A 60,948-nucleotide genomic window follows, 5' to 3' on the forward strand; every position below is an offset into this window, starting at 1 on the left:
CCTCAATATTTAAGTCTACCAGTCTTCCTTGTTCCTCGAACATAGTATTTAATTGAAATCAAGTTCAAATGAACAGTAAAGTTATCTCTAAGAGAACATTTCAATGATAGTAGGGTGGGGCATATGTGGAAGGGACTGGGTCGGCTTCTAACCAGCTGCATTTTAGATCCAGGCGGGGCTGGTTATCCTGAGAGATGTTTTGGTATACGAGTTTATCCTTGTAGACTTTTTTTGGGGGCCATTTTCATCTTTTAAAACCTCAACTTTTGGGGCGGCCACATGGCTCAGTTTGTTAGAGCACAAGCTCTTAACAATAAGGTTGCCAGTTTGAGTTCCACATGGGCCAATGAGCTGCACCCTCCACAACTAGATTGAAAACAACCACTTGACTTGGAGCAAATGGGTCCTAGAAAAACACTATTCCCCAATATTCCCCAATTAAAACAAAACAAAACAAAAAACCTCAACTTTTTAGAATTCAATTTCCAAACCTATTTTAATAAAGGGTTGAGGCTAACACTGAATTTTCACCCAAATGGAAGCTTCTTAACGCTGCTTTATTCAGTAATTTTCATATCCTTTTACCCCCCAGTCTTGTTCTGTCCCCCCCAATTGTCTGAGTCAAACTGCTGCCACACAAGACCCTAAAGGCTCTGACCTGACAATCCCCCACAGCCCCACTGCTGCCACGCCCCAGCCCCCACGCTCACCAGTCACTTGCAGGTCGTTTGCACCTGCTGTTCCCTGGACCCAGATTTCCTTTCTTTCTCACTTGCTTATCCATCCTTCAGTTAAAAAAGTATCCATTTCTTCTCCAAAAGGCTCTTTAGCGCTGTTCCAAAGGCCCCAGCAGTCTTTCTCCGTTGTTTCTGTAGCATTTAGAATGTTTCTGTTAGCTTTCTCCTTCCTGTAATACAGTGATACCTCGGTTTTCAAACGTAATCCGTTCCAGAAGACCGTTTGAGTTCTGAAACATTCGAAAACAGCCGACAGCGAGGCCTCAGGATCTTGCACTCAACCGAAGCTGCGAGGCATGTTCAATTTCCGAGGCTTGTTCAAAAACTGAAGCATTTACTTCCGGTTTACGGCATTCATAAACCAAAATATTCATCAACGGAGATGTTCGAAAACCGAGGTATTACTGCATATGTATCCATCTCTATGTTTACTACCAGATTTTGCTCTTACAGTGCAGGGAACCCTGCCTCACCCATCCTTATATGCCTGCCAATCAGCAGAGTGCCTCACTAACAGGATTCTATACCTATGGAATGAATGCACACATGGGCGGTAGGTCTAAATAAAACATGTCTTTGCCTCCTGGGTGATGGTCCCCGTTATGCCTACTCATCCCACGTTATGCCTACTATGGTATCCTGTGCCCAGGTATTTCAAACAAGCTTACATAATAAACACTCGGTAAAACTTGCTTCATTATCAGCCTCAAGTTTCCACTCTGCTGTTTTTTCTTGTCTACTGACAGGACTCTTTTCATTCATATTTTCCTTCTTATTATTTATATTTATTGGGGTGACATTGGTTAATAAGATTATATGAGTTTCAAGTATATAACTTTGTGATACGTCATCTGCATATTGCATTGTGTCCTCACCTCCCAAAGTTAAGTCTCCTTCCATCACCATATGTTTGACCTGAAACAACAAAACACATAGAAGAAAACATAGGTACTAAACTTATGGACCTTGATCTTAGAGAGGATTTTATAAATTTGACCCCAAAGGCAAGAGAAGGAAAGCCAAAAATAAATGAATGGGACTGTATCAAACTAAAAAGCTTCTGCACAGCAAAAGAAACCACCAACAAAACAAAAAGACAACCAACTGAATGGGAGAAGGTACTTGCAAACAAAACCTCTGATGAGAGGCTAATATCCAAAATACATAAAGAACTCATACAACTCAACAAAACAAACATTCATATCTTTCTTTAGCATTTTAAGCCTGAACTATGGAGTTTCCATGCTTCTGTTTGGGTATAACTTTATAGTACAGCATGCAAGTTGGGGAAGAAAACCAAAAGTAGGACAATAATTCATATTATGTGGCATTTTATGTTTACAAAGCACTTTTTTTCTTATCTCATTGGAACAACTGGGTGAAGAAGGTTTTATTACCCTGATAGTGGTTCCTGAGGGTAAGAGTTTACTCATGTCAGAGTTGGGACCTAAAACAAATCTCCCAATTCCAACCTCAGTTCTCTATTGGGGCTAAGTAACAGAATGCTCGAGGGCATTCTGTTGAGGGCATGAGGGCATCCAAGAAACTTGGACTTTTCTCCAGCAGACAACAGGGAACTGTTAGAGTCCTTGACTGTCCAGGGACTTTAGTACCAGTCCCCTGGTACTAAAAGGGAGTCCCTGCTTGGCCATTAAAAGGGAGTCTCTGGGAATGCTTTTGTTCAGACTTTAATGGAATTTTATTTTATGGTGCTGACAGGTGTCTTAAGAGGTCATGTGGGTAACCTTGTCTAGAAGGCAGTGAAGAAAAAGTTCTGGGAAAGGGGACAAAGGGAGAAACAAATCCTGAATTTTAACGGAAGGGTATTAAAAAACAAATTAAGTACATAAACATACTTTACTACCTCAGCTGAAATATAAGAACACAAAAAGGTTGACTATGATTGTGCACGGACAGGATGTAAGAAGGTATAGTGGTATATTATCAGCTGTGTTTTGGGCCGGGCTTTCTCAGACACAGCTGTTTCTAGCCGCTAACAAATGTCCTTTTTTCTTCAACAAACATTTACTAAGTGTAATATGAGCCAGACTCTACAGAACAGACCTATGGGTATAAAACCACGATGCAATAGAAATTTAACAAGCTCCAGGACTAAGCTTGTAATAATGGATGTACCACAACTTACATACCTTGGAGAAAATCTTGCAGATGTGTACCAGAAACATGTTAAAGGAATGTTTACAGAAGTATCACTTGTAACAGAAAACAAAAGCTGGAAACAACCCAAATGACATCAACAAAATAGGTAATTAAGCTGTGGCATAAAATGAACTACACTAGAAATATACATTTGGATTGTTGGTGTATCAATGTACAGGTAATGTTAAAACCATGAGATTCTGAGATTAATGAGAGAACAAATGTAGAGAAGAGGTCTAAAGACCCAGCTCTGGAGAATTCCATCATTTAGAGACTGAGAAGATGAGGGAAAAACAAAAAAGAAAATGAACGACAGTGCCACACAGCAACATAAACAAATTCGAAAATATTAATGAGCAAAGGAAATCATATACAGTATATTTCCACTTATATAAAGGCCATAGACAGGCAACTATGAACAATTATGTCACTTAGGAATACAGCTGACCCTTGAACAACATGGGTTTGAACTACGTGGGTTTGAACTATGTGGGTCGATCGACTTATAATGCAGATTTTTTCAATAAATAGAGTACTGTAAATGTATTTTCCTTATGATTTTCTTAATAACATCATTTCTCCAGCTTCCTTTATTGTAAGAACACAGTACATAAGACATATCTAGAAAACGTGTGTTAACTATGTTATTGGTAAGGCTTCCTCCAGTCAACAGTAGGCTATTTGTAGTTAAGTTTTGGGGAGTCAAGTTATATGTGGATTTTCGACAGTTTGGGGGGGTGTCAGTGTCCCTAACCCCAGTATTTTTCAAGGGTAGACTGTACATATAGTTTTATAAAAACTATAAAAAGGTGACAATTACTACAAAATTCAGCATAGCGAGCACCTCTAGGAATGAGGGAGGGGGATGTGAACAGGGAGAATACAGAGACTCCTGGCTGTGGTGATGTCCCATTTCTCTGCCTGAGCTGTGGATACCTGGACATCTTTTACATTCTTCCCAAGGTACATATACATTTTCATTTGTATATTACATTTCACATTGAAAAGAAAACAGAATATAGGTCACAAAAAAAAGCATTAAGTGTGACTTACTATCATGGTATCATTCACACATAATACAAGGGAATGGGAAGTGGGGATAATGGGTTCAAATTTGGCCAAACTGAGCCCTTTAACCAGGCTTCTATTCTGAGTCATGACATGTAAAATTGCCCTGAGATTACCAGTTGCTTTTATTCTAGATTTGGAGGAGGAAGAGAGGGCAGCTGAACTCATCAATTTATGTATCCAGCACTGAAAATCCTCATGGTAAACAATTACTAACATAATGCATTAGGATACTTTTCAGTCCCACTCAACTCAGCTTATTACCCTATGGCTGTAGATTTCTAAGTCTTCTGCCTCTTGCATTCTGACGATCCTTATCTTTGAAAGGTATAGTAGAATCTAAAGCTAGAACATGGTGAGGGAAGACTAAAGAACAGACCGGGCAAGAGTCTGTACGAGGCAAATCGGGGGGTGGGGAATGAGATTCTGGTTTGTGTCCTGATGAAATTCCAGGATGAGCAAAGAGAGGGCCAGTTCCTGAACCCAATTTAAGCAACTTCAGCCATCTCATTTTCAAACAGAAATCATCTACAGTGCTTTCTAAATCTCTCTTTTTTTTAAGATTTTATTGGGAAAGGGGAACAGGACTTTATTGGGGAACAGTGTGTACTTCCGGGACTTTTCCAAGTGTTGTTCCCTCAATCCTAGCCGTGGAGGGCGCAGCTCAGCTCCAAGTCCAGTTGCGGTTGTTAGTTGCAGGGGGCACAGCCCACCATCCCTTGCGGGAGTTGAGAAGTCAAACTGGCAACCTTGTGATTGAGAGCCAGCACTCCAACCAACTGAGCCACCTGGACACCCCGGAGCTGAGTGGCAGTTCATTGACTTTATTCTAGTTGCGGAGGGCGCAGCTCGCTGGCCCATGTGGGAATCAAACCAGCAGCCCCGCTGCCCAGAGCTTGCACTCTAACCAACTGAGCCACCCATCCGCCCGCTTACTGAATCTCTTCAAGGTATCAGGAAGTCTCTCAAATTAGGGAAACTAAACTGATACTAATGTAAGACGAGCAGTGATCTATCATACCTGCAAATATGGTCAAAGACAGAAAGTTGATTGTGGGACTGAAGTCTAGAGCACAAGAATTGTATAGTGCCACGCTCTACAGTATGGCAGTCACCTGCCACATGTGGCAATTTCAAATTATTCCAAATTAAATAAAATAAAAATTTTAGTTCCTCAGTTGCACTGGCCACATTTCAAATGCTCAACAGCCACATGTGGGGAGTGGCTACCATATTGAAAAACAAAAATGTAACTGTTATATCACACAGAAAGTTCTGCTGGACAGTGCTGATCTATCAATATCTTGGGTAAACGGTGTCCTGCCAGTACAGAAGGGTGGGCATCAGGAATATCACAGGTTAAGTATAAATATTCCTTAGGGTATCCAGTTTCCATTTCTCTGATTCTCTACACACCAACTCTGAACCTCTCCTTTCCCAGTTTCTGGTATTTTGAAAAGAAATGAACTAAATGGAAAACAATAAATTTCATTCTGCTTGGCCATTAAAATTCTCACTAAATTCATAAATTTGCTTTCTGGTTTATCAATGAGTGTTAAGGACATCTGAGAAAGTGAGTTTGGTTACCCTCTGAGTAGATTCAAGCATTGGAAAGGTCTTGCTTAATTGTGTGATAGAAAGTGACAAAATGTGGAGCTGGAAGAAACATAAGACTATACTCCCTTCTCTGACCTTCTTCCTCCTCACCCTGCTCACGGAGGCCACGTTAGGTGACCCTCTTCTGTATACACCTCTACACACCTTGACCATAACCCTTACCACATTTTATTATCTATTAGAGAGTGATCTGTGCCATTGGTTGTAACCCACTCAAAGGCAAGGACTTCTCTTACTCCCAGTAACTAACCATGCCTGGCATATGAGAGGTCCTCATAATTACATTTCTCATACAAATAAATTACATGGTACAAGTTAGACTTTTAGGGTATGGTTAATAATTCCCTGACAAAGGTATGGATAGGAAATGAAAGACCTTACACTCACCTACAGCAAGCTCACCAAGATAACCCTCCAGGGTTGGGAGCAGGGGAAATGGTAGAAGCAGATAAGAACAATTCCTTATTCACCATCATCGCCCAATCCAGGTCTTTCCAAGGAGGGAACTAACATTTATGAAACATCTAACATATGCTAACGCTTCACAGAAATCATAATCGTCCCATAAATGCTATGTAACATAATATTATTAATCCCACTTTACGGATGAGGAAAATGAACATCAAAGAGAATAAGCAACTTTAACAAACACAAGACAACTAAAAACAGCTAAGCTAGTTGTCAAGGTTTCCGGGTGGGAATTCCTGCCCGTTCTCGTGAATTTTTTTCGCTTTCCCATTCCCGAATCCCGAGAAAAGTTAGTCGGGAAATTGGGAAAATCAGCTCCTTGAACCCAGTAACACCCACAATGGGAAATAAACGTACTACTCACAATATATGTCTTAGTCATTTTTCCTATTTATCGCTAGGGTCTCCGTCCCGCCCGTTCTTGGGAATTTTTTTCGCTTTTCCGTTCCTGAATCCCAAGAAAAGTTGTTCGGGAAATCGAGAAAATCGGCTCCTTGAACCCAGGTGGTTGGTGGTATCGGCCGTCACTTTGTGGAAACGATTCATCGATTCATTGTGGAGAACAGAAAACAGTTTATATCTCAGGATTTGGGAAGGGGAAAGCGAAAAAAATTCCTGAAATCAGGCAGGAATTCCCGCCCGGAAACCCTATCCAGAATTATCTGATATTGCTGTATGATACAAATGGAACTATTCACTGAACTCTGCGGAGAGGTGAGAACTAGCATTAAAAAACAAAAGGTTCATTTAAGAGACATGATTTTATCATGAAAGCATTGAAACTTTACGAATCGTTTTCTTTTCCTATGACTTCTCAAACAGGGTGGTATAGTTAAGAATTTTCTTTGATATGGTTTTATAATTGTATTCTCTTCTCTATTCTGAGACTTTTCCATAAGGATGTTCACTTAAATCTGACTTCTACTGCAAGGCTGGAAAAGTGGATATGCAATAATGCATTCAAACTCTTCCATCTCTTTCTTTATTCTCTCATGCTTCTACTGTGCAGGTGGCTGGCTCTAGCTTTTTCTCAAGATTCTTGAGTCTTTGCTTTATGAGTTCCCTCCCTCCAGTCACACGTTCCTGGTGATCTTTAATTTGCATCTGTTCCCTCTTATTTACCTGTTTTCTTCTCTGTGCTTTCTGGACACCATGCTCTTCTGGCACTATTTTTGGGAATGTTGTTTCACTACGGGTCGTAGTAATCGTCTAAGTGTTTTCTTCTTAAATTCTTTCATCTGTCCTGCTGGATGTGCTTCTCTATGAATTTCATCTCTCTCTCAGGTACCAAATAGCACCATTTTTGTCTCTATGCTTTGGGTTGTTTTCCCCTCCAATTTCTTCTTGATTTCATTGCCTGTCTATTGTTTTTTCATTATTTCCACTAATCTTTTATTATAGTAAGCCTCCACTTTGGCAAGCCCACAGTCAAGAGCAAGATGTTGCTCCCGAGAGTGTTTTATACTCTTCTTGATATTTTTCAGTTATCACTTGTCTTGCTGCTTTTGTACGCACATCACCTAGATTCTGTCAGAGGTACAGAACTGTATAATGTGACCAACTTTTTACTTTGAACACATTTAAACAGGAGGTTATCCTGACTATTGGTATTAAGAAAAGATGCGTGGTCTTTTATTTACTTTGATGTAAGAACTGTGATTTCATTCCCATCATTCCTAGGTGAGCCTGAGAGCTCTGAAAGTTGAAGTACCCACCACCAAAATCAATAACTAGTTTTTAAAAAATATAGTGTTGGGTGTTTCAAAATAATACTTTGTTTTCCAAGTATGGATATAGCTAGAAAACATTTGCCAGTGTAGATACACTACTGGAGAGTCTCATTTTGGCAGAAGCAGTTTAAACCTAAGGTTCCTTCTCTTAGTTCCAAACTGGGGGTAGGATTGAAGATAATTTTTTACCAATATTTCTTCCTCCAGTGGGGACTGCTGAGCTGAAGCAATCCTAGGGTCTCCAGATGCTTTAGCCCAGGCCAATCTGAAAGGTAAGAAAGCAAAGATAGATTAGAATGTGGGAAGTGTCAGAACATATCTCATATACTGGCTACAACCAAAAACCCAATTGTCTTGGCCAAGGCCAAGGATATTTCCGCTTAGAAAATATCTGCCTAATAGGCAAAACTACAGCAGGACCATATCCCCCATGGGAAATCGCTGCATTCCTATGGTGGAGAATAATGAATGCTCTTTTAATAAGAGCGTACCATTCTTTCATATAAATTAAAAGCATACTTCTCTTGTGGACTCAGTGCAAACCATTGTGAGTCTGGTATCAAGGACTGGGAAGAGAGAGGTTCCTTGGTAAAGTGTTGCTCGAGCACATCTGTCAGATTGCTCAGTTCCAGGCCTCCTTTGAGTTCTGAGATAAATCTAGACTGCTGTGTTATCAGTTCTTCCTCTTTCTGCAGTTTCTTGATCTGTGCCCTCTGTGTCCCTATCAGCACACCTAGCATCTCTGTCCTCTAAATCTTGTTCTGAAATTCTGTTCCTCCTTGTATTGCCTATTCATCCCTCACCTTAAATCCATTATGAGACCATTCCCTGTTGAACCCTTTATGACCCACTTGTGTTTACTCTAGGTTTATTTACAGAACAGGCTGATCGCAACACAAGTGAAGATTACCAACTTTTTATGTCATCCTTGGTCTAATCTGAGTTTACTGTGAAGTCATATTTAAGTCACTGAAGATGCCTGGCATTTCACCTCTATGCCCTTTTTAAAAAAAAAAAAATACCATTTATGGTTAAAAGCATGGGCTTTGAAGCCTGACAGGCCTATGTTTGAATCCTCATTCCACCACTTCCCAGGTGTGTGACTCAGGGCAAGCAACTTAATCTCCTTCTACATCAGTTTCCTCATCTATAAAATGGATATGACAAAAATCTAATTCTCAGGGTAAATAAAAACAAATGTGAATTAGATTAAAGAGCTTGACACAATGCTTGATATATGGTAAGTTCTCAATAAATGCCAGTTGTCTATCCTCCATAGGTCAAGCCCCTAATTCTCTATAAAGTCTTTTTGGTTTACTCTATGTAACAGTGATTTTACCTTCTTCTGAACACTTAACATTTTTTACTTCTACAACTCATTTGAAAATCAGTCATGGTTTACACTGCGATATCTATATTCATATATCATTTCAAAATTTTAATGCTGAAATTTACACTCCTAAAGGGTGGGGATTATAATTTATGTCTACAAATACAATGATGTATCTATATAATCAGAAAGGATCTGATATTAAGTATTGGGTCTCACTGATCTCTTAGACACATTTTTATTTGCCTGATTATGTATAGCTATTTTGAGACTTCAGAAATTGCCATCTTACTTTTCTTTCTCAGTACATAGCATCTAACACAGTATTTAACATTAGATTCTGTGATCCCAAGTTCTCATAATGATTTATTGATTGGTGATTATCCTTATCACATAAAATCTGAGCATCTTTCTCTCTTATGTTCCCTGTAACATTATATTTATTTTTATTAAAACCGTTACAAGTTTTAAAATCCTCATTCCTGCCACACCCAGAGGGAGGTGGTAGTTCCAACTTGTAGTTTTATTGTACCAAGGGAATTCTCCCTATATCATATGCCTTTAAATGGAATTAACTTTTTAATTATATAGTAAAGACAAATACAAACTTTTTAAAACTGTGAAAAAATAGCAATGAAATTATAAACAAAAAAACGAGAATACATTCTGATGTGCAGAATATTATTTTTAATTTCCTTTTAGATTGTGAGTGTCTCGTACCCAGTTTCATGGGCACCTCTTGTCCCAAGCACACCCCACCTGCCTACCACCACAGCCCAAGTGTATTGTACTCACTCCCAGATGGAGAAGGAGTTAGGGAGAGTAGAGGCTGAGAGGATGGACCGCCCAAGTGCTGTGGGCCATAGGCTCCGCGCCTTCCAGGGAGACGGGAGGCCTGGTCCAGACAATCTTAATGGGACGCAAAAGCTAGACTTTGGTTTGTTTTTTGGGGGGAGTTATTGTTTTCCTTTAAGTTTCTTTTGTAATTTTGTTAGTTGGTAAATTCTGTGTGATCTTTTTCATAAAAAGAAAAAGCTATAATTGGAAAAGTAAAAAACAAAACAAAAGCATTTGCCAGTCTTCCCTGAACTATACAGGCATATTTGTTTTATATGACTGTCCTGGGTTCTCACATTTTGTCCCACTAATGTACTTTCATTGTATTCTAATTATTCATTTGTACTTTTTTTTTTATTATTAATTAATTTTTATTGGGGAACAGTGTGTTTCTCCAGGGCCCATCAGCTCCAAGTTGTTGTCCTTCAATCTAGTTGTGGAGGGCGCAGCTCACTGGCCCATGTGGGAATCGAACCGGCAACCCTGTTGTTCAGAGCTCGCGCTCTAACCGACTGAGCCATCCGGCCGCCCCTCATTTGTACTTTTTAAGGTCAGAGAACACACTTTTCAACTTTGCAGCCCCAGCCTCAGCTCAAAGATTGGCAATAGGTGCTTAATAAATACTAACTGAACAGACTGTGAGCTTTGGTTGGAAAAGCACCATGCCTTCTAAAGCTGGTGCTGTTCCTTTACTGCATTAGAACAGTGTTCAACTCATGGCGGGTCTTCAATGAAAAGGGAAAGTTGGTGAAAATTTCCATTTTCAAAGGAGACACACACACAGAAAAGTGAAAATAAATATTGTCTATCATCATGGGCCCAGCAACTGACCTCCCTGTGTAAGACAGGGAACAAGACACCCAAGTAAGTAAAATTATGGGGCTTGTCACTCGCTGGTAGCTTGCTTAGAGTTCTAAACCTTCAACTATTGTTTCTTTCCATTATTGCAGAGAAAAGAAGACCAGAGCCTTTCTCAAGGAGAGACCACAGCTTGTCTCTTTCAGAGGAGAAAATACTGATGGCTCCAGAACTTTTATATGTAAGGATCTTAGCAGTTATCTGATTGGGTGGGGATGGAAGGGCCGGGAAGTAACTAGGAAACTCATCCAGAAGCTATCCCTTTAGGACAAGTTTCTACTTTAGATTGTATTTACAGATGATTGAAAATAGCAAGATTTTCTAAAGATATTTGTCCTCACGTTTTCCAAAAGATTTGGGAAACGTCAACTGTCCACATAATGGAGGATGATGATGATTGAGAGTTCGTTGGATGGGAGGTGAGGGACGAGGTGGACGTAGGTCTGCAACTGAAAGCCAAACTTGACCTAAGTCTTAATGAAATCCTATCCAAGGCTGCTCCTTTGACTAATGGTAGTGTCTAAGGAGGGGCGGTCCCAACAACCTCTTCTGTTTTGCCACCTCCAATGTCCTGAGCCACTCCTCAAGTGTCCCCTTTCATTGCGGCTTCCTGTCCTTCCCAGGGACTAACCATTTCTCCTCCACTTCCACCCTCACCACTTCCTGCCCCTTAAGAAGCTGATTGAGGCCCGCAGGGCAGCTCAGGTGGTTGCCCAGCAGTGCTTCTAATTCTGAGGTCCCCAGTCCCACATGGGCCGGTGAGCTGCGCCCTCTTCAGCTCAGATTGTGAACAACAGCTCTCCTTGGAGCTGGGCTGCTGTGTGCCGCCATGGGCTACCATGAGCTGCTGTGAGTGGCCAACCTAGCCACCAGCGACCAACTGCCTCAGCTGTGGGGAAGCGCAAAGCTCATAACACCAGCATGGGCCAGGGAGCTGTGTCCTACACAACTAGACTGAGAAACAGTGGCTTAAACCAGAGTGTGTGGGGGGAGGCGGAAGAAGGGGGATAAAAGGAAAAAAAAAAGCTGACTTACCCCTTCCAAAGGCGCGGAAGAGGCCTTTGGCTCCCAAATCACGGGAGCCATTTGGGTTCTGCCTAAGACCCTGTGTGGCCCGGGAGGTGCAAGGAACACTAGAACTTCCGAAATGCTTAGTTTTGTTTTTAGCCACTGCGCAGCCGCAAAAGCGAAATAAAGGCCCAAGAACGGCGGGAATTGTAGCTCTCTATTCCAAATTAATATTTGGTAAGGTTAGTACGATTTTGGGGGGGAATGTCTGCCCCCCCCACCCCACCCCCATCCCCGCCTCACTGGGTGCGAGACCAAGAAAATAAACATCCCAGGTTTGGGTCCTGAGGGGAAAAGTAGAGAGAGGCGCAGCATCGATTACCCGTTTTCTTACCCGAAGTCGCAGAACGAAGCTGAAGGTGGCGCTGCAACCTTCCTGCAGAGAGGCTCCTCTCCTTCAATTAAGATTCTCAGGATCACGTTTGCGATTAATGATGACGTCACAGCCCAGTGAGGCGGACCGCGTCGACGCTCTAGCCCGCCGGGCGCTCGCTGCCCCGCTGCCTGTGCAGAGTAGGCGCTCTAGTCCGCGGAGTTAGCTTCCTCTTCTCGCCAGCGCGGGGGAAGAGCCCTCCATCCGGCGGTACCAGACGCGGGCTGGGAATTCCGGGTGCTCGGTTCCCTCGGTCCCAGAGACACGAGACGTGCGTGGGAGGAGGGCTCGCGTTTGTATGCTTAGGTCCAGGAACGGAATAGGAATGACCCCTGAGTGGGGAGGGGGCTACTTTCTCTCTTTTGTTAATAACCTTCTCATCCCCTTCCCAGCCCTCGACCCCCGTCTGTCATGGACCTCGCCGGCACCTGCTCCAGCTTTCAGTCGGACCTGGATTTCTGTCCTGATTGCGGCTCGGTCCTGCCTCTGCCAGGAACTCAGGATACAGTCACTTGTACGCGCTGTGGCTTCTCCGTCAACGTGCGAGGTGAGGGGCTTCTCCGCAGGGGCCCGGGCTGAGGGCCCAGTATGGAAGGGTCGGCGGCTTGGAGACCTCCAGATCGGTTCGATTGGAGGGGGACTCTAAAGCAGGAGATCAAGTGCTTACACTTTTCGTCTTGGGACGAAACCTGAAGGGAACGGTGTAGAGTAGGGCCACCTGGGAGTTGTGCGCGTCAGCTACTTCAGCGTGTTTGTACAACTAGTTTTTACTGCCTGCGCAGACTTCGAAGGGAAGGTTGTGAAGACCTCAGTTGTGTTCCACAAACTGGGGACGGTCATGCCTATGTCGGTGGAGGAAGGACCTGAATGCCAGGGACCCGTGGTAAGTTAAGGATATCAAGGACGGCCCCATAAGGAGGGTGGGAATGAAACGGAGGGGTGATTGCTGAGATCTGGAGAGCTTTGTACCCAGTTCCAAGTGGGAAGAGGAGCGTTTAGAGCAGCAGTGTCCGAGGAGTGTTATAGCCTGCTTCCTGTGAGAAGGAGCGGGGTATGACTAGGCCTCCTTAACCCACCAGTTGCTTCCCAGGTTGACAGGCGCTGCTCTCGATGCGGTCACGAGGGAATGGCATACCACACCAGACAAATGCGCTCAGCTGATGAAGGGCAGACTGTCTTCTACACCTGTACCAACTGCAAGTGGGTAACTTTACCTTGCTTCTCCCCTTTCTAAGTCCGTTTGCTAACCAAACTAATCCAGGGGTTTACTTTTTGCACTGAATAAACAATTGTTTCTTTTGGTCCCATCCATTTCTATACAGTTCAAGAAATAATAGGGAGATTTGTGGTCGTTTTTATTTTTCAAAATTACATGTATCCTTTTACTAGCCAGTGAACTAAACCTTTTAAGATACTTAAAAGGAAATGAAAAATACAGAAAGCCAGTATTGCTTAGGGGTTAGCATGTTATGTGGGAATATTCCACTGCACTCAAGGAAGTTGTACTTGGGAATTAGTGGAGTATGATTTAAAGAACATGGGCTCTCTGATGATTTTAGGAACTCCTCTTTGCCTTTGGTGTTCTGCAGTTTCATTACAATTTATCAAGATGCGGTTTTCTTTTATTCATCCTATTTGGGATTTGTTGAACTTTTTGAAACTGAGGATTGATTTTTCTTTTTTCCCATCAACCTGGGAAAGTTATCAGCCATTATGTCATTGAATATTGCTTTTCCCTCATGACCTCAATTCTCACATTCTGGAATTCTAATTAAAGAGCTGTTTATTAGACCATCTATCCTCCATTCCTCTGTCTTTCATATTTTCCATCTCTTTTTATGCTGCTTCTGGGTAATTTCTTCAGGTCTCTCTTCCAGGTCACTAATTCTGTCTTCAGTTTATTTCAATTATTACGTTAAATTTTTTGAGTTCTACTTGATCATTTTTCAAATCTCAGTCATCTTAAAGAATTCCTGATTCCTTAATCATCTTTTATTTTTTAATTTTTTATTGGGGAGTGTTGGGGAACAGTGTGTTTTTCTAGGGCCCATCAGCTCCAAGTCAGTTCATTGTCCTCCAATATAGTTGTGGAGGATGCATGCAGCTCACTGGCTCATGTGGGAATCGAACCGACAGCTCTGTTGGTAAGATCTTGTGCTCTAACCAACTGAGCCACCTGGCCGCCCCTGAATCATCTTTTAATTGCACTTTTTATTCTTAAAATATTTATTACGTGTAAATATATTAAACATGGCTATTTATAGTCTGTCTCTGATAATTCCAGTACCTAGTGTTTTTCTGGGTCTGATGCTGCTGTCTGTTATTTCTGCTGACTTTCATGGTGCTTTGTTTTGTGATTTTTGACTGTTCGGATTTTTTTTAGAATTTGAACTATGGGAATTCTTTGAGGCCTGGGTTGAATGCCATTGTCTCAGCATTTGTGTATCTTGTTAAGGTGCCTTGAGGCACTACCAAGACAGAATCACTTTTAAATAAATTCTTGGCTTCAGGATTTTTTGGACTACACAGCTAGTATGAATCTGAGCTGCAAATCCATGTAAGGACCAGCTTTTTCTTTCTCTACCTAGTGAGACAAATTCCCCTTTTATAGAGTTAAATTTGTTTTTTTTTTTCCTATTCACTTTTACAGAGGGGTAGCCCCTTGGAGGTCCCAAATTTATGCAGAATATCTATCAGACATTGTATTACAGGTTTTTCTTTTGTTCCTTCATATTGCTGTCAAAACAGCAAGGGCGCCATCGTAGCAGGGGCTTCAGTTTTACCTGTTTAGTTTCCTGATTTTATATCATTTTACCAGTGTGAAGATTGCCTTTACTTTCTTGCCATCTCATCAATGGATTAAAAAATATTTATTGTTAGATACATCTTTTAAGAATATTTTCCCTAGTCTTACCTATTTATTTTCTTAACTTATTTTTTTAAATGAGCAGAAGTTTTTGATTTTTATCAGGTTCAGTTTATCCTTTTTCCTTTATGGCTACTGCTTTTTGTGTCCCAAGAAATCTTTGCATACAAGTCTGACAATTAAGTTCGTGAACTTGCCACCATGTGCTTACACTGGCAGCACTGTACAAACAGCTCAGGTTTGATAACCTTGGTACATCAGTGTCTCACAGCTGTGTTTGTGTCGACACGTGGCAGTATCTTGCTGAGTGGCATTCATTATTGTTGCATGTTTTTGTGTGCCATCGTGAAAATGTCTGAGCTTGAATTAGAGCAACGAACAAACATTAAATTTCTTGTTAAACTTGGCAAGAATGGAAGTGAAATCAGGGACATGTTAGTCCAAGTTTACGGGGATAATGCCATGAAGAAAACAGCAGTGTACAAAGGGGACTGTGTACAAAGCAGTGTTTCTGAGGGGAGAGAACGTGTCACAGATGAAGAGAGGTCAGGGCGGCCAGTAATGAGCAGAACTGAAGAAAACATTGCAAAAATTTGTCAATTGTGCGTTAAAATTGTCGGCTGACTGTGAGAAGTATAGCAGACCAAGTAAACATCAATAGAGAAACAGGAAAATCTTAACTGAAAATCTTGACATGCAAAAGGTGTGTGCAAAAATGGTCCCAAAGCAGCTCACTGATGAACAAAAGCAAAGGAGAGTTGAAGTTTGCCAAGACCTTTTGAAGAGGCAAGACGATGTTTTGGGCCTTGTTATCACTGGTGATGAAACATGGGTGTACCAGTACGAACCTGAAAAAGCATCAAAGTACACGATGGAAGTCAGCCAATTCTCCACCACCAAAAAAATTCCATCAGTCCAAATCGAGTCAAAACAATGTTGCTAACCTTTTTTGATATCAGAGGGATTATTCATTATGAATTTGTACCAACTGGACAGTTAACCAAGTTTACTACTTGCAAGTGCTGAAAAGGCTGTGTGAAAAAGTTAGATGAAAATGATCTGAACTTTTCACCAACAGTTCATGGCTCTTATGTCACGACACTGCACCACCTCACACTGCACTGTCTGTGAGGGAGTTTTTAGCCCAGTAAACAAATATCTATTGGAACACCCTCCCTACTCACCTGATATGGCCTCCAATGACCTCTTTCTTTACCCAAAGATAAAGGAAATATTGAGAGGAGAACATTTTGATGACATTCAGGATATCACGGGTAATATTACAACAGCTCTAATGGCCATTCCATAAAGAGTTCCAAACCTGGTGTTGGTGCATAGCTTCCCAAGGGGAGTACTTCGAAGGTGACCATAGTGATATTCAGCAATGAGGTATGTAGCACTTTTTCTAGGATGAGTTCGCCAACTTAACTGTCAGACCTCATACTTCAAGGTCATAATTTGTTAGATATATTTTTAGTACCAGCAGTTTTAGTTGGCTTAAAGTTGAATTGTTTAGGGGAGCTAGACTTCCACAGTGTCATAAATAAAAGTCCTTCCTTGATTATTTGAGTGTATTTCATCTTTCACTGCTAGACCCTCTTTGGTCAAATACAACAAAGAAATCCTTTCTTTCTCCATAGGTTCCAGGAAAAAGAAGACTCTTGATTTTTATTTTGTTTTTCTGGGCGACTCAACAACCCCTCCCTCTTCCTTGGAAGGTGAAGGGTATTGGATTCTTAGACCCCGTGGCGATCCCCTGGTTGTAATATTTGGCTCCCAGAAGAGAAGCAGATCATCATGTGGGGATTACCATTGTGCTTATTCTTATTCCTAGTTGAATTTTCCTATTAAAGTTATATTTTTCTATAAGATTGAGACATATGTATGTTATTTATAATCTGTCTTGTTCCAAAATGAATTTAAATGAGCTTATAGATACATTTGTTCTTTCAACAAATATCAACTACAAAAAAGAGTATAAATTAGTACATGAGAAAGAAAAAGGACAAAAAAAGGAGCCAGGAATGAGGCTAATATGAAAAAGCAAACATAACTATTTCCTCACTATCTAAATCTATTAGTTCCTCAGTTTAGGGAAATAAAAATTGGGAGTTTGAATAGTGAGAGATTCAACAGAAAATTTAACCAGATCTATTCGATGTGTAAGTTTTTTTTTTACCAGACAAAATAGACTATTTATTGCTTTTTATAGTTGACATTCAATATTATTTTATTATTAGTTTCAGGTGTATAGTGCAGTGGTTAGGCATTTGTATAATTTATGCAGTGATCCCCCTGATTAGTGCTCACCTAGCACAATATTTTATGTGTAAGTTTGAACAACAAAAATCTGATACTAAGGGATACCAGTATGTACTTACTACAGGTGGACATTTTGGAAATATTGTTATTGCTCTTGAGATAAATAATATATATTTACTGTAATAGATTCATATATAGAAAGAAAAAGTAAAAATTACAAGGAATCCCACTCTGCAGAGATACTTGTTTTTTTAATGGGCTGAGTTCTATATATGCTGAGTTCTAGCTTGCTTTTTTCCCTTTGAACCAAAAACTTAAAAGAGAAACAAACATATAGTCCAGGCACAATAACCATATTCAAATTTTAGTCTGGGAATCAGTATTCCTGCATTCCTTGGCTTAAATGGTGATCAAAGGATGATATTAATAATAATTATCTTGCAACGGTGTGGTCCTTTATGTATTCAGCGCGCTCAAGCACACACACTCTTGTTTAACTGCTCAGCAACTTGGATGGATGAGTAGGACAGTCTTCTGCATTGTACATTTGAACTGTTCTGGCAGTTGACTTCCTTGCCTCACTCCTGAAATCTGAAACAAATATGTTCATGTTTCTACACTACTCTAAGCCTTTTCCTGGCCCACAACACTGGCTGGATAAAGTCCAAATTTCTTAGCAAAGCATACAGGGCTTCCCATATAACCACGCCTACCTGTAAAGCCTCATCAGGCACTCCACTTGTATCCCAGCAGTACCAAACTTAATTTCCTTCAGTCCATACACCTATGACTTTGTAAGTTCCTTTTACTTAAAAAATTCATTGGTCTGTCTTTCGGTTCCCTTTTGTCCTGCAGGGTGTCCGGCGGGGCCTCTGCTCCCGCTCCCCACATAAGAACGCAGGACATGGTGAGGCCAAAAAAAAAACACCCACGGAGCCATAGGTAGGGGAGTCATACCACTGTATTCTCGCTGGCGGCTGGGTTGGAGAAACAGGAAACAGGAGCCACTCAATTCTCAACCCTCACTGCACCGCTTGCAGGCTCAGCCACCATCTTCTTGCTAGCTCCCTTTTTCTGCTAGCCTAGCCACGGCAGTTATATTAGTGCCCAATGGCTCACTGGTTACAGCTGACGGCCAACTAGCCACAGCTGATGGCCATTTGATCACAGTCGATGGCCATTTACTACCTGAGCCAGCACCTTTCTATGTGACGCCGAGAGCCTGGAAACTGCTTTTTGGGGCTCTGTCCCCACACCTTTTTACCCACTCTTTTTCTCCCTGAGAAGCATACATTTTTATCATAGCAAAATTGGCCTATAATTTATGACCACGTCTTTGCTTAATTTTACTCATCTCTACCCCAGAGTTTAGGCAGTATGCAACTAAATTGAATTTCACAGGTGAGATTTATATCTATGTTAATATCCCAATGTCTTATTTTTTTGTTAGTCCTAAGCATGCCAATCTTTCCCACTAGACTGGGAGTTAACAGGAAGGTTTCATGCGCGGCCATCTTAAAAGCCTAGTACAATGACAGGAAAAAATTCGAGTTGAACGTGAACGCCCCACTCGAACACTTAGAGGCACAGGACGAGTACTAGAACCCAGGTTCTTAATCCGGTGTATTTCCAACTGCACTTCGGTCCCCTTTCTGTAATTCCTATACGAAACAATAAGGAGGCAACAATGGACCATTATAAGGTCATTATTATTGCTCCTCAGTTTACGCGCCATCACACCCTCCCAGGGGGTGGGGGGCATGGGCTCAGCTACAAGATTCCGCACCCAGTCTGCGAGCCTAACCCGGCTCTAGCCTTCGGGACCGCCCCCTCCTGCGTGCCGTGCGTGCGCGAGCTGCCCTTGATCGCCCTCCACCACTGCAGTGACTCCGCCAACTCCTTGCGGCGCCTGCGCACTGTGACCTTACGACGGAACCAATCTGGTGACGCCTGCGCTTTGACGCAGTGCAGGAGACGAGAGGAGGACTACAGACTGCGTCACACCCGGAAGCGGAGAGCCGGAAGTGGGGTTGGACAGGTTATTCCCCGGGGTAGAGAAGCGGAGGCCTAGGAGGAGGGGGAGAAAAGAAGGTGGAGGATCCTGGCTACTACTCTGAATTCGATACCGCTTCTCTTAGACCTCAGAAACACAGAACGAAGGAAGGGTGTCTCATCCCTTCCTCCCCTCCTCCCTTTCCTCAGCCTTAGCCATGGCCGAGGCGGGGGCCGGGCTGAGTGAGACCGTCACTGAGACAACGGTTACCGTGACAACCGAGCCCGTGAGAAAGGCGGGGGGCGGTGCTGTTTAGGATCTGGGAGATACCGGGAGGGAGGGGTTAGGGCTTCGTGGAGTTGCTGGAGGGGCTGGGCTTGGTGACATGGGAGGAGTGGGGTTGAATATCGGGTTGGGAGAATCGCAAGGTCTTGGGCATATTTGGAGTGGCAGAGGTGGTGCAAGGCTCGGCAAGCGACAAGTAATCGAGTTAGGATGTAGGTGGTGCTGCTTGGGGTGGTGTGTGTATAATTAATGAAAGAATGGGAAGCTGGGGTTTAAGGAACAAGGGAGGTGCTGTGTAAGAAGATGAAGGCTGTGTAAGAAAGCATGGTTGGAGGCCAGCTGTAGAGGAATTTGACGGGAAGGATACTTATTAAATATTTGTCGAAGGGATTAATGTAAAAGGAAGCAGAATGAGGGAACCAAAAAAAAAAAAGAGATGACGATAGTATTTTGAAAAATCAGAGATGTAAATAAAGAAAGAGTAACATATTTGCAAAAACTAGATTGTTTTCAAAGGGAGGTTATATTGGGCTTAATAACACTGGATTAAGGGAGTTTAGAATAATTGTTACCAGAGATTTCTAGGATGCTAGGGAATAGGTGGATAAGAGGTAGGAAGGGCAGGGCTTGAGGATGAGAGAGGTGAGAATGGAGTTCTTTAATGGGTAAAAGAATAGGGAGTCTGGAAAAAATAAAGGGAAATCACAGATTAGGCATTGGGACTGAGAAAATAATTTTTATGTAGTAATACCACTAAGGATAATTTGGGGAGGAAGACAGAAACAGCAAGGGTTATATTTTCCTTTGAAGATTTAATGGGACCTTCCCTAGGTTAGGGATTGTGTTTTCTCTGTATACTAATAGTTATCAAAAACAGGAAATACTACTTCATGATTCCTCAAGGAGGTTAAAGACCTGTTCTAGTTCATCTTCTCCCAGCACTCAGCTCTTCTGGTGCTGTGTCTATGACACTGATTGAGCTGAGACAGGGCAGAGAGTAGGCCCCCAGGAGAGAGTGGGGATGGTCAGTACGAGGGAATTACATAGGTATGCCCAACTCTGTTAACCTTCCAGGAGAACCGGAGCCTAACCATCAAACTCCGGAAACGGAAGCCAGAGAAAAAGGTGGAATGGACGAGTGACACTGTGGACAACGAACATATGGGGCGCCGCTCATCAAAATGTGAGTAATTGTTGCCCACAGTAACCCTGCAGTTCTGGCTCCCGTCTGCGTACCTTCTACCTTCTCACATCCACTTGTCCTCCTGAAGCCCCCAGATGCTCACAGTCCTGTCGCTACCTGGGTGGTTCTGTGGCATCAGGGAGAGGAGGTTAAAGTTAGAGGGAAAAGACATAGGCAGGGGCTCAAATTGGGATGTGCCAAGGCTTGAAGGCAAGAGGTGTCAGAGGTGGAGAAGTGGAGCTTTGGATCCTGGCTATCTGAAAGGACAGGGGGTGGGTGGCTGAGGCCCCAGGGTGGGCCGGGGAAGCTGGATCCTGGAAGATAGAAGGAGACGATGGTGGAAGTAGCCATTTTTACTGAGATCCAATGGGAATGGAACTGAGTGTACATCTTACCCTTCCTCCTTTTTAACGGGGCTCCTCCTCCCAAATCCAGGCTGCTGCATTTATGAGAAACCTCGGGCCTTTGGCGAGAGCTCCACGGAGAGCGATGAGGAGGAAGAGGAGGGCTGTGGTCATACACACTGTGTACGGGGCCACCGCAAAGGACGGAGTCGTGCAATCCCCGGACCCAGCCCCACCACCCCTCCCCAGCCTCCTGACCCCTCCCAGCCCCCTCCAGGGCCAATGCAGCACTAAATTCCTCTCTCCCCATCATTCCTGTGTCTGTCTGGCCCTGAATGTTTTCATGTGGCTACTTGGGGACTCAACCCATGGTTTGATCCCTTTTCCCCGCCCTCCCCCCCCCTCTGGTTGATAGAGGGAAGAAGAAGAGGAGGGTGGACAGAGATCCTGGAATTCTGACTTGCTGCTATTCTAGAACCCAAGCTCCTGGGTTCCCCCAACCCTCCTTTTTCTTTCCCTCCTCCTCTCTCCAGGGATCCAGGCATCTTGGTCCCAGTCTCTTCCCTTTGTTCTCACTGCCAAACTGCCAGTCCTGGGATCCAGTTGTCTTGGCCCCCTGCGCTCTCTACTTGAGTCCCAAACACTTAACTTGGGTTTCCAACAGCCCCAGCTTTCACTGCCAGGGTCCCAGTCAGATTCCAGGCAATGTTGCCCCAGCTATGCTTGTTACGGCTGGCTTAGAGCTCATCCACTTATGTATTTATATAGTCCTAACTCTTAGTCCTTGCCTGTGGTATGTGAGGTACTATGGGAGGGCTCCCAGCCCTTCCCCTCCCCTCCTTCCCACACCCCTGACCCTCAAGAGGAGTTAGGAGAGAGAGAGTTCTTTGTCATTCTCACCTTTAATGGAAAATGAAAAAATAAATAGTCATGTCCTCTCTCTTAACCTTTCTTATGTGATCTAGGATTTCTGACAAAGCTGGCTTCAAGAGTAGTCTTCCAGCTTTGGAGACAGATCCGACCTAGTCCCAGGGGCCTGGGTTCCTGAAAGAGGAAGGAAAAGGGAGCAAAGAGATGGGGCTATCTTCCCATCTCTTACCTCTTTCTTCTTAGGCTTTCGTGTTTTTGCCAGTCCAGATGTCTGACTCTCTTGGCCCTCCCCTTCTTACTGGGATCTAAATATCATTCCCCAGGACTTTTGCCGTGCACAAGTGTAGAGATTGGTCAAATCCATACCACCATAGAGATCTCATTTATTGCCACAGATGCACAAAATAAATAACCCAACATCACAAAACGTGTTAAATACGGGCCCATTTATACACATGGGGAACAATGTGAGGGCTATATACAAGGATGGATTGGGGTGTCTGGGCCACTCCCTGGTTGAGGAAAGGAGAGGTAGCACCATTGGTTCCTTACTGTGAGTATGTGCAGGGGGAATTTAAAGATGGTTCTTAATGGGAAAAATCTATGGACATGGAAAGAAGTCATGGTGGGGTATGACCCCCCACCCCCCCAAAAAAACCCCACATTATTAACCTTCCTAGAGAGCCCTAAGTCCCAGACAGAGTCAAGCCACTTGATTTTTAGGAAGGTCTTACTTCCCTTGAGAACCTGCGAGTGGACAGGGCAGGAAAACCCAATCCTTAAAACTAGGGAAGGCGTTGGGCCCTTTGAGACTAGGAGAGGCACAAGTGGGAGGTAAAGATTTGACTAGGAGGGACTCTCCGTAGTAAACATGGGCCCTTTACCAGTTCTGATGAAGCAGGTGTGTTCCCTAACTCAGGCCCGAACAGTGTAAGGTACCAGGGGAGTGAGCACTTGGGGAGTGCTGGGTAGCTGCTGGGGGAAGCGTTCCTCGAGGTATCACAAGAAGTGGGCGGGAGGGGCGGGGAAGGGCGAGAATGGGTCCGGCTTTGGGAGTGGATGTGAAAACTGGAGGCCAGTTGAGGTCTTAGTATTTGGGAGAAGAGAGACATTGTGGGTGGGTGGGAGTGTTTATCAACACTCGGGCGGTTGCGGGAGTGTGGACTCGATGCCTGGAATGAGGAGGGATTTCCGAGCACAAGAGGAAGCAGCCTCGCTGTGGGCCAAACTAGAACGAGGTTGTGGGCGAGTTTCTCAGCCTTCTGCTGGCACGATGCGCAGTGGGGTGCGGGGGTCTCGGGTGCAGAGCAGCGGGAAGACGCGTTCCCCTAGGGGGCCAGGTGCCTGGAAGGCAAAGAGCAGGTCGAGCGAGCGGCCGTCATAGAAGGCCACGCGGCCCCGCTCCCAGTCCAAGTCCACCCGAATCCGCCGGGGTGGGGGCCCAGCGCCGCCCAGCGGGGTGGGCTCTGGTGCCGTGAGTGCCCACAGGCGGCCACCCCGGCCTTCCACGGCCCACACGGCGCCCGCGGGGCACAGCCCAACACGGCCCTTGCGTCGCACCGACTCTCCTGCCGCGCCCAAGGCATAGCGACTCTCCCCATCGTCCTCATCCTCCCCGGAAGAGCCTCCGCAGGAGGCAGAGTCCACGGTCTCCACCTCCCAACAGTGGCGGCCAGCCTGGAAGCCCTGCGCGCCCAGCACCGCTGGGAGCTGATCGAAGCGCGCTGGGCTGTCAGGGGGCGCAGGTGTTCCTGGTGGGGCCAGTCTGACAGTGCGGCAGTCCGCAGAGATGAGCAGGCGGCGGTGTGCGGTGCCAGGATCCAAGGTCAGGTCGGCTGGGGAGCGCAAGACAGAAAGGACCAAGTGAGAGGGGTTTCGGAGTCAGTCAGAAGTAGGATAGGACAGAATACGTGGCGGAGGGCACTTCAGAGGCCCCACAACGGCTGGAAAGGTGGCTGTGGCACAAGACAGGGTAAAGGGACATGAAGGATAGCCCCAGGCAAGACCCAACTGATGCATGGATAGCCCACTTATGTGGAATTGGACTTGGAGAAGGACCCGTCTGGCCCAGGGCACGGGGCAGAGCTCAAAAAGCAAAGGAGACATTGCCTGTTTTGTGGGGGTGGGGAAAGTGAGGCTGATCTGACAGAGAGGAGTGTGGGCTGATAACCTCAATCTGCAGTATCTGGGGTGCGGCCTGGGAGCTGGGTCAGCAGGATGGGGAAGGTGGAGCTAAAAAGATACAAAGCCCAAGTGTCAGAGGGAGGGGCACAAGGAGGGATGCTGGGTATCCTGAGAAGCCAGAGCACTCACCCACAGGGATAGGTGGGAGTGGACAGGCCTATTTCTACAGGGCGAGTGCGGCAGAGTTGGAGAGAGAAGGTGATAGGGGCCAGAAAAAACATCATTGGCTTGGTGTGCATGGGGTGCCTTGAGAAAAGATTTCTGGATTAGGCATGCTAGAAGCCGTTGGATTGGGTCGGATGGTGGGTGACCAAAAGAGTGGAGCATCTTCTCTAGGCAGTTTAAAGAAGGCTGGAGGACAGCCTTGGGAGTGATTGAGGAAGGAACTCCCCAGAAGCTGCAGAGAAGTCCCAGAGTCCCCGCGACAAGGAGATGCAGGAGCCCTGGGATCCCTCTGAGGGGAGTGATGAGCCTGCAGGGAGCAGAGGTTCCTGAGAGGCCGCTGACCGCTGGGCTCTGTTGTGTGAGCATGTGAGAGGCAGGAGGGGAGTGGCGGGGGTGTGCGTACTTGAGGGTGGACACAGTTATGTGCTGATTTGCTTCCTCCCAAAAGGATGAGTTAAATTCCCTCAGACCTCAGGAGGTGACCTTATTTGGAAATAGTCTTTACAGAGGTAATGAAGTTAAAATGAGGTCATTAGGGTGGGCCCTAGTCGAATAACTGGTGTCCTTATAAAAAAGGGGAATTTGGATCTCCAGACAAATGCAACGACACAGGGACAATACCATCCACAAGCCAAGGAACATCGGAGGCTTCCAAAAACGAAAGAGTCAGGGACCAGATTCTCACAGCCCTCAGAAGGAACCAAACTGCCAACACTTTGACTCTCCCTCCAGAACTGTGAGACAATAAATTTCTGTTGTTTAAGCCATTCAGTGTGTGATGCTTTGTACAAAGCCTAGGAAACTAGGTAATACAGACATCAAGAAGGACTTGATTATTTTTGAGAGAGCAAGCCTAAAACAGACTCGCTCAGTGCCCTGCCTTCTGCCCTCCTTACCGGTCAGTCTGTGAAGCATGTTTTTCACCACTGGGTAGTCTTCAGGGAGCTCGTCCTCCGAGTTAGATGACTTGGGTGTTGGGGCATCAACTCTGGACAGATGAAGGAGAAGGGTCAGGAGATCAGTAGATATCCTCTGCGCTCTGATGCCCCCTCTCTTACCCCACTCACATCTCTGGAGCAGGAAGGGGAAAGGACACACCCAGAAAACTGTCAGTGGGTGCTAAGATGTGGGCCCAGTGAGAAGGGATGTACGGGCAGTTGGTAGTGCAAAGGAACAGTAAAAATGGACCTCACCTTCTCCACATCTTCCTCATATCCTGGGGTGGGCGGAAGAAAACACGGATGTTAGCTCTGAGCTTCATACCGAGGGGAGCCCTCTCCCTCCTCCCCCTGGGGTGAACTGGATTGGTGAGTGTCCTCCCCATCTGTCAGCGCGACCGACCTCCTCTTTATCCCGGGTGCTCACTATTCCTGTCACTCCAGCACCACTTTCTTTTCGTTCTCCTAATCCCACCATTCTATTCTCCCTTCCCCGTGGGTTGTCAGGGCCCAGCCTCATCCATGCTCTTTTCTTGCCCCCAGAGTCCTTACCTTTCCCTGCTGCCCCCACAACCCCATTCTCATCTCAGTGCCCCCTGTCCTTACCCACCTTCCTGAGGGTGGATCCCAGATAAACGTCCTTCCCCTTCCATCTCACAGACCAAACACATACTCAGAGCCCTTGGGCTAAGGGTTGGTATATAAAAGCCTTATAAAAAAATTGCTTCACTCCTTGCCATAAAAGCCCAGTGGCGTTTGTTGAGCCCTTTGCTTTGTGTTCTCTACTCTGGCCGAGAAGGCTGCTGGACTTGGGTGTGTCCCGGGAGGCTCAGCAGATCTGCAGGGTAGCATGGGAGCCAGCAGACGGCGCTGTACGCTCCCCTCCGTACAGAAGATTCCTTTTGCCCCCCTTCCCTGTCCACGGGGAAAGACTGAAGCAGCTCAGTATGGTGGTGAAGGGGAGAGAGGAAAGGCCAATTGCCTAATTATGCGAATTACACCTAGACTAATTATGTCTATGTGGACTTCAAAGGGGGTAAGCAAGACCCGAGACGGCATGGCTGCTGGGGAGAAGCCAGTCGGGAATCCCCGACGCCTGGGGGTCGGGCAAGGGAATGGGTTTGGTTGATGGCCAAGGAGTTGGAGCCCGTGAGGGGCGCGGGGATGGGTGGGTGATAAGGCTGGGAAATAGAAGCCAAAGGCCCCTAAGGCTGTTCTCTCAGACTCCGCTTCCACCCCTCGCCGCCCCTGCCTGGGGCCCTACGAGGAGCCGAGGACAACAATAGCAAACAACACGCAGCTCCGCCAGGGCTGGAGTCCGGGACTGCTCCCACGATGCTACAGGGGCTCTAGATTCTGCTGCCTCTGCCTTCTTCCCTCCTTTAGACAACCCCTCCTTCTGCGCCCCTCCACTGCAGCTTTTGCTCCGCCCTCCCTCGGGCTTCCCCTCCCCTACGTTGCTTCTGATCACCCCACGACCCTCCCAGGCCACCAGCTCGCCCTCACCCCAGCAGCTTCTCCATCCCCGCGCCGGCTCTCCTCCTCCTGGCGCCTGACGGCGTCCCTCCCCGCGCTCCCGCAGTGCCCGCGCCCTTCGCGGGGGCTCCAGGGCCTGCTCGCGCTCCGCCCAGCGCTCCAACCTTCTCTGCTCCCAGCTCGCTCACGACTCAGGTATCCTCCAGCCCTCCCCCTGGGCAAGGTGTCAACTCCTTCCCACCGTCCTTCCCGGCACCTCTCGCTTCGCTTTGAGGACAGGTGGTCAGCCCCCGCCCCCTCGTCCCATGCTTTTCTCTGCTCAGCTCCGTCCTTTGCCTCAGCTGTCAAAAGGGTCCCGGGTCGGGAGTGACCGTTCCTCGCTTCCCCAGGGAACCCATGAGTCTTCCCGTTCCACCAACAGCTGGGGACCCGTGACGCGCACCGCGGCCTCACCTCTCCGTGCGGGTCGAGGCTGCCCATGGTGGGGATGCGGCCCCCTCGGCGTCTCCCCGCGCGGGCCCCGGGCTCGGCCAGCTTCTCCCGCAGCCCGCGGCTGATCCGCACCTCCACCGCCAGCCGCACATTAGACCTCAGGCTGCGGCGGGGACACGGCAGGCCGCAGCAGGGGCAGGCAGTGGGGGACGCCTCGGTGCCGGCCGCGGGCGGGGTCCCCCAGCGGCGGGCCAGGCACGCACGGCAGAAGCTGTGCTCGCACGCCAGGAGCACTGGGTCCTCGAAGGGGCCCCCGCACAGCGGGCACGTCGCCAGCTGCTCCAGACGCTCCACCAACCCCGGGCCCAGCTCGGGCGCCTCCATGGGAAGCCAGTGTCTGGGCGCCGTCCTTTCCGCGACCACCGCGACCGCCTTCGAGCGCGCAGATGGCGGACCGCTCCTGCTGCTTGCTGAGTTGATGCCCCTCTCTCCGTCTCCCGCATTAATCTTCTGACGCTTTTCTGCCCCTTTCTTGGGATGGCCTCTCTCTTCAACCAGTGTCAGTCTCTGCCAATCTCCCCACCACGTCAGGCTTTATAGGGAGGGGCGGAGGCCCCTGCGGGAGGTAAACATCAGGCCTTGCGTAACACTTCATCTGGTTCTCCCGCGTCTGGAAGTGAGGTTTGGGGGAGGAGGGCGGGAGGGCAGGACACCTAGGTCTTCGAGCCAGGAAGGTGGTCACTAGGGGCCCTCTGGGGGCAAGGTAGTCCCCCGAAGTACCCAAATCTCACCTCCACCCTCGGCCTGTGGTGTTCGGGTGGGCAAGGTGCCCAAGCTCGCGTTTGGCATGTGTGCCCACATCGTTAGGCTGTGAGTCAGCCCAGGTGGCTGGCACGCCTACCTCTGGGGGTTGGGGCCGGAAACTGGGATTCTGGTTTGTGTGGCTTTGGCAGGCCCCTGACTGTTGGTGTGTGGCTGTCATTCCAGGTGCCTCTCTCTTTCCACCTTCCTGCCTTACCTATTAAGGGCTTAAGGACACTTGAAGCTTTGGATGAAGGGGCGGGGAGCAGGCATCCACGCTCTTGCCTCAAGGATTCAGCCTAGGGCTCTCTCCAGCTCTACCTCTGGCTGGCTCTCAGGGCCTCTTGTTACTTTCTTCCTATGTCTCTCTTTCTAGTTACTTCTCTCTACTTTTGTCTATGTATATTTTCATTTCCAGTTTTTTCTCTCTCCTTTGGGATGTACCCAAGGGTTATATATTTCAACTCTTGGTAAACCGGGCCCAGAGAGCTGGCATTGCCAAGGTCACACAGCAAGAGAATGACCAGAAGTGGAACCATACCCAGGTCTTCTAATGTGTGCCCTTCTGTGACTCCACCCTGCTTCTCTTAAAATTTCAGATCCCTAGAACTACCTTCTGCTTTCTGTTTTTTTCCCCTGATCTTTCCTTGTGCCCTCTTTCCTCACCTCCATCTCTAACTCTTCCTTTCTTCCCCCTCCTCTTCCGTCATCTCCTCTCTTCCCCCTGCCCTTCTTTCTAGCTTCTCCACCTCTTTCAAGCTAGGCCTTTCTGTCTGGATACTCTTGGGGGAGGAAGGTATGAATAAGTAAATATCTAGATGTCTACAATTATATTCACACACATTGTTGTACAAACATACATGTGCATCCATTTTTGTCCAAATGCCAAAGTGTTCAGACTTATAGACAGGTACATTCACATAATGCAGACATCACAGAGACACCCAAGGAATCTCATACACACTAAATATCATAGAGATGAACACCCAGTATTATTTAGGGACAGATAGACATACTCAAAGAAAACATACAAAGAGACACTCTGTCATTAGTTTTATTGTCAATAAGAACAACAACACAACAGCAGCGTGTCTTTATGGGCAGCAGCGCTATATTAGGCATCCCCTCCAGGCCCTCTTCACCCCCATACTTATCAGGGAGACGTTCAATTATGACACTCTGATCAACAAACTAATATAAGTAAACATATGCACACTCATCTTGAAACAAACCTCCCAGACCAATGCTCATAAAACACAGTTACCTAAGTTAAAGACTACAGATACGACCAAAATCTATTTTGTAGAAGATGGACTTCTGTGTTATGTTTGGCAGAATAATGGTCCCCCACAGTTGTCCACACCCTAATTCCTGGAACACATGTGACCTTACGCAGCAAAAGGGATTAAGTTTTGCAGATGGAATTCAGGATCACAATCACTTGAGTTTAAAGTAGGGGGATTATTCAAAGTTCTCCCAGTGGGCCTAATGTAATTGCAGAGATCTCTAAACGTGGAGGACAAAAGCAGAAATGGACAACCAGATGGACGGGACATAAGAAGTACTTGGCCACACTGCTGGCTTTGAAGACTGAGGAAGGGGTGTGAGCCAAGGAAGTGGACGGCCTCCAGAAGCTGCAAAAAGAAGGGAAGGATTCTCCACTAGAGCCTCCGGAAGGAATCCAGCCCTGCTGACACCTTGATTTTAGACCAGTAAGGCCCATTTCAGACTTCTGACCTCCAGAACTATAAGAAAATAAATGTATGTTGTTTCACACACAGCAGTAAATGGGCAACTAATACACAGGTTTTCCTTTCTCCCTCAGTCTCTGGCACTTTGGCACCATCTGCACTTGTCTGTGTTTGTGCCTTCCAATGTGTCTGGATTTCTCTGAATTTCTTTGCCTCTCTTGGCCTTCTTGTTCGTCCTGTTTTATTTCTTTCCCTTTGTGTTGCTTTATTTTCTTGGCTCCGTCACCAGCCCAAGGCCTCTTAGACATTGGGTTCTTTCTGGACCTGGGCCTGGAGTGTTGGGGAAATGCCTTTTGATTTCTTCAGGAGCTTAGGATTGTCATCCACCCAGGGCTTTAACATGCGTGGCCCTCAGGTCTTGTCAGTGGTTCTCATCCTGGTTGTACATTAGAATCATCTGGAGGAAGCTTTAAACTCCCTGTGCCCAGCCAGGACACCTCAGATCAATTAAATAGAATCTCTGGAGATGGGTCCCAGGTAACAGGAGTTTTCAAAGCTCTCCAGGTAATTCCAGTGTTTACCCAAAGGGACCCCACTGTCTTATATGATAAGGTGTGCGTGGCACTGCCCCGCCCCATTTCACTCCTGTGCTTTAGCCATAGTGCTTTATGTTTCATGGCCCGTGAACATGCCAAGGGTGATCTCACTGTAGGGCCTTTGTACTTGCTGTTCCTTCTGCTTGGGCACTTCTTCCTCCAGGGCTTTCCACGGCTGTCTCCATCTTCTCATCGAGGTCTCAGCTCAAAGGTAATATATTCAGAGAGGATTTCTTTCACCATTATACCTCAGATAGTTTCCTTTATCCAGATTCATTGTCTGATAGTTATCGCTATCTGAAATAATCTTTTTCTGTCTTGATCTGTTTCTATCCAATAAAAGGAAGCTCTGTAGGAACCTAGCCTTCGGGTTCACTGCTGCTTTCCTTGAACCGGGAAGAGTGCCTAGCACACAGTAGGTATCAATGAATATGTGCCCAGTCATTAAATTGTCTATCACCAAATGGGCAAAGTGAAAGGGTCCTTTGACCTAAATGCCAGACAAAGATATTCTTATGCTTCAATCAACAGTCTTTCCTCACTGGCAGGTGCCAGGTGCAGTGCTGGAAAATGCTCATGTGACACGAGACATGGCGTTTAGTCTGGTTGAAGAAGTTTATTGTCTCGTTCTCATTTGCTTCTATAACTAGATGATGAGGATTCTTACTAATAATGCTTCAGCTCAGCCTTTAAGCTGTGGCTACCAGGGCTCACACCTCGTGGTCCTAGGACATATAGTACAGCGAAGAGGCATTGGAAACAGACGATGCCAGGAAGTGTCTCACTTCTCAAGACTTTCTTCCTCCTGCTCCAGAATCCCTAACAACACTATACTTGATCCTCTAATGTCCCTTTGGGTTCATTCTATCTCCAGAGAGCTGGATGGGTGGAGGTGGTTTTTGGTGTGTGTTGGCTTGGCTTGGCTTGCTCCAGCTGGCCGTGACTGGATCCTGCCTCTCTCTTAACACCACATCGTCTTAATGTAGGTGCCTCCCACATAACTGTTCCCACTCCTTTCCAGCTCCTTCCCAGATGTCTACATGTGGTATTGTGGAATGTTGTCGCTCCATACCCACTGCATGGCACTGGCAAATGCTAGAGGTAGGACAGGCCTTAGTGCATGCTCTCATTTCTTTTCCTTCTCTTCCTTTTTTTTCTTCTCTCTTTTTGTTTATTCTTCAGTCTATCTCTATATCAGTAACATCTCCACCCTTTTGAAGAGTCCACAAGACTCTAGGAGCCTTCAAGGGGGAGAGGTTGTTACAAAGAGGTGTTTGGGAGACTGATAAGGAGACAATCATGGTTCCTGCCCTTTGGGAGTGCAGGTAAAGTATATCCATCATCAACCGAAATCTGTCATTACCAAATTAGGGAGTGTGATAAGGCAAATAAGGCATATCCATCATCGTTGGAAATCTGTCATTACCGAACTGTAAGGGTGCACTGAGGAGAGAAGAGTGAGTGGAGGATTCCGTTGACAAATTGGAGAATGAGTGGGAATGATTTCAGGAAGTCTTCCTGGAAGAGATGACTTATAAATGCAGGGTGGGTTGGGTTGAGTAGGAGAGAAATGAAAAAGCTCGAACTAAGAATGTGAAGCATCTTTGGGGAGAAAACTGGAAGAGGGGGAAGAAGGGTCGGGGTTAGACGGGTGAGAAGCCCAAATGAAGGAGACCAAATCCCTTCTCAGTCCCCACTCATTATGGCCCTTCCTAAAGATTTTCTTCAATCATGGCTGCTTCTATAATGACTCATGTTTCACAAAGACACTGTTGTTTACAATGTGCTTTAATGTCATTGGGAGTTCTATTAGAGCAGCTTTCCCAGAACTCTGGATGAAATGCCCCTGATGGAGACAGCAGCTTCAGGCCGGTGGGCTAGAGGACAGAGGATTCAACCAGATTAACCGAACAATCCTGATGCACATGCCGTGACCAAGCTCTGAGGAATGTCATCCTCACAGCGTGGACTCTTGTTTTAACCATAACCGCCATGGAGCCGAGAGTCCAGCCATTTGCAGTGACTCTGGGATTCTGGCATGGTATGCGTTTGCCTACGCTTAGACAGCAGGTTAGAGGCAGAGCCAGGGCTGAATTTCAGATTTACTGCCTCCAAATTTGGTGCTCTTTCCCTTCAACATGACTTCCTCTCTTCGGAGAGTTTATTTTCTCTTTTCTGTTGTCCCTCCTGGAAGCCTCCTTCCTCCCTCTCCCATTAAAACCCTGCTTAGGGCTTACAGTTTCTCTGAGGTGTTGCCCCTCCTTCCAGTTTATCCTGGCTGCTCATTTGTTCTCTTTCCTTCTGACAACCCTCCATCAATGTCACTGATTTGTCTTCATCCATCCTTTAAATCCCCCTTTAAAGATTCACTAATCATTCTTCTCTTCTTAACATTCCTCCAGACTTCTTATTCCCCACCCCTTTCGCAGTGTTCCTGTAGAAGCCATGCATTTGTTCATTTAACCACTCAACACCTATTTACTAAGCACCTGCTATGTGTCAAGCACTGTTGCAGGAGTTAGGGTACAGTGGTGAGAAAGCGAGTCGTGGTCCCTTATCCTCTGGCCATTTAGATTGTATTGGGAAAGACTAACAATAGGCAAGTAAACAAATTAACAAGGTAATTATAGACGTAGCAAGTGCTTTGAAGAATATAAAGGGGGTAATACAAGACGAATTAAGCGGAGGAGGTGTGCACTGCTTTTAATAGGGTGTTCAGGAAAGCTTCTCTGGGGAGCTGACATTTGGGTTGAGCCCTGACTGCCGAGAGGGAGGGAGAAGAACTGGGGGAGAGCTTCCGAGACAGGGGGAACAGCAGGTGCAAAGACCTGCTGTTTGGATAAAGCCTGCGGTATGATGAGAATGGTTTGATATGAAATTGGAGCGGTGCTAGGTGCCAGGCTGTCAGACCCTTGGGACCAGGATAAGGAATTGGGTTTGGGCAGTGGAATGCCGCTGGAGGGCTTCAGTGGGGAATTTACATGGTCCGCTTCACGTATTCAGACACTCACTTTGTGCTAGTAGTCTTTTCTCTCCATTTCCTTTTCTAACTCTTGTCTTCCTTTGCATATTTTCATTCAAGACGAGTGTCCCATTCCATGCCACTTCCCCATGGGGGAGAATGAGTCTTCCAAACAAATTATTTATTAACCTGAGCACCAAAGGTAGCTAATTTGATTCTGGCTCCCATCTCTATTCAAGAGTTCAAAGAATCATAGATTTGTAGAATATTAGAGTTGAAAGGGACATTATTGACACGTAATCTAACCCTTACATTATGGGTAAGAAAATTGGGGCCCAGAGGAGTGACCTCGCTTGTGAAGATAATTCATATGTTAAGTGGGGAGACTTTCTGGTCTTTACCCCTCAGAAATGCAGGAACAGGTTGTTTCTGTCTCTTACACACATATTTCAATTTAAAAGGTACTAACTGACCACTCACTATATGTCCAGAGTCAGGGCCCAGCTTCACAGGAATAGCAGGAGCAAGTGACAAGGTTCGTGCACAGCAACACTGGGGTATGATGGTGAGGTGACAGCCACTGTCCTCAGGCAGCTTAAAATGCATGGCCAAGAGAGATACTGCATAGTCACATAGTGTGCACACACTGTCACATGAAGGAACCCACAGGGTGGTGAGGCCCGCATCAGGCAGGCCTTAGTGCAGCAAGCTGAAGTCACTTCATGGGTTTTAAGCAACAAGGGATTTAATACAGGGAACTAGGTGATAAGAAAGTCACTGAAACGCCTGGAGGATGACAAGTCAACTGCTCCTAACTGGACTCTCGGCTTCAAGGTCAATTGTCATAGGCCAGAAATGCTGCAGCTCCTCCTGGCGTAGCAGCTACTGCCCCAACTGTCCCACTTGCATGGGCCTCTCATGTTCACAGGAGCTTGTCCATCCTATCTGTCGTAGGAAATGGATACCTCTGCCTTTACAATTTCAAACACATCTAATTAGAACTCAATTCATGTCCAGAACCTAGCTACAAAATTTTCTGAGAAATAGAATTTCTTTTCCTTTCCAGCCTCTCCAAATAGAAGAAGAATGAAATTAATCCATTTTATCTAGAGTTGCCAGATAAAACACAGGATGCCCAGTTAAATTTGAATTTCAGATAAATAATAAATTTTTTTTAACCTTTATTTATTTAAGTGTGTTTTTCCAGGACCCATCAGCTCCAAGTCAAGCAGTCGTCTCAATCCAGTTGTGGAGGGCGCAGCTCACAGCGGCCCAAGCAGGGACCAAACCAGCAACCCTGCTGTCAAGAGCACTGCTCTCTAACCAACTGAGCTAACCGGCCACCCCCAACAATGAATTTTATAAAGTATAAGTAACCTCCCAAAAATTGTATGGAGCATACTTACACTAAAAAAATGATTCAAGATTTTTCTGAAATTCTAATTTAAATAGGTGTCTTGTATTTTTATTTGCTAAATCTTGCAACCTTACAAAGATCCAGCACAGAGACTAATAGCAGGGTGCCCTAATTTATATGGTGATATTTAAGGGGAAACCTGAGAGACGAATAAGAGTTCATCAGGCACAGAGAGGAGGGAGGGCATTCCAGGCAGAGGGCACAGCTTTGCAGAGACTCCAAGGCAAGAACAATTTGTGCTAATTAAACAAAGCTGTTGCTTGGTGAGCTGGCAGGAAAGGTGGTGCAAGGTGAATGAAGACAGACAGAGACCAGATCATGCAGACTCTTAAGTGTTGGGTGGTGGAATAAAAATATAGAATGGGACAGACCCTGGGCCATTGCGTGCTCGTGGCATTCCTCAGCTTTGTGCAAGGTGGTCATCCTGAGGAGAGAAAATGATTCCTGTAATTTAAGTGAGAGATGATGGCTTACGTTAGTGGGAGCCAGTGGAGGTAGAAATGAGGAGGCCAATTTGATTATATTTTGTAGACAGAACTGACAGAATGTTGGAGTGGTCATTATGAGGTGAGGGAGAGGAAAATCAAGGGTGAATTCGTAGTTCCTGGAATGGACAGCTAGGTCGATGCCAGTGCTATTACAGAAATGGGAAACTGCTCTTAAGGAGCTTCGGGTGATGAGATGGGATCACAAGAGAGGTGAAGACAAGGTGATGAGATCTTGGTTCAGTCTGACAATAGTGCACCACCACTGCATCTCTGCAGAATACTCTCACCTACCTACTGCTCTGTCTCTCCCTCCCTCCCCACCTTCTTTCTCTGCCATGATTTTCACTTTTTTATACCCTCTCCTTTTCCCCCACTCTAATCAGACCATTTCCCGGACAGAATCAGAGGCTCAGCCAACGAGATGGATGGAGTGTAGGAAGCTAGAAATGGAATGCTTTCCCATCATTCTGTGGTCCACAGTTTCCCAGTAGTCCTGGTATACCATTTAGCATCTCCTCCACAGACCCAGGAAGGGGAAGCTGGGAGGAGGGAGAGGAACCTAGACAGAAGCAGCTGAGGAGGCGTCATCCTCTAGCAGATGGGAAACTGACTAGTCCAAACCTCTCATTTTACAACTGAGAAAAATAAGGCCTTAGCCCATTCTGACTAAACTAGGCAAGAACCTGCATAGTATGAAGGAACATATACCCCACTTGGCGACAGTGGGGTTTTCAAGATTTGAGTCAAGTCTTGTTAGTTTTGTGACTATAAAGTGGAAACAACTATACTTACATCAAAGAATTATTCTAAGGATCAGAGAAAATAATTTATATTTACTTACTCAACAAATGTTTTTAAAGCACCTACTATGTACCAGATACTGTGTTGGGAGCTGGGGACTCAGCAGACAATAAAGCAGACAGGAATTTGTGCTCATGGGAATTGCATGGGGAAAACAGATAATTAACAAATAAGTGAAATGTATGACAGGTGCCATAAAGCAACATAAAGCTGGGAAGGAAGACAGGGGTGCTGGGTTGAGTGGGCAGGGTTACGATTTTAATAGGTAATATTTCAGCAAGGATTTGAAGAAGGTGAAAGAATTGACCAACTGTTTATCTGGAGGAAGAGTGGTGCAGATTGAGGGAAAGGCAGGGCAAAGGCCCTGAGGCAGAAGCCGCAGGGCTGTGGGGTCTACCGCGAAAGTCACGGGGCTGAAGCAGAGGGAGCGGTGGGCAGAGTGGTAGGAAGCTAGAGAGGGAGTGGGCTGACCAGGAAGGACCTGGAGGCCATTTTCAAGCTTCTTTCTGTACTGAGTGAGGTGAGCCTGGTAGGGGGTGGAGATGGCAAGACAGGGCTGAGTTCTGGGTGGGAATTCATGGAGAACTGAGGGTGTGCTGGTGGATTGGATGTGGAATGTGAGGTAAAAGAGCCAGCAGGAGGCTGCAAGGGGTATGGCCCCAGCACCTGGGAACGTACAGTATCCAGTGACTGAGGTGAGGGGGTGGAGGGGTGGGTGAGGGTGGGAGGTCGGGAGGTCAGTGGTGGACACGAGAAGCTGAGCGGCCTCTCAGACGGCCAGTGGCTTTGTGACCCGTGCAGCCCTGTGTAAGTGTGCAGCGTTGTGAGTGGTGGTGGAGCCAAAAAGAACAAGTGATGTTTATGCAACAATTTATCATCTTCAAAGCTTCTTATTTTTATTTTTTTTAATTTCACTAAGTACTCCAGGAGAGTGTATAGCATCATTACAGGGAAGTAACTGGGCCCACGTTTGCCCAAGGTCAAAGCCTGCAAGGGCAGTCAGTGCTGGGACTCAAGTGCTTCTTCCCCAAACACAGGTGTTAGAACCCTGACTCCTGACTCCCAGGGACACAGACACACAAAGAGAGCCAGGGACATGGGCCGTGAGTCAGAGAAACCAAGTCAGAAACATGAAAGGAAGTGGGAGGCAGGGCAGGGGGATACAGCCACACAGAGTGACCTAGAAAAGCTTAATGAGCTGGAGAGCAGGCTGAGAGGAGCCCTGAGTGTCTTTCCCACATGACAGATTCGCCCTCCCGTCCTTCCTCTTCCCAGGTGACCTGTCACCAAAACATCACCGGCATGCTGCTGGCATCCAGCCTGCCAATTAGTTCAGGGGCCCCTCCCTGTGACTTCCTCTGGAGTCTCAGAGGTACTCCCCGCAGCACCCCACCCCCAACCCTGTCCCGCCGGCCCTGCGTCCCTGGGAGGAAAACTGGCCCCGAGACCTGCGGCTCCCTTCATCAAGACCCTCCCTGCTCAGAGCCTGGCATCTCGCGCCCTTTTATCTGCCATCTCTGAACATCTTTGCGAGCGTCCTTGAAACCAGCTGGGGAGAGGCATCCACGCCCACACCCGGCGCCCCACCGCCGCCGCCGCCCCGTGGTGTGTGTGTGACAGAAAGGGCAGGGAGGGGCTTCAAGGAAGTGGAGGGAAAGGACCCCACAAAAGCTCGTGGGATGGCTCTGAGGGAGCTGTGAAGATGGATCTAGGCTGGGAGGAGAAAGCAGCGGGCTGTAGAGAAGTGGCCACGGGAGGAATTAGGGAGAACAGGGCCCACCGCATTAGATGAAGGGGAAGGGAGGGGGCAACAGCACCAGAGACGGGACAGAGATGGGAAGAGGAGAACAGTCTCCAGAAGTGTCTGGACTGGGGAGGGGATTCTGTGAGAACTAGCTGGAAATGAGTATCACTAATTCCTGGAGAAGGAGTAATGATACTTTTTACATTTTCAGAGCATCTGCATGTATTTTAATTTATTTCATCCTTCTGAAGTAGATATCTTTACCTCCACTTTACAGGTCAAGCAAGCACAGTGTGTGGGAGCGCTCCGAGGAGATGAGTGTGTTAAAACAGAACACAAGAGGAAGGGGAGAGGCACTGGATAGAGAACAGACATTTAATTCACGATCTATTCAAAACTATTGCGTAGCTGTCGTGAGGGCTGAGGAGGGATCTTACACCTATAGTGTTCTTGGATTATGAGGGTGTTTCTGCATTCTGTTGGGGAAATAGGAACTTAAGTGAAGTAAAGGGACATTCACTGAGCATTCCTGTGTGCCAGATAGCACGCAAAGTGTTTTCACATACATTATCCAAATGAAATTATGTAGCAGCTGAGAAAAAATGAGGAAGACCTATTTGGATTGACATGAGAAGGTCTCTAAGACCAATGGTCAAAAGAAAAACGAAGTATTTTGTACTCTGAGCTATGACCCATAATAAAGAAACACACAGAGAAGGGTTTGGTTGGAGGGAACAGGTAGTACAGACCCAAGCAAGCAGAGAGAATGAGGCGTGTCTGAAGAATGGCAGGTGGATCACCTGGATGAGGACTCCCTGTGTGCTGAGGGTGGTGGGCTGTGCCTGGGGCTGGAGCTAACAGGATGTGCTGACTGCCGTGCTGAGGGCTAATGTCACCCCTGTTCTCCCAGGTGAGTCTCAGGGAGTTTTGATGTGGGAAGGAACACACTTTGATTAAACATGTTACCAAGATGGTTCTGGCCGCAGGGCTGCAGAGGTTCTGGCCGCAGGGCTGCACAAGGCTGGGCCATGGAACAGGGAGGAGGAGGAAGGCTGGGAAACTGGTCTGAGGAAGGGAGTGGGTAGCAGATCTCAGCAGGGCTGAATGGAAAAAAAAGGAACACAGACATTATTTTTCAGGATTGTAATCAAAGTTATACGTACGTATGAAAAGTCAAATGATTAGATGAGTTAGTGAGGAAAATTAGCAGCCCCACCCTCGTGCCCAACACTTTCAACTCTCAGCTGATTTGCTTTTCGGTGTTTGTCTCCATATCTATAAACACCGGGATTGTATCAGTCCTGCATATTCCTTTCATATTAGGCATTATGTAGTCATTTGTTTTTATGAAAGAAACAGCCGTTTGTTTCCAACTGTCACCCTCACTTGATCCACAAACAGACGTCCTCACCATTCCCCACCGTCCTCATTTTATAGCTGTTTCAAAACTACACACACACATCACAAACGTTTTCTTATATACATAAATATGTATGTAAGTGCACAGAAAACTGTCCTGAAGGACCACATCAAATTAGGGGACAGTGGCTGAAGGAGAATTTCATTCTACCTGTCTGGTTAAATTCTTTGCAAATGAATGTATACATTAATTACTTGTAGTAAAAACAAAACAAAGCAAAACTAATCCATGCAACAAGAGTACAAGGTAATTATCGTTGCCCATACTTTACAGATGGGAAAACTAAAGCCCAGAGATGTAAATAATTTGTTCGAGGTGTTACAGTAAGCAGGCACAACTGGTAAAAACCAGATTTAACCTGAAGGAAGGGCAGGGACAAGCACTGGGGTGGGACAAAGGAAGCAAAAAGGAAAGCAGGTTTTGGGGCTAGGATGGGGGAACACGGAACCTTTAACTGGAGAGACGTCACCTTTGGCAAAAAGGGACAATGAAGCAGAAGGCAGCAGGCTGTGACATCAGAGCTGTTGATCTGAAGGAATTGTGAGGGCTGTGTGGGGCAGCAGGCTCACAGATAGTCAGAAGCACTGGACTGCAGGGGGAAAGGTCACGGCCCGTCCTTAGAGAGCATCCCCAGAGAGCTCAGCGGCCAGGCATCTGCAGTGAGTCACTGGGTCCCAGAAACTGATGGCAAGAGTGAGATCATCACCCCAAAGGCAGGGAGCAGAGACAATAAGGCCCTTGGGGTCCACGGAGCTTAATCCATATGGTCTGAGGCCGCTGTCACTAAACCAGCCAGGAATTCATATCTAATAGGTTTTCCTCGGGGCTCAAATGAGTAGGTATGGGAGCCACTGGGAGGCTGTGATACCGGGCAGGATGACTCACAAAAGCAGGCCAGTCAAGAAAACAAGCTGCAGAGTCTCAGCCCTGACAGAATGAGGGATGCCTGGGGAGGAGAAGGTCACAACCACAGCCACCCAGGGCAGATGGCGCCTCCCTAATCACAACTCAGCTGCGCCAGTGCCCAGGGTCACCTGTCCCCTCCTAAGGCCATGGGGGTGGTGACCATTAGGTGAAAGTGTCAGCCCTGTGACCTCGGATTATATGGCTAGGTTGGGGATTGGACACTGGAGATAAACTTGAGATTTGCTCTATTTGTAAAGTTTCTTGCATTGAACTGATTTCTATACAGATATACACACATGCCCCAAACCTACCAATAATTCATCCTTTCCCCAATTCACCACCTACACACTGAGAAAGAAAGAAAGAGAGAGAGAGAGAGAGAGAGAAAAAAGAACAGCCTCTGACGTTTGGAAGCTGGCCTGACACTCAACATCTAGAGCACGTAGGTCATTCTTCTATTAGGCACAAACTACCTTACAGAACACCAGCTCAGACAAGTTCACTCTGAGACCATAATAAAATGGACCAAAGTAAGTCTAGTTCATGATTCTGTCTGAACGCAGACAAAAACACAAAAGCACCCACTAAAACACCAAACATCATGTCTCTTGGCCAAAAAGAATGACTGCTACTTTTATTTTTTTAACCAATTACAGCTTTGTCCTCATTCTAGTTTTTCCTACGTATTGACTGAGATATCCAGTCATAGAATTTTCCCTGCTTTCTGACAGTACTCAATTCTGAGCCTTCTTTAGCTCCTCCCCCCAAATCACCTAACCAAAGTCCAAATCCTACAGTAGGTTTTTCCCCTCAGACTCTCTTAATGAGATGTGCCACAGTTCTCCTGCTGCAAAGGGTAATAAACCTGGCTTGTTCAACTGCAGGTATGTTTCTGGGGCCCTTTGGCTGGAGGACATCGATAACATTCAGTGTTTCTTTTTGTCACTCTTACCATCTGGGACCTACACTGAGAGTCTGGAGCCAGGCTACATAGGAAAAGATGGTATGAAGACCAAGAGGTGCTGTCAGAAGGGACAAAACCAGTCACACATTCACTCAACAAATATTTTATTGGGCACCCACACATGCCACAGACTGTCTAGGTGCCAAGGACAATAGACAAATAAAGCAGGATCCATGATTTTTCAGGACGCTTTCAGTTGGCAGCACGGGCGGGAAAGACAGCTGAACAGATCACCCCAGGATCTGTGGAGACGCGTGCCGTGCCTGAGGGATGCTCTGAGACTGTCACAGGCTTGTAGAGGAGGTACCTGTACACTAACGTGGTAACGGAGGTCGGGTACCAAGGAAGGCCTTCTGGGGAAGAAGTGCTTGAAGCTGAGGAGACTCTCATGAGAAGGGACAGCAAGAGAAGGTCAGAGATATGATAAACAGGTTGGTGAGTAGAGAATGTTACATACAATGGATCCTGTTAGAGTGAAAAATGGGAAGCAGGTTAGGGGAAGGGTTGGGCTGCAGGCGTTTACAAATCATGATATGAAGTTGGGGCTTCATCCTTTAGTGAAAGTGGGTATCACTGAGAGTCTGTTGAAAGTTCTGGAAGTCCTGACATGATCATATTATGTTTTTAAAAATATTTGAATGTCTGCAACTTACTTGAAAATGCATAACATTATAAGATGACAGGCTGGTCAATGGATAAAGGGAAGGCTAGATGGAAACATTTGATAAAGCAATTACAGTAAAATGCTAATCTGGGTGTTAAGTATTTGGGTGGTCACTGTTAAGTTCTTTCAACTCTTCAATCTGAAAATGGGTATAATAAATTTGGGGGAAAATTTTACTTTAGCCTCAGTTGTGGAAGACGGACTGGCCAGGATATGTCTAGAGGCAGGGAGATGAGGGAGGCAGCTGTCATCATAACTCAGAGGAGGGCAACAAAACAAAAGGCAGCCGACTGAACAGGAGAAGACATTTGCTAATGATACATCTGATATGGGGTTAATATCCAAAATCTGTAAGGAACTCATACACCTAACGCCAAAAACACAATCAGATTAAAAAATGGGCAGAGGACATGAACAGACATTTCTCCAAAAATGACATACAGTTGGCCAACAGACATATGAAAAGATGCTCAACGTCATTAATCATCAGAGAAATGCAAATTAAAACCACAGTGAGATACCACCTCACACCTGTCAGAATGACTATCATCAATAAATCAACAAACAAGTGCTGGTGAGGATGTGGAGAAAAGGGAACCCTCGTGCCCTGTTGGTGGGACTGTAAATTGGTGCAGCCACTATAGAAAACAGCAGAGAGGTTCCTCAAAAAAATTAAAAATAAAACTACCACATGACCAACAATCCCACTTTTGGGTATTTATTTGAAAAATTCAAAATATTAATTTGAAAAGACATATGCACCGCTATGTTCATTACAGTATTTTTTATAATAGCCAAGATATGGAAACAACCTAAGCATCCATCAATAGATAAATGGATAAAGAAGAAGTGCTACATTTATACAATGGAATATTACTCAGCCATAAAAGAGTGAAACCTTGCAATTTGCAACAATATGGATGGCCCTAGAGTGTATTATGCTGAGTGAAATAAGTCAGACAGAGAAAGACAAATACTGTATGCTCTCACTGTATGCTCTCACTAGATGTGGCATCTAAAAAACAAAATAAATAAACAAGCAAAATTGAAACAGAGAGAAAACTGATGATTGCCATATGGGAGAGGGGTTAGGAAAATGGGTGAAAAAGGGGAAGAGATTAAGAAGTACAAATTTCCATTTATAAAAACAGTCATGGGGATGTAAAGTATAGCATAGGGAATATAGTCAATAATATTGTACTGTTTATGGTGTAGGTGGGTACTAGAGTTATTGGGGTGACCACTTCATAAGTTATATAAATGTCCAATCACTATCCTGTACACCTGAAACTAATATAATATTGTATGTCTACTCCAATTGAAAATTTTTTGAAAATTAAACAAAAAATGAGGGGCGGCCGGTTAGCTCAGTTGGTTAGAGTGCACTGCTAATAACACCAAAGTTGCCAGTTTGATCCCTGCATGGGCCACTGTGAACTGCACCCTCCTTAAAAATAAAAAGAAAAGAAAAAGAGAGAGAGAGAGAGAGAGAAGAAAGAAAGAGCTAATTATAAAAAGGAAAAAAATAATCCAGAAGAAAGAAAGAAAGAAAGAAAGAAAGAAAGAAAGAAAGAAAGAAAGAAAGAAAGAAAGAAAGAAAGAAAAGAAAGAAAGAAAGAAAGAGAAAGAAAGAAAGAGCTAATTATAAAAAGGAAAAAAATAATCCAGATGGCCGGATGGCCTGATCTAGGTCTCTGGGTGATGGAGCAAAGTGTGTGGAGTCCTGAGGTAGAAGCTAACATCCAGAAGGCTGGGGCTTGAAGGACTGTGAGAGTGAGGAAGAAGAAGGAGTTAAGGATAACACCCAGGGGAGGGTGACTGGGTGGGGATGGTGGCAACAAATGAGTATAGAACAGCTGTGGGAACAGCTCTGGGAGGAGGACTAGATGACTTGATCTTGAAGTGTCTGCAGGAACATGCTTTGGGACTCACAGACCCCTGGCTCCTCAAGGGGACCTTGCTGGTGGGGGAAGAGGGCTCAGCATGGTAGGTCTCCTTCTCTTGACACTTACCCAGTTTTCAGTGGACTCCCCGAGGTGCGTGGTTCTTGCTCACTCCCCTTCTCTGGGGAACAGCTGTCCTGCTTTCCTAGTGCCTCCTCAACCCCCACGGCACTGTTTCCTCTTCTGACTTTTGAAGACCACCTCTCTCTTTCCTCCATCCCCCCAGCCCAGATGCTCACATCTGGCTGCCTGAAAAGTACTTCCTCCGTCTCTCACTGTCCTTGGCTCGCCTTTCTTTTATTTTTTTAACTTTTATTTATTTTAAGTGTGTTTTTCCAGGACCCATCAGCTCCAAGTCAAGTAGTTGTTTCAATCTAGCTGTGGAGGGTGCAGCTCACAGTGGCCCATGTGGGAATCGAACCGGAAACCTTGGTGTTAGTTAGGAGCATTGCTATCTAACCAACTGAGCTAACCAGCTGCCGGGCTCTCCTTTCCAATGTCATTATCTTTCCTTTTTTTTCATACCCATGCTTCCCAGTGGGTTACAGGTGGAGTTATAGGCTGAATTGTGTCTGCCCAAAAAATATGTTGAAGTCTTAACCCCTGGTACCTATAAATGTAGTTATTTGGAAATAGGGTCTTTTCAGATGTAATTAAGTTAAAATGAAGTCTTACTAGATTAGGCTGTACTGGATATCTAGTCCGATAAGACTGGTATCCTTTTGAGAACAGAGAAATTTGGACACAGAGACGGGGGATAAGGGCATATGAAGGTGAAGGAGAGACCAGACTGACACATCCACAGGCTGAGGAACACCAAGGATTGCCTGCAAACATGGGAAACTGGAAGAGGCCAGGAAGGGTTCTCCCCTAGAGCTTTCTGAGGGAGACGGCCCTGTGGACACCTTGATTGCAGACATCTACCTTCCAGAACTTATTCCAGAAAGAATAAGTTCTTGTTTTAAGCCACCAATTGTTATAGCAGTCCTAGGAAACTAATACAGTTAAGGGTGTCAAGATGGGAGGCAATACTACGGGATTTTATTTGTTATAACCATACGTCATATATTTTACATTTTCAAGATGGCTTTTGTATGTGTTTTGGGTTAAAAGACCTGAGTTTGAGCATCAATCGGTGTCATATCTGGATCGTGGGAATGTAATGATACCTAATTCAAGAGGTTGTGAGGAGTAAATGGAACCATGTCTAAGAAACTGGTTAGTAAACTGCTAAGGTCTGTAAACAAGTTGTTACTAGTGCTGTTATGACCTTGTGGAGGAGCAGTAAACACCCAGGACTGGAGATGGAAATCTAGGCGCTTGGTCTCAGTAACCACTTGATTTCCCAACCATATCACCATATGGATGGACAGAAGCCCCTTCAGGTACATCAGCTTCTGAAAAGTTAAGCCGGGCTCCCCCTCCTCCCAGAGACAGAAGTGGGAGTGGTCACAGTTCAAAGTTAAGGGCCCGATGGGAAGACCTTCTCAATACCTCACCACAAAGTATCCCTCAGTCACTAAGAACTGCAAGGACGGTGGGAGACTGAAACCAAGATGAATAAGAAGCTGTTTCTGCCCTCAAGGAGGTCACAGTCCACTGCAGCACGGTCATTGCTGCCGGGGCTGCCATGGCCTTGGCAGTGCACACTTCCTACAGGAAGAGCCAGAACCCCGCCCGCCCCGCCCGCCCGGAGGAGGTGAGGTGAGGCTGGTCCGCCACAATTGAGTGGGAAAGAGGAATGAGGGGATGGTTTCAATTTAGTAAATATGTATCAATCAACTATTCCATTCTAGGGTCTGTGCTAAGTGTCAGGAGTTAGCAGAGGGAGAAAGAAAGTATGAAATCAACATAATTCAGTCTGGAAACTGTCCCTTTCCAGTAAGGAAACTAAATCTGCATAGAGTTAAAGGAAACAGTATAAATTGTATGACGGCAATGGTTAGGGCTTTGAAATAAGGAACTTGCACCAATGGAGATGATTCTCAATGAACGTCTGGAGGGGGTTGGTTGCGGGTTCTGGTTTGCGTGTCCCCAGCCCACGGTCGTCACCTAACAGGTGAGGGCTGCTTGTGTAATCTGCGGCGCCTCGCGGGCGACCGGGGAAACTGGATGGGGGAGCTGGGCCACGGCTGACTGCGCGCTGCTGGAATCCACGCTCAGGGAGGTGGCTCACCCCTGCGGACACCTGCGCCCGCCCTCCGGCTGCGGAGACGCGCGGGGCAGCGGGGCGGTGGGTGGGCGAGACTCCCCACGTCTCCTCTAACCCTGCTGTCTAGCAACTGGAACTGGGCAGCTGTAGATAACGCCGGAAGTCCGCCCTCCACAGCCAACCCCGCCAACGCCCGGCTGTCGGGAGTCCAAGAGGAAGGAACACATACTAATCTTGAACTCTGGAGCAAACCCTGGGTCTTGATCTCGCTAGGTCGTCTTGTTCTACCGTTGGCTCTGGGTTTCCAAGCCCCACACCGCAGGAGTTTAACTTCACCCCTCACATGGTAACACCATAAATGATCAAAATTTTTGTTGAGGGTGGGGGCTGTGAAGAGTCGAAGGGAGGCTGCGTCTGATCCTGAGATTAGTTTTGGTTTCTGAGTGTGAAGAAACAGAAAAGGCAGATGGATCTGTCTTTGAAAGAGAAACCACATCCACTCCCACGCCGGGCTAAAGCAATCTTTGGTGAGACTCAGAATGTTTCCAGAACCTTTGAAAGGATGTCTGGCTTCCAAATCAGATTCACCCGCAACTATTCACTGTGGCAGCCGATACTTAGAGGATGTCTTTTTAATTTTTTTAAAGTGTCCGTTTTTTATTATGGAAAATTTCAAACATACATAAAGTACAGAAAGAAAATGATCAACTCTTGTGCACCCATTACTCCCTTTAACAGTAACCAACTCATGACCAATGGTTTTGTTTTTTTTTTAAGATTTTATTGGGGAAGGGGAACAGGACTTTATTGGGGAGCAGTGTGTACTTCCAGGACTTTTTTTCCGAGTCAAGTTGTCCTTTCAGTCTTAGTTGCAGGGGGCGCAGCCAACCATCCCTTGCAGGACTGGAGGAGTTGAACTGGCAACCTTATGGTTGAGAGCCCACTGACCCATGTGGGAACCGAACCGGCAGCCTTGGGAAACCGCCTGAGCCACCGGCTCATTGATAAAACAAAATTTTTGTTTTATCAATTTTGTTTTATCAATTATCCCCCATTCATCCTTCCCCCTTTCCCACTGTTATTTATTTATTTTTAAAGCAAATTCCAGACATCATATTTCATTAGTAAAAACATCAATATGTAAAAAAAACACTTTTTTTTTTTTTTTTTTTTTTTTTGGAGAAGTTTTATAAAAGTTTATTTGAGCCAAACTGACGATGTGTGCCGGGGAGCAAGATCTCAAATGCTCTGGAGAATAACCGCATTGCAGCTTCTTTTACGCATTTAAAATTTAGGAGGGAAAAAACTCCTTTTTAAAAGTACAATTATCACATCTTACAAATGCACTATTCTTTAATATAAATTTAGTCAATGTTTAAATTTCCATTTCATACTTTAAAAGATTAGATTACAAATAATTTGTTCAAACCAGGATGCAAACAAGTCCACGAATGCATTTGGTTGATATATCCTGTAAGTCTCTTTTAATCTGTAGGTTCCCTTATTCCCCCACCCGCCCCCCACCCCAGCAGTTTATTTGTTGAAGAAGCTGGCCTTTTGTCCTGTGAACTTTCCTAAACTGGGATTTGCTGACTGCATCTCTGAGGTGGTGTCAAAATGATTCTGATAGATCAAGTACCCTGATGGGTTTCAGGTTCATTATTCTTGGCTAGCATACATCAAGTTGTTACTTCCTGTTGTATTACATTAGGAAGCACATAATGTTGGATCATTTCTCTTTTTATGATGTTAGGATTGATCAGTGAGTTCAGGTGTTGTCAGCCTGATCCAACATTACAAGATTCCCCATCAGCAGCTGTTGATTATTGCCAAGGTCCATTATTTCATTAGGTATTACAAAAAAAAAAGAAAAGATATTCTTTCAACCTTTCTTCATTTATTAGCTAGAGTTTGTAATACAGATGTATTTCTCAATAACCTAGATAGGCAACCTGTTTGGTAACCTAGATATTTTTGTACAGGAATGATAGCACAAGTACTGTTTTTCTTTTTATTTACCAGTTTTCAGAAAGTCGAGCTGTTCCTAGCATCCTCCAAAAATGACGAATGAGTTTATTTTTTAGTTATTATCATGAACTGATGGAAGTATTTTTTTACATATTTGATGTGTTTCAATCAGTTGTAGTTTTTATCCTTGTTGATGCTAAAGGTATTCCATCTTTGATCCTTCAAGTTGTCTCCTGAGTCGTTTTTGACATGACCACAGTAGCTTTCTCACAATCTGATGTGGCAAGGTGTTCCAGAGTCATCTTGTATATTCCTTCTCCCAGATCTAGAATTAGCCAGTTCTCCAAGGAGGCATTTTCCTTTCACTGGGAAATAATATTTGGAGATCACCAGCTCAGTGTGAGCAGTATTCACTCCAGTTCATCTAGTTAGGCCATTATTATTAGGCCTTCTTCGTGAACAGAGTCAAGAGATACATTTTATTTTTTTAAGAGAAAATACATTGTGGGGACAGAGCCCCAAAAAGCAGTTTCCAGGCTCTCGGCCTCACATAGAAAGGTGCTGGCTCAGGTAGTAAATGGCCATCGACTGCGATCAAACGGCCATCAGCTGTGGCTAGTTGGCCGTCAGCTGTAACCAGTGAGCCATTGGGCACTAATATAACTGCCGTGGCTAGGCTAGCAGAAAAAGGGGGAGCTAGCAGGAAGATGGTGACTGAGTCTGCAAGCGGCACAGTGAGGGTTGAGAATTGTGTTGCTCCTGGTTCCTGTGTCTCCAACCCAGCCGCCAGTGAGAGTATAGTGGTATGACTCCCCTACCTATGGCTCCGTGGGTGTTCCTTTTTGGCCTCGCCATGTCCTGCGTTCTTGTGTGGGGAGTGGGACCAGAGACCCCGCCTGGCACCCTGCACGACACATGGCGTAGTCGGCAGGATCCTCTGCACGACATATATCATGAGTTTATACTGCTTTTCCAGTTCAAATTTGGGATTACTATGTTTTTATTTCTTTTTTTTTGTTTTGTTTTGTTTTTGTGTCATATTCATACAAGAAAACAATCTTTTCTGTTAGGTTGAAAATTTTGGTTCCTAGTAACATTAATATAATTACTTATTTGCTTTTGCCTACCATATATATGTATAATGTATATGCACAAACATATACCATGTTTTCCTGAAAATAAGACCCAATCTTATTTTGCTATAAGACCCAGTATAATACAATATAATATAATATAATACCAGGTCTTATATTAATTTTTGCTCCAAAAGATGCATTAGAGCTGATTGTCCGGCTAGGTCTTTGTGGGGACAGAGCCAGGAGGCAGTTTCCAGGCTCTGGGCCTCACGTGGAAAGGTGGTGGCTCAGGAAGTAAATGGCCATCAACTGTGATTGGATGGCCATCAGCTGTGGCTAGTTGGCCATCAGCTGTAACCAGTGAGCCATTGGTTACTAATATAACTGCCGTGGCTACATTAGCAGAAAATGGGGGCTAGCTAGCAAGCAAATGGTGGCTGGCAAGCACGGATGGCAGTTAGCAAGGGGTTGGTTGGCAGAGAAGTGGACGGCAGGTTGCGGATTGTGTGGCTCCTGCTTCCTGTGTCTCCAACCCAGCCGCCAACGAGACTACAGTGGTATGACTCCCCGATCTATGGCTCCGTTGGTGTTCCTTTTTGGCCTCACCATATCCTGCGTTCTTATGTGGGGAGCGGGACTAGAGACCCCACATGACTCCCTGCGTGACAGTCTTATTTTCGGGGAAACATGGTAGTAGATTCAGAACAACAATAATATTATTACCAAAATAATAACTGAAAAATGTGTTTTATTTGCAACTCTTTATGTCATTAGGATACATCCAACTAAGGATATATAGTCAATTACTGCATTTTTAAAATACATTATCAAAAATAACCTTAAAAAAATTTTAAGGCCCATCAGCTCCAAGTCGCTGTCCTTCAATCTAGTGGAAGGCGCAGCTCAGCTCCAAGTCCAGTTGCCATTATATATCTTTAGTTTCAGGGGGCGCAGCCCACCATCCCGTGCAGGAATTGAACCAGCAACCTTGTTGAGAACCCAGGGTCTAACCAACTGAGCCATCCTGCCAACCCCAATTACTGCATTTTAAAGTCACTTAGAACAACTCCTCTCCTCTCAAATAAATTTTGTTTTATAATGATGTAAAACATTTACATGGTTCCAAATGTACAAAACAAGGTACACTCAGAAAAGACTAGTTTCTATCCCTTCCACCTGTTTTTTTTTTTTTTTTTTTTGCCCCAATAGGTAATTGTTTTGTTAGGCTATGGTTTATAAATAAATATAATAAATATTTAACTAAAATAATAATTATAACCAAATATGTATATTTACATTCCCCTTTTCTTAGGTAAAATGTAGCATATTATGTGCACTGTTCCCCCTCTTTTTTCACTTGACACTATATCTTGGAGGTCATCCTATAAGAACACATAGATAATCCTTATTTGCAAAATGGACAGAAGGCACAGAGGTGAGCCTGACTGAGTCTCCTGGAGATACAATGTCCAGCATTAGGTTTTTTTCAGATCCCCAGAAAGAAAAATGTCCAGATGGGCTAAGGCCAGGTTCAGCGTCATGGAGGCCTCAGGAAAATGAGGTGGAGGAGGCGAAGGGGGCAGCGCCGGGTCAGTTGTCCAGTTTCCTGTATCTGTGTCTGATCCAAGATACAGTTGGATGCTTCCTTTCTCATTGCGTCGTTTTTAACCGTCACCTGTTGATTCACATCTGTGTTGTTTCCAGTGTAGTCTTATTACAAACAGTGCTGCAATGAATAGCCCTGTGCGGAGTCTCTTCGTGTATTCGAGGCTTTCTTTTCGACCTAGGTGTATTGGGGGAGGGGGACTGAGAGAAAGAAGAAAAATTTAAAGCAGGGTCAGAGACATCAGGCCCGACCCAGGAAGCCCAAAGAATGTAACCTTCCTAAAGGGCTCCTGGAAGCCTAGCTTCAACCCTGTCAGCTGCAGCACATCCCAAGTGACGGTGTACCGGGGAGGAGACGGAGAGAAAGGCAAAGTAACAATTTTAGGGACTCAGGGTGGTCTGGGTGCCAGAAAACAGAAGCCGGGGAAAGGGGAAGGTCTGCCCCTGGAAGGAGGTGTGGAAAGGTGGATGCGGTTGCTCGAGGTAGACTACGACCTCCCCGCATTCGTGATCCACGAGGACGCCCACTTTCCGTGGACGGACAGGAGACCCTCCCGGGTGCAGGTCTTGGTGAGCGCTGGCACTCAGAACCCGCGATGCGCAGCACCCAGAAGGTGGTCAAAGGGTCTACTATCGAGATGCCTCTCCTGGGTACTACAGGTTAGGTCCGAGACCACGCCCACCACGCAGGCTCCGCCCCCGGACTCTCCGAGCTCGCCTCCCGGGCCTGGCACCACAGAGGCCCCGCGAGCTCAGCACACAGCGGAAGCGGTAGAAGTGCGGTGGGTCAGCAGGCTCCTGCGAGCCGCCCTGAGAAATGAGGTCCGGCGTCTTTGTCTTCAGATCCTGTGAAATGACGACGTCGGAGTGGGACGAGGCCGCATCCAGGGTCGCGGAGGCTGCCGACAGATGAGGAGAAAGAGGGGTATCCCCAGGTCAGGTTGTCCAGCCTCCTACCTCTGAGCTCCGGCTGCATACAGCCGGAGGAAGCCTTTCTCTTTCCAGTCACGCCCTCGTTGTCCCCGGGGAAGTCCTAGCCCCCATCCTCTTCCTTGAAGTTAGCCCCTAAATGTCTCCGTGCTGCTCTATAAATGCAGAGGGGGAGCTCCCCACAGGTGGTGGTGGTGGTGGTGTGTGTGGGGGAGTCACTTCAATACCCAGAGCTGAGACTATCTCCTTTTCCTTCCCCGTTTCCTGTGGTCTCTGATTTTCATTTTTTAAAAGATCTGGGTCTAATATAAAAGATGTGGAGGCTCAGACTTTCTAAACGCGATTAATTTTCCAAAGAGAAGCCCCTCGATGACAGGGATGAGTGGAGGGTTGCAGCACAGCGGGAGGGATGGTCAGGGCGCACCCACCACCCGCGCGCACTTTCACGTGGGTTTGCACGTTGTCATAGTTTATCAAGGCTGGAAGGGGTTGCATAGTGGTGGTTCCAAGCTTTACTAGAGGTTTAGGAATAGGGGCTTCATTCTATCTCCCGATGTTATCTAGTTTCACCTTCTCTAACTGCAATATTCATTAATTTTCCCTTGCTGGATGTGGGGGGAGAGATGGCGGATGTGGGAATGTGGGGAAGGTTCATCAAGATCGGTTAGGCAGACTGTGACTCAGGCAGGCCTTACTCGTCTCTAGACTCCTCTCTAGACCCCACGCCTGGCTGACGTGCTGCGGTAGTAAATACTAGTTTTTTTGTTTTTTTGTTTTTAAAGTGGCACAGAAAAGAGTCAGCCATAGGGACTTCCTTTATCCACCAGGGGGCACCATAGCCAAAGCAATGAGAAGACAAAAGTGGATCGGAAGCGCTGGACGTCCTGGGTGGTCTTTTCCTGGTTTTGCCCAAGAAACTCTCATCCCTTCTTCTAGTCTTCACCACCATCACTCCCGTCGCCATTCTCAGTATCCCGGGCTTCTCCCGCGGGCTCCACTTCCTCAGCCCGACTCTACTCAGTCAGGGACCCTTGACAGCTCTCGGCCACTCACTGGACTCTACCTTGGACTCTTCAGACCACGCTGCGCCAAATCTTCCCGGGTTCTCAGAGCTGGGTTGGATCAGGGAAACCTCAACAAAAGAGGCCCTACTTCCCGCCTGGAGGGATGGTTTTCCCTGCAAAGGATGGAGTTGAGGAGTGGGGATTTGGTGACGCTGGTGTAGTTCTGTCACCTTTGAGAAAGAAGGAAAGGAGAAAAGAGATCAGTGGGAGCATTAGTCCTCCTTTGCCAGAAAACACTTCTGAGAGCTAGACACAGCAGGAGGGATGAAGGTTAGACTCAAGAAAGTACACAGGAACTAGTTAGGAGTGAGTTGATCAGGGAGTGTATTATTTCTTGGGGGAGGTATAATTTGAGAAGGCACAGAGCTAGATGAGATGCCCCCATCCCCCCCATCTACCCATGCTATCTTAGCACCTAAAATCTTTAAAAAGTGTAGATTTCACCGTCTTTCCTCTTCCTCTCCCAACTCCCAGTCCCTCATATAATCTCTCTAAATCCCTTTCTGTTCTGTCTCTATTCCGTTCCATTTCCGGCTGGAACTGAGAAAAGTCACTCCTTCCCACCTAACTCTGCTCAGGAAGGATGCTCTTGTATCGTTCTTTCTTAAAGGGGCTTCTTTCTGCAGCCTAGTCTCCTCCCTTCCACTGCAGTGTCAGTTCACAGCATTGCCTGTTGTGCTTGGCACAGAGCTTGGCACAGAGCTTTTGGGCCCCCTGTAGACTTTGAGGCCCTTCACTATACCACTCAAGAAGCTTCCAGTGTTCAGAGGCAGGACTCCTACCTGGAGAGGGTGACTCCAGCTCTGAGGTTTTGTTCGTTTTAGGATTAGATTCCTCTGATAAGCACCCTAGGAATTGGGAAGAGAAAACCAATTTTCTCTGCAAATTAAAAACAGAAACAAATACCTTGCTACCATCAATAAAAACAACAGTCAGTGGTTCTCGGTGATCACTGCCCCCACCCACGGGGAAGTGTGGAAATTTTCAAGTTGTCTTAATGACAGCAGGGGGTGGTTCTGGCCTGTGTGCTTTGGGGCCTGGGATGTGAAACATTCAGCAGGGCACAAGGCAGGGACCACAATGGGGACTTACCCTCTGCAAAGTCTAATGACTCCTCGTGGAGAGACGCTGGAATAGATTCCCTACATCCTGCTCCCTGCCTTTGGAATGTATTATGTTCTTTCTGGCTTCAGCAAAATGAGTTCTATCTCTTCTACGTCATAGTCGTATGACCTGGGAAACTTACCTCACCTCCTGGACTTGCAGGGACCTCACTTATCTGTAAATTAAAGATAATAACATCAACCTTGGGTTAGTTGTGGAGTTTTGAACTATCGAATGCAGGGAGCTTCGCACGTAGTGGGTCTTTAACAAATGGTACTTTTAGTGTTACCGTCTCAAATGGCAGAACCATCTCTTATGACTCTGGCATTGGCTGCTGTTACAGTGGGTCTCCATCCCCTGAGCTGTCTTGTCCTCACACCCAGAGGGGTTTGCCCAGAAACCCAGCATGTGGCAGGGGGTGTGTGGGGGGGAGACAGCTAATACTACAGATTGAACTGCCTCCGCTGCCTCCTTGTCCCACTTTCTCCTTCTCCTCCCTTACTCTAAGGAATGAAGAAATAAATGTATAATTGTCTATTACTTTTGAATGCTTTAAACTTTTAGGATTAGTCACTGTTTTGTGAGTTACCTGAGTTTCAAATCATAAAACCTGTGCATGTGCCTATTCTTCTCAATTGGTCAAGGAATGAATATTCCCTCACTTCTGGCCTGCCTGTGGCCATAGAGACAGAATTCTTCCCATTTGCTTTTCTCACTTTCTCCCAAGGGCAGAAACACCATCAGTCCCCATTTATAGCTCTTTATATAGTTTGCATTCATGCCTTTGAAAAACAGCTTTTATTAGGTTGGTGCAAAAGTAATTGCGGGTTTTACAATTATTATTTTTTTTTAATTGGGGAAGGGGAACAGGACTTTTATTGGGGAACAGTGTGTGCTTCCAGGACTTTTTTCCAAGTCAAGTTGTTGTCCTTTCAGTCTTAGTTGTGGAGGGCGCAGCTCAGCTCCAGGTCCAGTTGCCGTTGCTAGTTGCAGGGGATGCAGCCCACCATCCCTTGCGGGAGTTGAACCAACAACCTTGTGGTTGAGAGCCCACTGGCCCATGTGGGAATCGAACGGGCAGCCTTCGGAGTTAGGAGCACGGAGCTCCAACTGCCTGAGCCACCGGGCTGGCCCCTACAATTATTTTAAGCTTTTAAACCTCAATTACTTTTGCACCAATCTAATATCATGTTTTCTATCAGCCTGGAGGCAGATAGATATCATGTTGTCTGTGGGCAGAGAATGGAATGAGATGGAGAGAGTCTGGGAGGTTGAGTTGGGGACCCAGGACTGCACAACAAGACACTGATTTGAAAGGCTTTGGAGGAATGGGAGTCAGATTTGTTTCTCATATCCTTAGTGGCCCAAGACGGTATACAACACTGAGAGATGCCCCTTTTGCTCCCTGAGGTGGCTATCCAGCCCAGCACTGTCCATAGAAATATAATCTGAGCTGCAAATGGCATTTAAAATTTTCTAGAAGTCACATTAACAAAAAGTAAAAAGAAACTGGTAAAATTAATTTTAATTATATAGTCTATTTAACTCAATATTTAAAAAATATTGTTAGTATCATGTAGTATAAGAAATTACTGCTATATTTTACATTCTATTTTTATATTAAGTCTTTGAAATCCAATGTGTGCTCTTTACTGACAGCGCACTTGCATTTGGACTAGTCACTTTTCAAGTGCCCAACGGGTACATGTGGCTAGAAGCCACCAAACTGCGCAGTGCAGATCTAGTCCCTTCCTCACTATCTGACAACCGAGAAAGGGCTGAGGACAAAAGGTGCTTTTCATCTTCGCCCTTTAGCTTCAGAAGGCAGCCTGCTCTTACCACCCAGGACTAGGTGTGGTAAGAGAATCCCACCACCCTCAAGCCTGGATGGCAATCCCACCCTGCTCCACCTACCCCCCCAAAGGGGGCTTGAGAGAGGAAAGGAGACGTTGCTGAAGTGAGGAGCTCAGTACCTCTTCTCTCCCACTGCAGACTTGGAGGGCTTTTGACTTGCTTGCACCCTGACAGAATTAGGGACAGGGGACAAAAGATCCTGTGCGGTTTGCAGATGAGCCCAGAACCTGGGGACAAGGGCCTAGATATCCTGTAGGGGTGCTGGATGCAGCGAAGAGCTGTAGAGTTGGTCCCCTAGATGGGGGACTTCCTCTGGGCCCCTAGACCCTTCTAGTGCCCTGCCATTCCAGGAGAGCAGAGAAGCGTTCTACCTCCCCTGAGAGCCAGCAGCCGGGCCATGGGGAACACTAAGAGACATTCTTTTGGGGGGGGGGGCGGTCCACGTAGCTAGAGCCTAAGTAGAGCAAACACTGGAAGCACTTTGCCTACAAGGTCTCTCAGGGTCTAGCCGCCCCCACTCCTGGATTCTTAGACCCAGTTTTCCCCCAACAGGGAGCAATGGAAACCTGAACCAGTGGTAAGAGTTGACTCCCCAGTACCCTCCTACCCCTTGGACTTTATTAGCTCTAGGTGGGAGTTGGGGTACTGTGCGTGCATGTGTGTGTGTGTGTGTGTGTGTGTGTGTGTGTGTGTGTGTGTAGGGGACACAACAGACCGCGCCCATCTCCACTGCAAACTGTGCCTTTGTAAGCCCCTCCCCCACCCCCAATCTGTGCCTAAGTGAAGGACAGCAGATCCCTTCACTGAAATTCTAAACGGGAACCAAACTATTTTAAAGCTGAAGTGACTATAAAGTCGCTGAGTTGGTGAGATTATACTCAGTGGGATGAGAGAGCTTGACAAAGCAGAGCAGTTATTGGGGAAAAGAAAAGCTCCCACAACAAAAGTTAAGGACAAAAACAAAACACTGTTTCCTATTTTTGTCTGGTGAGTGGAGATTCCTGGCTGAATGGGTAGGGTACTGGGGGCATTGCCCTGGTCCTCCTTTTGCATAGGTACATGGGAGAAGTGTGTGTGTGTGTGTGTGTGTGTGTGTGTGTTGATATTTCTAGAAAGAATTCTCCATCCTGCAGTCCTTACTCCTGGCACAGACAAGCATAGCCTTCCCAGTGAAGGGAGTCTTTACAAATATCGAACCTTCTTCCTAGTTGCAAACCCAGACAACTTTTTGGAAAATATTTGACCAAACATCTAAATCCCAAGTTGTCACTTCTGTTCTGGCTGATTTCTGTTTCCCTGTAAGGATGGAAGAGGGATTTCCCCAGGATTGACTTTGAATCTATGTATTTTCTTTTCTTCTGTAGTCAGGAATAGACAGAGCTCTGGTGGGTATCAGAGAAGTAAAAGCCATTTGCCAGAGGTCACATGAAGCATAGATGCACAGAAACGGTGGACAGGGCTTGCTTAAGGCAAAGACAAACCTTTTACTAAAGAAGTTACATGCCTGGGATGTGACTATCCTCCATGACCTGCCCAGTTAGGGATTTGGTTACTTTCCATAGAATCCCTTTTTCTTCTGCAAAGGTTAACACATCACCTCACATAACTTACATTTCTGTTCTTGCTGTTGTTATGGTAAGAACATTAAAGATTTACTCTCATAGCAACTTTCAAGAATATAATACAATATTGTTATAACTACAGTCACCATACTGTACATTAGATCCCGGGAACTCATTCATCTTATAACTCTTATAAGGGTACAAAAGATGTACCCTTTGACCAACATCTTCCTATTTCTCTCATCCCCCAGCCCCTGGTAACGATCATTCGACTCTCTGTTTCTATGAGTTCAATGTGTTTAGATTCCGCATATAAAATCATAAGTGAAAGCATTTGTTTTCCTCTAACATTTCACTTAGTTAGCATAATGCCCTCAAGGTCCATCCATGTTGTTGTAAGGGCAGGACTTATATATATGTATATGTATATATATGGTTCTATGGAAAGTAGCCTCCCAGGGTGATCTGATCATGAATTCCTAACAGTGCAGGTCATGGTGGGTGATCACGTCCCAAGCATATAACTTATTTAGTGAAAGGTACATCTTTGCCTTAAACAAGCCCTGTCCATTGTTTCTGTGCATCTAGGTTAACACACCTTTGAAATAAGCTATAACCACACTCAAGAGAGCATATAATCTTGTTAACTGTCCTGTAATCCAATCCCTGCTTTGCTTTCTCCTACCTCTATGTTGCATAAAAAAGCTGCAAAACTTATTCTTGGGAGCATCTGAGATCTTGCTCCTGGCATATGTTGTCAGTTTGGCTCAAATAAACTCTTATAAAAATTCTGTATAGGTTTGGATATTTCTTATGCTGAAAAACATATGTGTATATATATTTATTATTATTATTATCTTTAAAATCCACTCACCCATCGATGGACACTGGTTGTTTCCATGTCTTGACTACAGTAGTCCCCTCTTATCTGTGGTTTTGCTTTCCGTGGTTTCAGTTACCCGAGGTCCAAAAATACTACATTCCAGAAATAAACAATTCATAAGTTTTAATCGCACCCCATTCTGCGTAGTGTGATGACCTCCCTTGCTGTCCCACTCCACCCCGCCCTGGACGTGGATCATTCCTTTGTCCATCACATCCGCTCTGTGTAGTTACCTGCCTGTTAGCCACTTAGCAGCCACCTCAGTAATCAGATTAACTATCACAGTGTCGCAGTGCCTGTGCGCGAATAACCCTTGTTTTACTTACTGATGACCCAGAAGTACCAAAGTAGTGATGTTGGCAATTCAGATAGGCCAAAGAGAAGCCGGAAAGTGCTTCCTTTGTGTGAAAAGATATGGGTTTTCAAGTTAATAAGGAAAGAAAGAAAAATCCTATGCTGAGGTTCCTCAGATCTATGGTAAGAATGACTCTTCTATCCATGAAATTGTGAAGAAGGAAAAATAAGTTTGTGCTAGTTTTGATCCTCCTCCTGACCTATCATCAGAAGGTCACTAGTAGCCTAAGGCTACATAACCATGCCTACCTCATTTGTGAGCCCAGAACTATCTCAGAGCTGTTTTAGTTCATTATAGCTGTCTAATTATTAATCTTTGTTGGGGGAACAAAGACTGGGGTCTCCTACTCTGCCATCTTGGTGCTGTCACCCACATTTGACCATATGACCCTTATTTAAGATTGATTTTGCATATATTACCTCATTTAAGTCTCATCTGTAAAAAACGCTATCTATTTGCAAAAGGAAACTAAGTATGCTTCAGAATTACTGGGGGAGCTTATTAAAATACAGATTTCCTGGGCCTCAGTAGAGACTTTCTGTTTAAATCGGTCCAGGGTGGAGTCTGGTAATTGCCAGTTTGAACAAATTCCCAGGTGCTGCTGGTGCTGCTGAAGGGCCCACACATTGAGAACCACTGGTTTGGAGACACCACAAATTGCTCCAGCTCATCCAGCTAATAAATGACAGCTGAGATTCAATCCCAGGTTTTCCATCCCATATTAAGTGCTTGCACTTCTACACAGCAAAAATAAAGAATAATCTTCAAAACCAATGAGCAAATCTGTTAAAGAACACTGGTATTTTTCAACAAGGTTGGGCAAGCCAACAGAGAGAAGGAAAATACACATATGAGAACCACTGGAGATTTTCAAACAACTATCACCAAATATACTGATAGCTTCATGTGGGAGAAAATTTAGACATAAAAAAAGGAGAATGTGTGGTGTGCCAAAGATGTTTTATCTCCTAGAATTATTATTGTTAGCTTGATGTTGAGTCATCCATCCACTGGACTGAATGGATATTTTAAAATCTTAGTAGGCTCAGTGGTCTGAAACAAAAATGCCTCCAATTTGTTTGAGTCTTGAGAGAGAAATGGTATGGTGTTAGTTTCAAAGAGACTATTATCTCCAAGCATAGAATTTGTAAAAACTATCCATAAGGGAGGAAATGAAGCAGAGCTTTTCCCCAGAGAGTCATGATGCACAAGAGGACAGACAAGGAGCCACACAGCCGTGCGTGCACAGATCTAGAAGGGGGCTTCCAAGACTTAATGGGATGAGACACCTTGTCAGATATCAGTGAAGGCCAGAGGCAGCTCATTGACTAGACACCCCCACAATGTAAGTGCACGATGGCAAGTTCATTAACTTCATTGTCAGGCCTCGTAAGCTTCCCCTGCAGCAGGATTCCAACTTGGGGATGAAGTCACGAATGGGGGAACTGTGCTCGTTTCGGCAGCACATCTACTAAAGTGGGAACGACACAGGGGAGATTAGCATGGCCCCGCGCAAGGATGACATGCAAATATGCGAAGTGTTCCATATTTTTTATTCACTTTATGAGGGGTTTAAATGTCTATTACGTTGCTTTGTACACCTGAAACTAATATAAATAAATAAAAGAATGGGAGAATGATTGAAGTGGCAGTCTGCATGCTGAACTGAGCAATTATCAGAAAAACTTTTTCATCCAGATGAGATTGTTTTACCTCAAAATGCAAGATTGTTTCCTGATACTGAGTGGAAGTGGGGTTTCATTCACAATTTGAGTTCAGTTTTAAAAAAATGAAATAGTCATATTTCTTCACATTTCAACTGTGACTGTATTATTTTACTCCTCTACAGAAGTAAAAAACAGAAGTTATGCGACAGAACAGAATCAGTCAACCCTAAATGTGCATGTACAAGAATAAAATACACATATGATAGCTAAAATACCCAAGAGAAATGGGTAAATCTGGAAAAAAAGGCAATGAGACTTCTGAAAATTTGGCATCTCCTGAAAGCAGGCACTGAGAGAATAATTTCAGTTCGGGAAGTTCATTTGGGAGGTGATTCTTAGTAACATTTGTAGGAGCAGAGTGGGGACTTGAGGTAGGAAAGGGAAGGAAATCAGCAAAGACTGTCACTTAAGCAAGTTTCTACTGAGAGCATAGCATCTGGATCTTAATCCTTCTGGAAAGCTCTGGGAGCCAGTTACCCCACCCACGGGGAAAGGGGGCTGGGGTATTTATCTACCTGCTCCCATCAGTCTTTGGCTGGTGGCTGCTTCTAGCTAGCATTAATTCCCTGGCACTTCCAGTCTGTCCCTCACGGGCAGAGCAGGCTCTAGTGACAACAGGAAGCCCTCAGACAGTGTTGTAGGAGCTGGCAGTTGGATGTTGGGCCATTGTGCATGCAATGCTAAGTGTCAGGATGTGGCGACATACTGACAGTGTCTGCTACAGGGAACTCACCGTAGAGATTCGATGCAGACACAGAATCAGGCATGACCAGCAGCATGAAAACCACAATCAAGGACACATGCACTTGGAAGTCCAATAAAGAGCAGTATGACTCTCTCTTTTTTTTTTTTACAGCACCCTACTTGCCAAATTAATTTTTTCCCAATTTTATTGAGAAATAATTGGCATACATCACTGTATAAGGTTTAAGGTATACACCATGATGGTTTGGTTTACATATATTGTGAATTAATTACTACAATAGGTTTAAATTTTTGAAAAATAAACTAATATCTTAAATAGTTT

At 45.6% G+C, this 60,948-nt stretch overlaps 3 protein-coding genes, 1 long non-coding RNA gene, 1 other non-coding gene and 1 pseudogene across 9 annotated transcripts; 4 read left to right on the top strand and 2 right to left on the bottom strand.

The window, feature by feature from the left end:
• Positions 1–6,621: 6,621 nt before the first annotated feature.
• Positions 6,622–12,105, bottom strand: LOC117018450 (putative uncharacterized protein ZNRD1-AS1; annotated as a pseudogene).
• A 197-nt stretch (positions 12,106–12,302) lies between these two features.
• On the top strand, positions 12,303–16,981 carry POLR1H (RNA polymerase I subunit H). Of its 4 annotated transcripts, none has more exons than XM_033102628.1 (5): positions 12,303–12,456; positions 12,639–12,793; positions 13,029–13,129; positions 13,337–13,446; positions 16,753–16,981. In XM_033102628.1, exons 2-5 carry the CDS (start codon positions 12,658–12,660, stop codon positions 16,775–16,777), a joined length of 372 nt encoding a protein of 123 aa, XP_032958519.1. In that variant the 5' UTR covers positions 12,303–12,456; positions 12,639–12,657; the 3' UTR covers positions 16,778–16,981. The 4 variants fall into 4 exon arrangements, with proteins under 4 accessions (XP_032958519.1, XP_032958518.1, XP_032958521.1 ...); XM_033102627.1 differs by having other exon boundaries at positions 12,338–12,552; XM_033102630.1 differs by having other exon boundaries at positions 12,338–12,542.
• A 2,392-nt stretch (positions 16,982–19,373) lies between these two features.
• PPP1R11 (protein phosphatase 1 regulatory inhibitor subunit 11) lies at positions 19,374–21,658 on the top strand. The gene is made up of 3 exons (XM_033102631.1): positions 19,374–19,653; positions 20,727–20,835; positions 21,271–21,658. The coding sequence occupies exons 1-3, from the start codon at positions 19,585–19,587 to the stop codon at positions 21,471–21,473; spliced, it is 381 nt and encodes a 126-aa protein (XP_032958522.1). The 5' UTR covers positions 19,374–19,584; the 3' UTR covers positions 21,474–21,658.
• A 104-nt stretch (positions 21,659–21,762) lies between these two features.
• On the bottom strand, positions 21,763–28,086 carry RNF39 (ring finger protein 39). Its single transcript, XM_033102595.1, has 4 exons — positions 27,266–28,086; positions 25,592–25,614; positions 25,295–25,386; positions 21,763–23,884 (listed from the first exon to the last, which is right to left on the bottom strand). The coding sequence occupies exons 1-4, from the start codon at positions 27,626–27,628 to the stop codon at positions 23,304–23,306; spliced, it is 1,059 nt and encodes a 352-aa protein (XP_032958486.1). The 5' UTR covers positions 27,629–28,086; the 3' UTR covers positions 21,763–23,303.
• On the top strand, positions 26,843–34,560 carry LOC117020279 (uncharacterized). 2 transcript variants are annotated; one of them, XR_004422659.1, is made up of 3 exons: positions 26,843–27,007; positions 31,515–31,657; positions 34,502–34,560. It is a non-coding gene; the product is annotated as an uncharacterized LOC117020279 (long non-coding RNA). The 2 variants fall into 2 exon arrangements; XR_004422660.1 differs by lacking the exon at positions 34,502–34,560 and adding an exon at positions 32,137–34,350.
• Positions 34,561–59,641: 25,081 nt separating this feature from the next.
• LOC117020955 (U6 spliceosomal RNA) lies at positions 59,642–59,747 on the top strand. The gene has a single exon (XR_004422779.1). It is a non-coding gene; the product is annotated as a U6 spliceosomal RNA (small nuclear RNA).
• Positions 59,748–60,948: the final 1,201 nt, after the last annotated feature.

Source organism: Rhinolophus ferrumequinum, chromosome 3 (assembly GCF_004115265.2).
Source record: "Rhinolophus ferrumequinum isolate MPI-CBG mRhiFer1 chromosome 3, mRhiFer1_v1.p, whole genome shotgun sequence".
Classification (NCBI taxonomy): Eukaryota; Metazoa; Chordata; class Mammalia; order Chiroptera; family Rhinolophidae; genus Rhinolophus; species Rhinolophus ferrumequinum.

What these genes read in the sequence shown, in the direction of transcription:
- PPP1R11 (XM_033102631.1), top strand. Translation starts at nt 19,585, where the DNA reads ATGGCCGAGGCGGGGGCCGGGCTGAGTGAGACCGTCACTGAGACAACG. An exon ending in TTACCGTGACAACCGAGCCC is followed by an intron (nt 19,654 to 20,726) that starts GTGAGAAAGGCG and finishes TTAACCTTCCAG; the next exon opens with GAGAACCGGAGCCTAACCAT. An exon ending in GGGGCGCCGCTCATCAAAAT is followed by an intron (nt 20,836 to 21,270) that starts GTGAGTAATTGT and finishes TCCCAAATCCAG; the next exon opens with GCTGCTGCATTTATGAGAAA.
- RNF39 (XM_033102595.1), bottom strand. Translation starts at nt 27,628, where the DNA reads ATGGAGGCGCCCGAGCTGGGCCCGGGGTTGGTGGAGCGTCTGGAGCAG. An exon ending in GCCTCGACCCGCACGGAGAG is followed by an intron (nt 25,615 to 27,265) that starts GTGAGGCCGCGG and finishes CGCCCACCCCAG; the next exon opens with GATATGAGGAAGATGTGGAG. An exon ending in ATGAGGAAGATGTGGAGAAG is followed by an intron (nt 25,387 to 25,591) that starts GTGAGGTCCATT and finishes TCATCTGTCCAG; the next exon opens with AGTTGATGCCCCAACACCCA.
- POLR1H (XM_033102627.1), top strand. An exon ending in CTGAATGCCAGGGACCCGTG is followed by an intron (nt 13,130 to 13,336) that starts GTAAGTTAAGGA and finishes GTTGCTTCCCAG; the next exon opens with GTTGACAGGCGCTGCTCTCG. An exon ending in TACACCTGTACCAACTGCAA is followed by an intron (nt 13,447 to 16,752) that starts GTGGGTAACTTT and finishes CTTTCTCCATAG; the next exon opens with GTTCCAGGAAAAAGAAGACT.